The 69,525-nt window shown below is 52.0% G+C and overlaps 3 protein-coding genes and 1 non-coding gene across 5 annotated transcripts; 2 read left to right on the forward strand and 2 right to left on the reverse strand.

The window, feature by feature from the left end:
* The first annotated feature begins 1,202 nt into the window (after positions 1-1,202).
* Positions 1,203-5,847, forward strand: LGALS1 (galectin 1). Of its 2 annotated transcripts, none has more exons than XM_038756583.1 (4): positions 1,203-1,307; positions 3,048-3,130; positions 5,258-5,429; positions 5,642-5,847. In XM_038756583.1, the coding sequence occupies exons 1-4, from the start codon at positions 1,299-1,301 to the stop codon at positions 5,786-5,788; spliced, it is 411 nt and encodes a 136-aa protein (XP_038612511.1). In that variant the 5' UTR covers positions 1,203-1,298; the 3' UTR covers positions 5,789-5,847. The 2 variants fall into 2 exon arrangements, with proteins under 2 accessions (XP_038612511.1, XP_038612512.1); XM_038756584.1 differs by having other exon boundaries at positions 1,237-1,307; positions 3,051-3,130.
* A 3,784-nt stretch (positions 5,848-9,631) lies between these two features.
* Positions 9,632-22,333, reverse strand: LOC119937120 (arf-GAP with dual PH domain-containing protein 1-like). Its single transcript, XM_038756755.1, has 11 exons — positions 22,243-22,333; positions 15,189-15,319; positions 14,233-14,324; positions 14,043-14,125; positions 13,226-13,338; positions 12,846-12,992; positions 12,646-12,729; positions 12,461-12,523; positions 11,028-11,099; positions 10,347-10,581; positions 9,632-9,689 (listed from the first exon to the last, which is right to left on the reverse strand). Exons 1-11 carry the CDS (start codon positions 22,331-22,333, stop codon positions 9,661-9,663), a joined length of 1,140 nt encoding a protein of 379 aa, XP_038612683.1. The 3' UTR covers positions 9,632-9,660.
* Positions 13,766-13,839, reverse strand: TRNAT-AGU. Its single transcript has one exon. It is a non-coding gene; the product is annotated as a tRNA-Thr (tRNA).
* A 5,083-nt stretch (positions 22,334-27,416) lies between the features above and the next one.
* Positions 27,417-37,637, forward strand: NOL12 (nucleolar protein 12). The gene is made up of 6 exons (XM_038756618.1): positions 27,417-27,602; positions 31,621-31,726; positions 32,550-32,598; positions 33,082-33,224; positions 33,605-33,702; positions 37,016-37,637. Exons 1-6 carry the CDS (start codon positions 27,511-27,513, stop codon positions 37,179-37,181), a joined length of 654 nt encoding a protein of 217 aa, XP_038612546.1. The 5' UTR covers positions 27,417-27,510; the 3' UTR covers positions 37,182-37,637.
* The last annotated feature ends 31,888 nt before the right edge of the window (positions 37,638-69,525 follow it).

Here is a 69,525-nt window from a genome sequence, read left to right on the forward strand (position 1 = left end):
ATAAATACGATTGATTGATTGATTAGGACTGTAAACCCCATGTGGGACAGGGTCTGGGGTCCAACCTGATTCTCTTGTATCTCCCCCAGCGCATAGAACAGTGCCTGGCACATAGTAGATGCTTAACAAATACCATTATTATTACTACATAGTAAGCGCTTAACAAATACCATTAAAAAAAAACCTAGCTCTGCTTGGGACCAGCGCTTAGAACAGTGCCTGGCACATTAATCAATCAATCAATCATATTTATTGAGCGCTTACTGTGTGCAGAGCACTGTACTAAGTGCTTGGGAAGTACAAGTTGGCAACATACAGAGACAGTCCCTCCCTCCCTAACAGCGGGCTCACAGTCTAGAAGGGGGAGACAGAGAACAAAACCAAACGTATTAACAAAATAAAATAAATAGAATAGATTATGTTAAAATAAAAATAAAATAAAAATAAATTAAAATAAAATTTAGAAAAAAACCGAGCTCTGTTCGGGGCCCTTCTCGACGTTTCCCTGGTCCCGGTTCTGGGCTGGCAGCAGGAGGCTTTTCGAGGAAACTCATCCTTGCCCAGGCCGCCGATCGAGCAGATTCGGGCCTTGGCACATCGCCCACCGCCTTCCTCTAGCTGTAATTAAAAGCCCAGGGGCCCGGCTGCAAAGCGGCATCGCTTTTTTCGAGGAGAGGGGCAAGAGGGGTTCGCAGGGCAAGAGGAGAGGCTGTCTGGTAGCCAAAGCGTTAATTTTCTGTGGGACCTGGCAACCAGCAACGGCATCCCTTAGGGAAAGAGCCCCTCGATCTTTCTGTCCCCCAACCCATCATTTCTCCAAAGAGATGGTCCCCACCCCATCTCCCCTTTGGATGGACCGTTCCACGTTCCGTTGTCCAGTGCCCCCTCAGTTGGCTGGACCCTGGCATCTGCCCCCCTTTCGGTCCCCCCCTCCCAAAGTCCCCGCCCCAGCTGTTCCTTGGCTTCAGAAACCGTCTCATACCAAAACTATTTTTTCCTTTGGCTCCACTGAGGGAGGGGGCTGAGGATGGGTTTTGAGTTCCCAGGAGGCAGGGCCCAAATGTAGAGATCAACCTCCCGATTGGCTGCATCCCCCGCAAAGGGCAAGCTTCAAAACTGCTCTGGGCCCGCTCCCCACCCTGTGTCTCCAGATTGGCTGAAAGTGCGGAGTCGGGGGGGGGGTGTCATTCGCCTATTTAAAGGGGGAAGAACCGCCCCCGCCTCCATTCCTGGGTTGGGCAGAGAGGAAGAGTTGTCTTCAGCAGCACACTCTCCCCAGAAGTAGCAGCAGCTGTGCCATGGCTTGTGTGAGTCCTGGGGGGACGTCACAGTTGGTGGGGTTGGGCTTGGCAAAGTGGTGGGGGGGGCTCTCTCAGGGTCTTCTAAGGGGGTTGGGACTACAGAGAGCCCAGAAGTATTGCCCAGTGGATACAGGACGGACCTGGGTTCTGATCCTGACTTTGCCTGCTGTGTGGCTTAACTCCTTCTAGACTGTGAGCCCGCTGTTGGGCAGGGACCGTCTCTATATGTTGCCAACTTGTACTTCCCAAGCGCTTGGTACAGTGCTCTGCACACAGTAAGCGTTCAATAAATGATTGAGTGAACTCCTCTGTGCCTCAGATACCTCATCTGTAAAATGGGATTAAGACGGCGAGCCCCATGTGGGACTTGGGCTGTGTCCAATCTGATTAGCTTGTATCTACTCCAGCGCTTAGTACAATGAGTGGCACATAATAAGCGTTTAACTGATACCATTTTAAAAAAAAGGCAGAGTTCCCACCCCAGGGTGCCTGATAGGAGCTCTTGGCTTCATTTCAGCTTTCTCCTTCCCTATTCCCTCCCCTGCTTCCCACTTCCCTCTATCTTGCTGGCCGCTGTCCGTGCCCCAGGAAAGGAAAAAGTCATCGCAAGTCGTAAGAATGTTGAGCATCTCCAAATCCAAAAATCCCCCACAGGCAGAGGGGTGTGGCCGGGACTGCAGTTGGCGGGAAGATGGAGAGACGTGGGTGTGGTTGGGTGGGTGGGTAGAAATTTCCTGCCCCCTGCAATTGATTAGGTGCACTGCCAGGTGGATTCTTGACCAGCTGGACGTGGGCAGGGTCAAACTTGTTCAGGGAGTGGGAGCGGGTAGACTGGAGACTGTCTTCTCATTGGGATGACGGGAGAGAACTTTCATTTCGGAAAAGAGAACTCAAATTCAAGTTTCTGGAATGAGGAAGGAAGGCCCAACAGCACCCCAAGAAGCATGGGGGTGCCTGGGTGGTGGTCATGACACCGACAGCCCCCGGACCATATTTCCGGGGGAGTTGGCACAGGTCATCGTCACCAATCGTATTTATTGAGCGCGTACTGTGTGCAGAGCACTGTACTAAGCGCTTGGGAAGTACAAATTGGCAACATACAGAGACAGTCCCTACCCAACAGTGGGCTCACAGTCTAAAGGGGGAGGTCATTGAAGTGGGCATGAGAATGGCGGTGTGGGAGAACAGAGGCTCATGGGGAGAAATGCTTCGACAGGACACTAGACTGTGAGCCCACTGTTGGGTAGGGACCGTCTCTATGCGTTGCCAACTTGTACTTCCCAAGCGCTTAGTGCAGTGCTCTGCACACAATAAGCGCTCAATAAATATGATTGAGTGAATGAATGAATGACACAGCAGCGGGGGCCGACTCTCCCTTCCCCTCCCCTTCTCAGCAGCTCTCCTCCTGGAGGAATCAAGGTCTCCATTGTTTGGGGCAAGGGGGTCCACAAAGGAGCCAGTGAGCACCCCCTGCCCCCCACCAACACACACGCATACGCAAAAAAAACCCCACGGCATCCACTCTCTGCTGAAGCCCCCTAAGCTCTGTTCTCACAAACCGTGGCTTCCTTCAGCTCTGCAAGGGAGTGAGTGAGCATGTTTTCTTCAGCTCCCTGCTGGGGGTGCCTATCATCTTTTTTGGTTCACCCCGGCTTTCTTCCGCAGGCCCCTGGGCTTGGACGCTCCTTCCTTCCCCCAGCCCTCCGTCCAGGGCCACGTCTGACTTTTTTCGATGCTTAATCTCAGCAGGGACTGGTCGCCACTAACCTGAACCTCAAAGCCGGAGAATGCGTCAGAGTCAAGGGGGACGTTGCCCCAGGAGCCAAGAGGTGAGTGGAACTGAGGGCCACGAGGGGAGAAGCTCCCTTGCCGCAGCCAGGGTGTGGCCCGGCCGGAACCGCTGCGCATCCCTGGCCTGGCAGGGGTTAACCCAGAAGCAGCACTTTTCGGAGTGAGTCACTTCCTGATGCATGCTGGCAGGCTGCAGGCCAGACTTCTCCCTTCCCCCAGTCTCTTCCCACTGCCAAGAGGCTAAACAGACCCAGCTGCTGCAGCAGCATCCTTCCCCTCACCCCTTGCTCTCCGCTCTTCCTCACACGCCTCATGCCAATCTCATGGGGTGGGGCAGAGATCCTTCCAGGGGTTGGATCCGGGCCTACTGGGAAGGAGAAGCGGAGCCTCCGGCCGGCATCACCCACGGGGGCCTGGATGGGTGAGGCATGTGGCCTGTCCCCATCTTTCCAAGCGGGCACTGGAGCTGCCTGTCAAAAGCCCGGCGAAAGGGGACACTGCAGTCTCCATCTCTGCATCCTGCTTGCCCTTAGAATGGGGGGGGTGGTGGGGGTCTGCAGGCACATATAATAATAATAATAATAATAGCATTTGTTAAGCACTTACTATGTGCAAAGCACTGTTCTAAGCGCAGGGGAGGATACAAGGTGATCAGGTTGTCCCTCGTGAGGCTCACAGTCTTAATCCCCATTTTACAGATGAGGGAACTGAGACACAGAGAAGTGAAGTGACTTGCCCAAAGTCACACAGCTGACAAGTGGCGGAGCCGGGAAGTGAAAGGGGACACTGCAGTCTCCATCTCTGCATCCTGCTTGCCCTTAGAATTGGGGGGTGGGGGTCTGCAGGCACATATAATAATGGCATTTGTTAAGCGCTTACTATGTGCAAAGCACCATTCTAAGCGCTGGAGAGGATACAAGGTGATCAGGCTGTCCCTCGTGAGGTTCACATTCTTAATCCCCATTTTACAGATGAGGAAACTGAGACACAGAGAAGTGAAGTGACTTGCCCCAAATCACACAGCTGACAAGTGGCGGAGCCAGGATTTGAACCCATGACTTCTAGACTGTGAGCCCACTGTTGGGTAGGGACTGTCTCTATATGTTGCCAGCTTGTACTTCCCAAGCGCTTAGTACAGTGCTCTGCACACAGTAAGCGCTCAATAAATACGATTGATTGATTGACCTCCGACTCCAAAGCCCTTACTCTTTCCACTGAGCCACGCTGCTTCTCGTGTATATGCTTCACATATACACACACCCTGCTGCCACGATGCAGTAGTTCCACCTAGCTCTTCCCCTCTTGAATTTCATTCATTCAATCGTATTTATAGAGCGATTACTGTGTGCAGAGCACTGGACTAAGCACATGGGAAGTACAAATCGGCAACATATAGAGACGGTCCCTACCTAACAACGGGCTCACAGTCTAGAAGGGGGAGACAGAGACAACAAATAAAGTAGGTGTCAACACCATCAGAATAAATAGAATTATAGCTCTATACACATCATCAATAAAATAAATAAATATAATAAATAATATATTTCAGATAATATATTATCTCAGTCCCTGCTGAGATTATTATTTAAATATAATAATAATATATAAATAATAAATATGTACAAATATACACAAGTGCTGTGGGGGGGGGGGGGTAGGGCAGGGGGGGCTACTGGGAGGAGGAGGAGAGGAAAAGGGGGAATCCACCTCGAATCCACCAACGACCCCCATGGAACAATCCAGCCCGGGAGGAGGGATGCTCTGGGAGAAGCCAGCCGGGGAAGTACATCTTCCCTTTGGGTTCCCCTGCTCTTGCAGAAAGCTGTCGGCGGACCGGATCCGATGAGGCGGAAGATTGGGCTGCTACTGGTGGCTTGACATCCGAAGCAGCGTGGCTCAATGGAAAGAGCCTGGGCTTTGGAGTCAGAGGTCATGGGTTCAAATCCCTGTTCCACCAATTGTCAGCTGTGTGACTTTGAGCAAGTCACTTAACTTCTCTGGGCCTCAGTGACCTCATCTGTAAAATGGGGATTAAAACTGTGGGACAACCTGATCACCTTGTAACCTCCCCAGCGCTTAGAACAGTGCTTTGCACCTAGTAAGTGCTTAATAAATGCCATCGTTATTTAGTTATTTACCCGCCGGGGGTGGGGGTCTCCTCCTAGCTTTGTGCTGAACCTGGGCAAGGACGGTGCCAACTTGTGCCTGCATTTCAACCCTCGCTTTGACATCCATGGCGATGTGAATACCATCGTGTGCAACTCCAAGGATGAGGGCGTGTGGGGCAAGGAACAGCGGGAGGTGGCTTTCCCCTTCCTGCCCGGGAACCCGGCCGAGGTGAGTGGGGTGGGGGGGCGGGAGGAGAACTGGGGAGGTGGGAAAGGTAGGGAAAACCCAGGAGAATGGGGTGGGGAAAGAGAATTGGGGTGAAGCGGTTGATGGGGCTGGGAGAGGCGATGCTGAGAAGTAGCCAGGCCCTGGGAACACTGCAGGGCACAGTAAGTTGGCACAGCAAAGCCTTCCATCTCACCCCTCCCTCCTTCCCCCAGGTCTGCATCTCCTTCGACCAGACGGAGCTGACGGTGAAGCTCCCAGATGGGCAGGAGTTCAAGTTCCCCAACCGGCTGAACCTGGATGCCATCAATTACCTTGCCGCCGAGGGGGACTTCAAGGTCAAGTGCGTGACCTTCGAGTGACCCAGCTGCCCTTCTTGCCTTCCCAGAGGCCCAAATAAATACCAAAGCAGTTTCTTAAATCTCCTGGCCTCTTTGCGGGTGTGGAGATGGGAGGGGGAGGGCAGCAACTGTAGCCCACTTCCCCGCCGGCCCTGCAGCTCCACAGAAAGGAGACCCACCTCCACCCCCTTGCTCACTTGGGCCAGGTCCAAAGGGGGAGAATTCACACTTGCTCTCTAGCTTTATCGTTCACCTTCTCCCCTGGCCCCATGTGGCTCCATTCATTCAATCGTATTTATTGAGCGCTTACTGTGTGCAGAGCACTGTACTAAGCGCTTGGGAAGTACAAGTTGGCAACATATAGAGACGGCCCCTACGCAACAACGGGCTCACAGTCTAGAAGTCAATTAATAGTCACTACTGCCCTCCCCATGATGGCATGTCCTGAACTTTCTTCTTTCTCCCTTCTTCAATTCCCTTAATGATGGCATTTGGTAAGCGCTTACTATGTGCAAAGCACTGTTCTAAGCACTGGGGAGGATACAAGGTGATCAGGTTGTCCCATTTGAGGCTCACAGTTTTAATCCCCATTTTACAGATGAGGGAACTGAGGCCCAGAGAACTTAAGTGACTTGCCCAAACTCACCCAGCTGACAATTGGCAGAGCTGGGATTTGAACCCATGACCTCTGACTCCAAAGCCTTGGCTCTTTCCACCGAGCCACGCTTACTCATCCCATCCCCAAATGACCGCTCCCCTACTCAGGCTGGGGCCCCTCCTTCTTCAGTACAAGGGCAGTTTTCACTGGCAGACCCAACTTGAACTCCCTTTCCCAACTCCCTCCAGCCTTGGATTTCGGCTGTGGGGAGGTGGAGCAGGGGCATCATTCCCACAACCCCTAAAAGAGGAAGGTGCGATTGAACAATACCCATAGCCTACTCTGTTTTATAGACCGTCCCAGATGAGTACCCAAAAAGGATGGAAAATTGGAAGGGGATGGGATGGTCTGGGCTGGAGCAGAGAAAGTTGGGAAGTGAGAATGGCAATAATAATAATGACGGCATTTATTAAGCACTTACTATGTGCAAAGCACTGTTCTAAGATCTGGGGAGGTTACAAGGTGATCAGGTTGACCCACAGGGGGCTCACAATCCTAATCCCCATTTTACAGATGAGATAACTGAGGCACATAGAATTGACTTGCCCAAAGTCACACAGCTGACAATTGGCGGAGCAGGAATTTGATTCTGACTCCAAAGCCCGTGCTCTTTCTACTGAGCCATGCTGCTTCTCAAAGCTATCTTCAAAGCATTAAAGGTTTCTGAGGAGGAGAGTCTGGTCAAATTCTTCCCTATTCAGAGGGACCAAACAAAAGGGAAGGTGGTGTTATTGAATGGGGCTAGACACAAGGAAGAACTTCCCACACTGAGGTGATCAGCCCTGAAACCAAGTGGAGTACTAAAGGGACCAAGAAGTTATGTCCCCTTCTCCCTCACCTCCCCACTCTCTGGGGGAGCAGCCGCTTGGTGCTGATTGCCCTAATGGAGTACCAGCTAGCCACATATTTAGGTGCCTTGCCCTGAAGAGGGTACAACCAGCTGGTCCCAAAGGAGGAATCAAGTAGGTGCCCCACCCCTCTGCCTCTGATGAGCCCCAGCTGTCCCAGACCCACCTCCCCCAGAAGAGACCCTCACCCATCTCCTTTTTTCTGCCCTGGCCACTGAACTGGGACTAGAGCTAGCCCGGGCAGGGAGTGGGCTAGATTTAACTGGAGAACCCTCACCTGGCCTTGGGGCTCTGCAGTAGAGAACCCAGGGCTGCCCTATCCCTACCCAGAGAAGCAGTGTGGTTCAGTGGATAGAGCCCGGGCTTTGGAGTCAGAGGTCATGGGTTCAAATTCCAGCTCCGCCAACCGTCGGCTGTGTGACTTTGGGCAAGTCACTTAACTTCTCCGTGCCTGTTCCCTCATAAAATGGGGATTAAGACTGTGAGCCCCCCGTGGGACAACCTGATCACCTTGGAACCTCCCCAGCGCTTAAAACAGTGCTTTGCGCACATAGTAAGTGCTTAATAAATGCCATCATTGTTACCCAGGGGCTGTCCCCTCCTCAGTTCAGCTGTGCTGACCCCCAAAGAAGCTATGCTTTCTCCTCTTTCAACCCAGAGGGGTGGGGGCAAGAAGAGAGGGGTCCTAGCACTCCCCTCTTCCCCGCCAAACCTGGTGGAGTTGGGAGGGACACTGGGCAGATTCTTGCAACATTCCCAGGCCCTCTATGGGACTCGAGCTACCCGGCGCCACAGAGAGAAAGCAGCAAGTCCCAAAATAGTCTGAGCAGCCATTTATTACCTTACTTGCCCCTTTAGGTTGCACAAAGCTCCAATGCAGGTGGGATGGGGGAGAGTGGGTGGTTGCCTGCCAGATGGGCTTCCTCCCAGGGCCCACAGGCCCTTGCTCCAGTGGCTGACACTCCAGTTTTAACTAGCGGCAGGTGGGCAGAGTAAAATGGTGAGTCCCGTGTGGGACAGGGACTGTGTCCAACCTGATTAGCTTGTAGCTACCCCAGTGCTTAGTAATAATAATAATAATAATAATGATGGTATTTGTTCAGCGCTTACTATGTGCAAAGCACTGTTCTAAGCGCTGGGGAGGCTACAAGGTGATCGGGTTGTCCCACTGGGGGCTCACAGTCTTCACCCCCATTTTACAGATGAGGTAACTGAGGCCCAGAGAAGTTAAGTGACTTGCCCAAAGTCACACAGCTGACAGTTGGCGGAGCTGGGATTTGAACCCCTGACCTCTGACTCCAAAGCCCGGGCTCTTTCCATTGAGCCACGCTGCTTCTCTATAATACGCCTGCCACATAAGTAAGCATGTAATAATAATGATATTTAAGTGCTTACTATGTGTCAAGCACCGTTTCAAGCACTGGGGTTGCTGCAAGCTAATCAGGTTGGACACAGTCCCAGTCCCACATGGGACTAACAGTCAATCCCCATTTTATCAATGAGGTAACCACAAAATAAAACAGAGTGGGCAGGTGGGTGAAGTCAGAAGTATGTGGCTCACCCAGGCCTGAGACCTCCCAGACAGGGGTGAGAAACAGTCCAGTTTGGTGCCCAGGAGAGTCAGGCAGGGCCATGGGGTCCCAGGGAACAAAGAGAGAATGCAGAGCGGCTTCCTCAGGGAGCTGGACTCTCCCCACCTCCACCATGCCGAGGACTCGTGGTCACCGATCAGGCCCAGGACACAAAGGGCAGATGGCAGTGAGAGCCCATGTTCTGCCACTCTCCAGGCAAGATGGGGGCTGAAGGCGGCCAGGTTTTGGGGGGCCGTGGCCTTGGTGGAGGGGGTCCACTTCTAGAGCAAGCACTCCCACGTCGGGGGCATTGACCACTGTTGCCCGTTTCTGTTCTCATCTCAGGGCCCATCTCCTCCCCCGCCTCACCACAGGGGCTATATGTTAGATGTCTACCCCCCTTTACCCCCCGCCCCCCCGGTTCTGGTAAGTCAGTCTGGGGCTCCCCTCTCTGCTCCTCCCACCTGGCTTTCCCCACCCCAAACTCTAATCCATGGGACACAGGGGGGCACAAAGGGAGAAGGGGAACTGGGTGAGCTGATCCAACCCCTCCCCTTTTAGCAGGAGGATGAGGAGGGATATATCTAGGATTGGGGTCATGGGCACAGAGATAACTGCTCTTTGGACTGAGGCTTCTCTCAGTCTTTGGCAGGACACTCCTGACAAAGGCTAATTTTTCCTTCCCATTTCCCAGAAAGGAAAACTGACACGGGAACATCTGCTTCCCTAGGCCCAGTGCTCTGCCGGCAGAGGAGGTTGGGGTCGGCTCCTCCTTTCTGCCACCAGCGGGGAAGAGAGGAGCAACTTCAGCCCGTCCTAAGGCCCACACAGGAAATGAGCTTCCACTGGAGTAGGGAGACATAAGAGAAAGAGTGGTGAGGGAGCGAAAGAAAGGTCTAAGGGGAGGGAAAGATAAATGGGAGGGGGACTGTGTAGAGGGAGACAGAGGCACCCAAAGAGTCAAAATATGGGCTCACTTTTCCTGCCACTGTCTTTGCCCAGGTTGTTCTCTGCACCAGAACAGACCCCAGCAACCAATCTCCTCTGCCTCTCCGGAATCCTTCCAATCCCTGTTCAGGGTCACCTCCTCCAGGAAGCTCTCCCTGACTTTGCCCACCAGACGGCCTGGTCAAGCAATTTCACCTGCGCTCCCCCTTCCCCTGACCCTCTTGCAATCTCAGCCCCCACCTCTTTCTCCCACACGCCCACCTGGTCTCCCTACAACAATTCTGCACATATCCATAATTTATTTTAATGTCCGTCTCCCCCTCTGGACTGGGAAAATGTCTACCAACTCTGATTTACTGGACTCTCCCAAGCGCTTAGTACATAGTGCTCCGCATACAGTAAGCACTTAATAAATAGGTTGGACTGATTCACCCCGGGGGCTGGACCTATTCTCCCTATGATGGGGGTGGGACCCTAGGGCCCAGGTTCTGACCCCTGTGAGCTTCCAGGGAATGCAGGCCTGGGGTTTGGGGAAAATGAGGGTGGGCACTCACTGGCACGATCCTGTGGCGTCATGGGCTTTTCGATGACCCTGGAGAAGGTGGAAAACCAGTCGTTCTGCTCGCTTTCCGTCTCACAGGCAAAGAGGTAGTGGCGGTCCGGGGTGACCAGGGTGAGGCCGTGCTGCCAGGCCCCGTGCCCCTGCTGGGCCCCCGGGGGCAGGCCCCGCCTGACATCGTAGCCGTGCTCCCGGTTGCCTACAAATGCTTCACCCTTGGCAAAGGCATCCTGCAGCAATGCAGGGATGGATCAGGGCCAAGATGGGCAAGGGAGGCTGGTGTGTGGCACTGGGGGCCACCCAAGGGCACCACGAGCCAATTACCCCCTTCCCTGCCCAGGGCTGGGGTGCCCAAGCCTGGGAGTCGGAGGGCCTGGGTCCTAATCCCAGCTCCGCCCTTGGCCTATTATATGACCTTGATTCCCTCCCCCTTAGATTGTGACCGACAGGGACTGTCTCCAAACTCATTCTTTTATTCCTCCCCCTGTATTTGGTACATAATAAGGGCATAAAAAATTCCAGAATTATTATTCGTATTATTAATTCAATGATGATTGGAGGTGGTGGGTGAGAGGCTGAGTCTTTCATTGTCCCCCGGTGCCAGGAGATGAGGGCATGGGGGAAATGGGGTCTCCCAAGTTACCCCCTTCCCCCTCCTGATAGTTGTCAAGCTTACCAGGGGGTCCTTGAAGTACATGAGTCTGCGGCGATCCAGGGTGAACCAGCGTCTCTTGAAGGCGTCCCGGGGCTGGGGAAGGAAGGGAAGATCTGGTTTGAAGGACCAGGTGGCCGAAAAGAGCGTACCCCACAGTTTCAGGCTTTCAGATGTCCACCCTCCTGGATTCAGCTGTCCTAGTGATGCCAGCCTGAACCAGACTTGACTTCACTTCCGAAGGGCAGAGCTCCACGTGAGCCCACATGCCACTGAGGGGTTGCCCCTGCCCGCTGCAAGACTTTGCCGTCCAGGTGAGTTTGTACGGGGCTTAGCCGGGAGAGCTCTGGGCGGCCTAGTTTGTGGTCTGGTATTTCCCCAGGTGGATAAGTCAAAGAGCAGGTAGAAGACCATACCACATACTGTAGTGGACTCCAAGAATGGAGCCAGTTGACATAATAATAATAGTTACTATTACTACAGTATTTGAGTGCTATGTGCCAAGCACAGTAGTAAGTACTGAGGTAGATGCAAGATATATTGTTGTCTTGTTCTTTCCCAAGTGCTTAGTATAATGTCTCCCCCTTCTAGACTGTGAACCCACTGTTGGGTAGGGACCGTCTCTATATGTTGCCAACTTGTACTTCCCAAGCGCTTAGTACAGTGCTCTGCACACAGGAAGTGCTCAATAAATACGATTGAATGAATGAATGAATGCTCTGTACACAGCTAGTGCTTAATAAATACGATTGAATGAATGAATGAAGATCAGACACAATTTTTGTCTCACATGGAACTCACAATCTCAGGAGAAGGGAGAGCAGGGGCCTTAATAATAATAATGATGATGATGGCATTTATTAAGCGCTTACTATGTGCAAAGCCCTGTTCTAAGCGCTGGGGAGGTTACAAGGCGATCAGGTTGTCCCATGGTGGGCTCACAGTCTTAATCCTCATTTTACAGATGAGGTAAAACTGACTTGCCCAAAGTCACTGAGCTGACACTTGGCGGAGTGGGGATTTGAACCCGTGACCTCTGACTCCAAAGCCGGTGCTCTTTCCACTGAGCCACACCGCTCCATTTTACAGATGAGGAAACTGAGGCCCAGAGAAGTGACTTGCCCAAGGTCACACAGCAGGCAAGGGCCAGAACTGGGATTAGAACTCAGGTCTTCTGACTCCCAAGCCTGTGTTTCTGGTGTCAGCCCCTTCCTCTCTCTTCTTTCCCAATTTCTTGCCAGGCAAATCTGCACACCCTGGGCGGCAACCTGGCAGGCCAAGGGAATGTTAAATCAGCCTTCTGTCCTGGCCCACTGTTAATCGTGCCGGGTGAGTGAGTCAGGGGTTATTTCCACGGTCCTCATATCCTGGGTTCTCTTCTTCCTGGGCTCCCTGAACTCGCAGCCTCTGGGTGTGGGGGGGTGGAAAGGCAGCAGGATGTGGGGGTCCCGACGTACCCCGGGCCCCGTCTTCTCCATGTAGCCCTCCTTCAGAAAGCGGCAGGTGAGTCGGTCTCGGAGCTGCAGGAGAAACAGAAGGGGAGGGAAGGGGAAGCGCTGCACAGTGTTTGCTCTCCCGTCTGATGGAAAGAGGGGGTCTCCAGGTTGGGGGGCGGGATCTCGCAGGCAGGGACAGGCATTACCTCATCGTCACGGGCCTTGGGGAAGGCCACTTTCAGGTAGTGGAGCTGGACGAAGCGGATGCTATTAAACCAGTCGACGATCTCCTGCAGAGAGCCAGACCCAACCTTGACGGGACCAGGCACCCCCTCTCCCCTGTCTAATCTCAAGCCCCCCACTCGCCCGGCCTCACTTCTTCTCCCCTGGGCCCGGCCGGCCACACCTTGCCGTCGGGGTGGTAGACGAAGAGGTTGCGCGTACGATTGTCCTGCACGAAGGTGAGCTGCAGGCCGTGGGCATGGCCTGTCTTCTCTGGCTGGAAGTTGGCGTTGATCCTGTCCACCTGGATGGACATCTTGGGCTCCCTGGACTAGACACGGGCAGATCTTGGCATGGCAGAGCCTCCAGGCATGGGATGGGTGGCTTTCCCAAGGATTCCCCCCCGAGGACCGGGATTCTGCCGGGTCCAGGGGAAGACAGGGCAGAGGGCCACATGCTGGCGCCAGGGGATAGCGGGGAGGATGGTGGATGGGGTTCAGGGGCTGGGGTGGGAGTCTCTCTCAAGCCAAGGGGACCAAGTGCGGGCTGGGAACCCCAACTCACATCCTGCTTGGAGAAGTACTTGAGGCAGCTGTCCCTCTCGGACAGCAGGAAGCGGCAGGGATGATACTGGGCCTGGTCCCGGCCCCGTTTCCACAGGGTTCCCTCCCGCTGCCCTGCAAGACCCAAAGATTCCCATCCAGGGGTTTTCAGTGACACCCCATTCATTCAGTCAGTCATATTTATTGAGCGCTTTCTGTGTGCAGAGCACTGTACTAAGCGCTTGGGAGAGTACACTGTAAAATGGGGATTAAGACCGTGAGCCCCACGTGGGACAACCTGATCACCTTGTTACCTCTCCAGCGCTTAGAACAGTGCTTTGCACATAGTAAGTGCTTAATAAATGCCATTATTATTATCATCAATCGTATTTATTGAGCGCTTACTGGGTGCAGAGCACTGTACTAAGCGCTTGGGAAGTACAAGTTGGCAACATATGGAGACAGTCCCTACCCAACAGCGGGCTCACAGTCTAAAAGAGAAATACTGAATGAGCAATACCAAACACACAAATATCCTCCTGAAAAAGGTCAAGAGAAGAATAGGCCCCGCTGGGATTCGAACCCAGGACCTCCTGTTTACTAGACAGGTGCTTTAACCATCTAAGCCACGGAGCCAACATTATTATTACAATGTAACAGTAAACGGACACATTCCCTGCCCACAGCGAGCTTACAGTCTAGAGGGAGACTATGGACAACCCATCCTTGCTCTTCTGACCACCACCCCTCTCCCAGAAGGCCCAGCCTGGGAACGCTGTCGGACCCAGGGTGCCGCCCCCTCCCCAAAGGCCACCCCTGAGTCCCCGGCCCCTCCTCACCGTTGGAATACGGCAACTTCTGCTCTGGAGACGAGAACTCTTTGCGCTCATACTTGGCCCTGATCCACTGCTCCCTCAGGACCCTAGTGGGGAGCAGCCAGGGGGCTCAGAGCCAGAGCGACAGGTGCCCCCAGAACCCACCATCCTCTCCTCGTCCTCCCAAGCCCCCGGAGGAAGGAAGGGCTCTTACTGGCAGTCGGCCTGGTTGGGCTGGTAGTAGTAGACGGGGACAAGGGCCTCGTACGTGCCTCTGGCCACCAGGTTGCCGTGCTGAGCCAAGAACTGCAAGACCAGTGGTCCACTCAGGCCCACCCTGCGGGGCCTCCCGCCTTTCCGATGAGCCTCAGCCCTCCCCACCACCCCTCTGGCCAGGAACCAAGGCTTCACGGGATCAAAACCAGGGGACAGCCACGGGACTGGGTGGCCCACATCTTGGATCAGGGGTTCCTGTGCACTGAGGATTCATTCAACCGTATTTATTGAGCGCTCGCTGTGTGCAGAGCACTGGACTAAGCGCTAGGGAAGTACAACATACAGAGACGGCCCCTACCCAACGACGGGCTCACAGTCTAGAAGGGGGAGACAGACAACAAAACAAACCAAGGAGACAGGTGTCGATACCATCAGAATGAGGAGGGGGAGGAGGGGAAGGGGAAGAGAAGCTGGGGATCAGAGGACTGGGAGGAGGAGTGGGTTGGCAACAGTGCTTTGCACATAGTAAGCGCTTAATAAATGCCATTATTATTATTATTATTATTATCTGTGGCCTGAAATCACACCCTGAAGGTAGAAAGTTCAGAGTGCTGAACTTCAGAGGCCAAAGGCTCTCTCTCAGCTCTCCAAGGCCGTGGGGCAGAGCCTCCAGGAGGAGTCTATGACTTTGGAGGATGGGACTTCCAGGGCCTTGTGGTCCCTGCCTGATGTCAGGGGAAAACAGGGCTTCCCCTCCAGATCCATCTGGGAAAATAAGCTCCCTCTGGGGTAGCCCAACCCAGCTGGCCCCGTAGCCCTCAGGGATAGTCCATCCCAGCTCCGGGCTCCTGACTCCACTTCCGACCCAAGCCCAGCTCTCACTGGTCCCCCCGTCTCCCCATTTTCTCCTGTACCCTATCCTCCCCCCACCCCCAGAGAGCACGGGCCGCTCACCTGCACCTGCACCTCCTCCCAGTACCCCATCTTCAGGGACTTGACTCGGCTGAGTTCGGGCAAGTTGCGATGGATGCCGGAGCATTTCAGGCAGATGAAGACGCCCAGCGTGTAGGAAGCCCACTCGGGATCTAAGTGGACAATCGATCAATCAACGGTATTTATTGAGTGTTTATTATGTGCAGAGCGCTGTAATAAGCACTTGAGAGGGTACAGTATGACGGAATTAGCAGACCCGTTCTTTGCCCACAACAAACTTACAGTCTAGAGGACAGCCCTGAGGTTGGCTCCTCCCCCTGCCCCCACCTCTCATTCAATCAATCAATCAATCAATCGTATTTATTGAGTGCTTACAGTGTGCAGAGCACTGTACTAAGCGCTTGGGAAGTACAAGTTGGCAACATATAGAGACGGTCCCTACCCAACAGTGGGTTCACAGTCTAGAAGAGTGGGCTCACAGTCTAGCTTTTTGTTCCTTTCATTCATTCATTCAATCGTATTTATTGAGCGCTTACTGTGTGCAGAGCACTGGACTAAGCGCTTGGGAAGTACAAGTTGGCAACATATAGAGACAGTCCCTACCCAACAGTAGGCTCACAGTCTAGAAGAGTTGGCTCACAGTCTAGAAGAGTGGGCTCACAGTCTAGCTTTCTGTTCCTTTCATTCATTCATTCAATCGTATTTATTGAGCGCTTACTGCGTGCAGAGCACTGGACTAAGTGCTTGGGAAGTACAAGTTGGCAAAATATAGAGATGGTCCCTACCCAACAGCGGGCTCACAGTCTAGAAGGGGGAGACACAGAACAAAACAAAACATATTAACAAAATAAAATAAATAAATAGAATAAATATGTACAAGTAAAATAAATAAATAAATAGAGTAATAAACCGTTCCTCAGTTATCTCATCTGTAAAATGGGGGTTGAGAGTGTGAGCCCCATATGAGACAGGGACTGTGTCCAACTCGATTTGCTTGTAATCACCCCAGCGCTAAGTACAGTGCCTGACACATTGTAAGCGCTTTGCAAATAATATCATTATTATTGTTATTATTATCATTGTCGTTATTATTATTCAGCTCTCCAGGCCCTTCTAAGGACAGGACCAGGCCTAAGGACCCCTGGAACTATGGTTAGACTCTAATAATCGTGGCATTTGTTAAGCGCTTACTATGTGCAAAGCACTGTACTAAGCACTGGGGTAGATATAACATGCCCTAGTGGTTAAGAGGACGGGCGTGGGAATCAGCAGGACCTGGGTTCAAACGATGGCTCACTAGACTGTGAGCCCACTGTTGGGTAGGGACTGTCTCTATATGTTGCCAATTTGTACTTCCCAAGTGCTTAGTACAGTGCTCTGCACATAGTAAGCGCTCAACAAATACGATTGATGATGGATAGAGCGTGGGCCTTGGAGTCAAAAGGTCATGGGTTCTAATCCCGGCTCCACCACTTGTCTGCTGTGTGACCTTAGGCAAGTCACTTCACTTCTCTGTGCCTCAGCTCTCTCATCTGTAAAATGGGGATTGAACCTGTGAGCCCCATGTGGGACAGGGACTGCGCCCAACCCGATTTGCTTGTATCCACCCCAGCGCTTAGTACAGTGCCTGACACACAGTAAGCACTTAACAAATACCGCAATTATTATTATAATAATACTATAATAATAATAATAATCCCGGCTCTGCCACTTGTCTGCTGTGCGACCCTGGGCAACTCACTTAACTTCCCTGTGCCTCAGTTACCCCATCTGTAAAATGTGGATTAAGACTGTGAGCCCTATGCAGGGGCTGTGTCCATCCTGGTGATTGTATATCTATCCCATCAATCAATCAATCGTATTTATTGAGCGCTTACTGTGTGCAGAGCACTGTACTAAGCGCTTGGGAAGTACAAGTTGTCCCAGCGCTTAGAACAGTGCCTGACACAAAGTAAGTGCTTAACGAATACCATCATTATTATATAAGAGACTCAGGTAGGACGTAATCCCTGCCCCACATGGGGCTCACAGACTCCACTCCTGATTTATGCTCCCACCCCTCGCCCCCAACAACCCCAAGGTGGGGGACATTTTAAAACACTTTCTTCTGAGCAATAGGGGCTCCGAGTAAGACTAGAGTAGATGTTTTCTGAGCTTCCAGCCACGAGCTCAGCTGCTGCCTTTCCCTCACACCTCCACTCCCACCCTCCCCTCTTGGCCACAGCAAAGATAATCAATCATTCAATCAATCAATCGTATTTATTGAGCGCTTACTGTGTGCAGAGCACTGGACTAAGTGCTTGGGAAGTACAAGTTGGCAACATATACAGTCCCTATCCAACAGTGGGCTCACAGTCTAGAAGGGGGAGACAGAGAACAAAACCAAACGTATTTAACAAAATAAAATAAATAGAATAGATACGTACAAGTAAAATAAATAGAGTAATAAATATGTACAAACATATAAAATAATGATGACATTTATTAAGCGCTTACTATGTGCAAAGCACTGTTCTAAGCACTGAGGAGGTTACAAGGTGATCAGGTTGTCCCACGGGGGGCTCACAGTCTTCATCCCCATTTTATAAATGAGGGAACTGAGGCGCAGAGAAGTGAAGTGACTTGCCCAAAGTCACACAGCTGACAAGTGGAGGAGCCGGGATTTGAACCCATGACCTCTGACTCCAAAGCTCGGGCTCTGAAGAACTCTGAGCACAGGTCAGCTCCCAACTCTGGGCTCTCCTCTCTCACTCTTCACCATCCCACCTCCGGCAGGGGAAAGAGCTGGGGTGGTGGGGGTCTCCCCTCCTCCCCTAGGACCACCACCCCATCTTCCAGAGGAACAGAAGGGCAGAAAAGCCCTCCAACCCACACTCGGGGGCTGAGGAAGGGTGGACAGTGAGGCCTGAGGGACCACTCTGTTGGATACCCAGGGCCGCTGTGATCCCTGTATATATGTTTGTACATATTTATTACTCTATTTATTTGTTTATTTTACTTGTACATATCTATTCTATTTATTTTATTTCGTTAGTATGTTTGGTTTTGTTCTCCGTCTCCCCCTTTTAGACTGTGAGCCCGCTATTGGGTAGGGACTGTCGCTATATGTTGCCAACTTGTACTTCCCAAGCGCTTAGTCCAGTGCTCTGCACACAGTCAGCGCTCAATAAATACGACTGATGATGATGATGATGATCCCATGAGAAGCAGCGTGGCTCAGTGGAAGGAGCCCGGGCTTTGGAGTCAGAGGTCATAGGTTCAAATCCCTGCTCCGCCAATTGTCAGGTGGGTGCCTTTGGGTGAGTCACTTCACTTCTCTGGGCCTTAGTTACCTCATCTGTAAAATGGGGATTAATAATAATAATAATGGCATTTATTAAGCGCTTACTATGTGCAGAGCACTGTTCTAAGCGCTGGGGAATTTACAAGGTGATCAGGTTGTCCCACATGGGGCTCACAGTCTTCATCCCCATTTTACAGATGAGGGAACTGAGGCCCAGAGAAGTTAAGTGACTTGCCCAAAGTCACACAGTTGACAAGTGGTGGAGCTGGGATTTGAACCCATGACCTCTGACTTCAAAGCCTGTGCTTTTTCCACTGAGCCACGCTGCTTCTCTAAGGGAGCCCCCTGTGGGACAACCTGATCACGTTGCAACCTCCCCAGCGCTTAGAACAGTGCTTTGCACATAGTAAGCATTTAATAAATGCCATCATTGTTATTATTATTATTATTATCATCCCTGGAGCGTCTGATCGACTTTGGAGGGTGGAGCTGGGCTTTGGGACTTGACCAGCTCCAGACCCCTTAGAGGTATAACAGAGTGGCCATCCAGTCCTTCCTCTCCCCCTCGTCCCCCTCTCCATCCCCCCCATCTTACCTCCTTCCCTTCCCCACAGCACCTGTATATATGTATAGATGTTTGTACATATTTATTACTCTATTTATTTATTTATTTATTTATTATATTTGTACATATCTATTCTATCTATTTTATTTTGTTAGTATGTTTGGTTTTGTTCTCTGTCTCCCCCTTTTAGACTGTGAGCCCACTGTTGGGTAGGGACTGTCTCTATATGTTGCCAATTTGTACTTCCCAAGCGCTTAGTACAGTGCTCTGCACACAGTAAGCGCTCAATAAATACGATTGATGATGATGATGATGATAAACAGTTAGTCTTGAGGAAAGACCACGGGCCCTGGGAGTCAGAGGACTTAGCTTCTAATCCTGGCTCTGCCAATTGCCTGCGTGTGACCTTGGGCAAATCGATTCTCCCGTCCTCCCTCCTACTTAGACTCTGGGCCCCATGAGGGGCAGGAACTGTGTCCAACCAATTAACTTATATCTACCCCAGCACTTAGAAGAGTGTTTGACCCAGTAAGCGCTTAGCAAATATCATTTTTTTAAAAAAAGGCATGGTGAGGGCACTTGGTGGGACCGGGGACACGTGCAGGTCCTGGAGATGCCGAAGAAGCAATGTGGCCTCCGGAAAAAAGTACGGGCTTATGAGTCAGATGACCTTAGTACAGTGCTCTGCACATAGTAAGCGCTCAATAAATACGATTGATGATGATGATGATGACCCGGGTTCTAATCCCGGCTCCGCCACCTGTCAGCTGTGCGACTTTGGACAAGTCACTTAACTTCTCTGTGCTTCCCTCCTCCGCAAAATGGGGATTCAATCCCTGTTTTCTCTCCTATTAGACTGTGGGCCCTGTGTGGGATAGGGGCTCTACCTAACCTGATTAGCTTGTATCTACCCCAGCACTTAGTACAGTGCTTGGCACATAGTACGTGCTTAACAAATAGCATTCTTCTTACTATTATATTAATTATAATTATTATTAATAATAATGATGATGGCATTTGTTAAGCACGTACTATGCGCAAAGCACTATTCTAAGCGCTTGGGGCGATACAAGGTGATCAGGTTGTCCCTCGTGGGGCTCATAGTCTTAATCCCCATTTTACAGATGAGGTAACTGAGGCCCAGAGAAGTTGTGAGATGCTCAAAGTCACACAGCTGACAGGTGGCGGAGACGGGATTAGAACCCACGACCTCTGGATCCCAAGCCCGGGCTTTTTCCAGTGAGCTACACTGCTTCTCTAATAATAAGTGGATAGACCCTGTACTGGGTATGTGTTCATTCTGTGGGTGCCTTGGGATCTTGCCCCCATTCAAAAGTGCCAACACTTCTTCTAGGCTATGGCATGGCCCCACTTCAGGCTGAAGTCGGGCTCCAAGCTCTTAGGAGCCCCAAGGAGATAGAGAGGGGGCAGCCTATCAATCAATCAATCGTATTTATTGAGCGCTTACTGTGTGCAGAGCACTGTACTAAGCACTTGGGAAGTACAAGTTGGCAACATATAGAGACAGTCCCTACCCAACAGTGGGCTCACAGTCTAAAAGTCTTCCCTTCCCCACAGCACCTCTATATACGTATATATGTTTGTACATATTTATTACTCTATTTCTTTATTTATTTTACTTGTACATATCTATTCTATTTATTTTATTTTGTTAGTATGTTTGGTTTTGTTCTCTGTCTCCCCCTTTTAGACTGTGAGCCCACTGTTGGGTAGGGACTGTCTCTAGATGTTGCCAATCTGTACTTCCCAAGCACTTAGTACAGTGCTCTGCACATAGTAAGCGCTCAATAAATACGATTGATTGATTAAAAAGGGGAATGCCTATGCCCCTTCCCCCCCGTCCCTCAGCTGTGACTCAGACAACCCCTGGTGAAGGCCGTAAGCAACTTCCTCAGTCCCCAGCCCTGTGGCAAGGTCAGGGAGAAACAATGGAAGCTCTAACCAGGAGATTACCAGTGGGCAGAGGGGCTTGAGGCCTAAGTTTCTGCAGAGAAGGGTCAGGCTGGCCTTTTTGGAAACTGGGCTCCTGCCCTGCCTGAGGATGTCCCGTCTGCTCTGATCGAGTGCTCACTGAGTGCCTTGGGCAACGCCAAACGAAGAACAAGTCACGTCTCCAGTGCAAGTTTCGGGCGACTCAGACAAAGAAAGTGGCAGAACCCACAGCAGATGACTGACTCACAGGGGCCCGAACAGCAGTGACATGTACAGGAAACGACGGTTCCCAGAGCTCCGCGCCAGTGCTAACTGTTGGCCGCCGGAGAGCTTAGAGTGGCCTGGAACCAAGTTGGAGGTCATCTGGGAATTCTACCTCATTTTACAGATGAGGTAACTGAGACCCAGAGAGGTGAAGTGACTTGCCCGAGGTCACACAGCTGACAATCGGCAGAGCCGGAATTTGAACCCGTGACCCCCGACTCCAAAGCCCGTGCTCTTTCCGCTGAGCCTCCTGAGAGCTCACCCCCTCCAGGAGGCCTTCCCAGACTGAGCCCCGTCCTTCCTCTCCCCCTCCTCCACCTCCCCATCCCCCCCACCTTACCTCCTTCCCCTCCCCACACCACCTGTATATATGTATATGATTGTACGTTTTTATTACTCTATCTTATTTGTACATATTTATTCTATTTTAATTTGTTAATATGTTTTGTTTTGTCGTCTGTCTCCCCCTTCTAGACTGTGAGCCCACCGTTGGGTAGGGACCGTCTCTAGATGTTTCCAACTTCCCAAGCGCTTAGTACAGTGCTCTGCACACAGTAAGCGCTCAATAAAGCAGCGCTGGCTCAGTGGAAAGAGCCCGGGCTTTGGAGTCAGAGGTCATGGGTTCAAATCCCGGCTCCACCACTCGTCAGCTGTGTGACTTTGGGCAAGTCACTTCACTTCTCTGGGCCTCAGTTACCTTATCTGTAAAATGGGGATGAAGACTGTGAGCCCTCCCGTGGGACAAGCTGATCACCTTGTTAACCTCCCCAGCGCTTAGAACAGTGCTTCGCACACAGTAAGCGCTTAATAAATGCTATCACGAATAAATACGATTGAATGAATGAATGAATGGGAAGGCTTCCTGGAAGGGGAGGTTCAAAAAGCATTTCTCCCATCCAGATGTTCAACACCTCGTTTGTCTGCTCTTCAGGAAGCATAATCCCTGCGGAAATAAGGACTCCTGGCCCCACGACCGCCTTCCCAGCTGCAGCCCGTCCATCCCCGCTCACCTGGCTCTCCGCAGTCGGCACAGACATCATTCCCGGGCCTGTGTCTCACCGCCCACAGGTCCCGCGTGGTCCCGTCGGAATCCCCGGCCATGAGCTCTGGTAGCCGGTAGGATCAATCAATCAATCAATCGTATTTATTGAGCGCTTACTGTGTGCAGAGCACTGTACTAAGCGCTTGGGAAGTACAAGTTGGCAACACAGGTGCCACCGGGCCGGACCGAAGAGAAAGAGAAGGGTTGAAAGACCAGTGAGTTGGGAAGATGGAGAAGGAGGGAGGGGGCAAAGGCAGCAGAGTCCTAGGTGTTGAGGGAGAGAGACCGGAGGAGGAGGAGGAGGAGAAGAAGGACGAGAAAGAAGAGAAGATGGACAAGAAAGAGGAGAAGAAGGACAAGGAGGCCGCAGCGGTTCCGGGTAGGGAAGGAAGGAAGCACAGAAATCAGATCAGATCCAGAACCGGTTTGTCCGCATCGCCCCTCCCTTGGGACAAAGGGTCAGAGGCTGGGGACACCCAGTCCCGCAGCTCAAAGGCCCCAGCAAAAACTGGGGCCAGAGGGGAACGGTAGGAGAAGCAGCATGACTCAATGGAAAGAGCCCGGGCTTTGGAGGCAGAGGTCATGGGTTCAAATCCCAGCTCCGCCAATTGTCAGCTGGGTGACTTTGGGCAAGGCACTTCACTTCTCTGGGCCTCTGTTACCTCATCTGGAAAATGGGGATTGAGACTGTAAGCTCCCCATGGGACAACCCGATCACCTTGTAACCTCCCCAGTGCTTAGAACAGTGCCTTGCACATAGTAAGTGCTTAATAAATGCCATTATTATTATTATTATTATTAGGAGCAGAAGGGCAGGATGGGGTCCAGGCCGGAGTAGAGGTGTCCTGGCCTCAAAGATGAGTTCCATCACCTTTCCATCTCCTACCTTACCTCCTGATTTCCTACTACGAACCCAGCATACTCATTTCACCTCTCTAACACCAGCCTACTCATTGTACCTTGATCTCATTTATCTCCCCCTCTTTTCCTCTGCTCCTCCTCCCCTCCCCATTATCCCTACTCCCTCTCTCGGCTCTACCCCACTTCCCACCCCACAGCACTTGTGTGCATATATATAGTATATTTATTATATTATATATTATACACATAATATATTATGTATTATATATTATAATACATAATTATATAATAAATAATATATAATTAAGATAGTAATCAATAATTGTAGATAAGCATTATGTTTATTATTATATTATTATAAAGCAATAATAATAAATTGATGATAATATATTATATAATTATTATAATATATTATGATTATATGGTTCTATTTATCATGTTAATGATGTGTATACAATTCTATTTATTTATATTAATAATAATAATAATAATGGTATTTGTTAAGTACTTACTATGTGCAAAGCACTATTCTAAGCGCTGGGGAGGTCACAAGGTGATCAGGTTGTCCCCCGGGGGGCTCACAGTTTTAATCCCCGTTTTCCAGATGAGGTAACTGAGGCACAGAGAAGTTAAGTGACTTGCCCAAAGTCACCCAGCTGACAATTGGCGGAGCTGGGATTTGAACCCATGGCCTCTGACTCCAAAGCCCGGGTTCTTCCCACTGAGCCACGCTGCTTCTCTATATTGATGCCTGTTCACTTGTTTTGATGTCTGTCTCCCCCCTTCTAGACTGTGAGCCCATTGTTGGGTAGGGATTGTCTCTGTTGCTGAATTGTACTTTCCAAGCGCTTAGTACAGTGCTCTGAACATTATAAGCGCTCAATAAATACGATTGAATGAATGAATGACTGACCCCCTAGCCCACTTTCTGCCTCTGCCCCGGAATTCCCTCCCCCTTTATCTCAGACAGACTTCCACCCTCCCCACCTTCAAACCCCTCACCTTCAAGAGGCCTTTCCCAGCAAAGTCCTGATTTCCCCCATTCCCTCTCCCTGCTGTGTCACCCTTGGATTTGTAATCAATCAATCAATCAAGCAATCGTATTTATTGAGCACTTACTGTGTTCAGAGCACTGTACTAAGCGCTTCGGAAGTACAAGTTGGCAACATATAGAGACAGTTCCTACCCAACAGTTGGCTCACAGTCTAGAAGGGGAATTGTACCCTTCATTCAGAATTGGTACCCTTCATTCACCCCTCCCTCAGCACATATGTACATATTGGTAATTTATTTTCATGCTTGTCTCCCCCTCTAGACTGAAAGCTCCTTGTGAGCAGGGAATAATAAAATAATAATAATGACATTTATTAAGTGCTTACTATGTGCAAAGCACTGTTCAAAGCGCTGGGAAGGTTACAAGGTGATCAGTTTGTCCCACGGGGGGCTCACAGTCTTCATCCCCATTTTACAGATGAGGTAACTGAGGCACAGAGAAGTGAAGTGACTTGCCCAAAGTCACACAGCTGACAATTGGCAGAGCTGGGATTTGAACCCATGACCACTGACTCCCAAGCCCGGGCTCTTTCCACTGAGCCACGCTGCTTCTCATCTACCAATGTGTCTACCAATTCTAAGTACTCTTCTAAGCACTTAGTACAGTGCTCTACAATGGCCACTACCAACTGATTGATCGAGACACCCTCAACAGAGCCAGGGATGTGGTTCCCCATCGATCTGTACTTCCCAAGCGCTTAGTCCAGTGCTCTGCACACAGTAAGCGCTCAATAAATGCGATTGAATGAATTAATTAATAGGAATCAGTGAGGAAGTGGGTTGTTCTAAAAAAGTCCCTTGGCCACGATTCAGAAACGACCTAGGGGAGGCCTTTATTTCTTTCCTCCCTCTTCCCTTCCCTTCCCTCTCTGACAAGCAGCGTTGCCTAGCAAATAGGAGACTGGCTTGGGAGTCAGAAGGATGTTTCTGCTGTGTGACCTTGGGAAAATCACTTTACTTCTCTGCCTCAGTTACCTCATCTGAAAAATAGGGATTAAGACTGTGAGCCCGATGTGGGACAGGGACTGGGTCCAACCCAATTACCTTGCATCTACTGCTGTGCTTATCATCATCATCATCAATCGTATTTATTGAGCGCTTACTGTGTGCAGAGCACTGTACAAAGCGCTTGGGAAGTACAAGTTGGCAACATCTAGAGACAGTCCCTACCCAACAGTGGGCTCACAGTCTAAAAGGGGGAGACAGAGAACAAAACCAAACATACTAACAAAATGAAATAAATAGAATAGATATGTACAAGTAAAATAAATAGAGTAATAAATATGTACAAACATATATACATATATACAGGTGCTGTGGGGAAGGGAAGGAGGTAAGATGGGGGGGATGGAGGGGGAACGAGGGGGAGAGGAAGGAAGGGGCTCAGTGTGGGAAGGCCTCCTGGAGGAGGTGAGCTCTCAGTAGGGCCTTGAAGGGAGGAAGAGAGCTAGCTTGGCGGATGGGCAGAGGGAGGACATTCCAGGCCCGGGGGATGACTTGGGCTGGGGGTCGATGGCGAGACAGGCGAGAACAAGGTACAGTGCCTGGCACATAGTAAGCACTTAACAAATACCACAATTATAATAATTATTATTATTATCTCTATTAGGATATTAGAGGGGAAAGGCAGGAGTTTAGGCATTAGCGTGGCTCAGTGGAAAGAGCATGGGCTTTGGAGTCAGAGGTCATGGGTTTGAATTCCGCTCCGCCACATGTCTGCTGTGTGACCTTGGGCAAGTCACTTAACTTCTCTGAGCCTCAGTTACCTCATCTGTAAAATGGGGATTAAAACTGTGAGCCCCACGTGGGACAACTTGATTACCTTGTATCCCCCCCAGCGCTTAGAACAGTCTTCATCCCCATTTTACAGATGAGGTAACCTATATACATGTATATATGTTTGTACATATTTATTACTCCATTTATTTTACTTGTACATATTTATTCTATTTATTTTATTTTGTTAACATGTTTTGCTTTGTCGTCTGTCTCCCCCTTCTAGACTGTGAGCCCGCTGTTGGGTAGGGACCGTCTCTATATGTTGCCAACTTGCATTTCCCAAGCGCTTAGTCCAGTGCTCTGCACACAGTAAGCGCTTAATAAATATGAATGAATGAATATATGTTTGTACATATTTATTGCTCTATTTATTGATTTTACTTGTACATATTTATTCTATTTATTTTATTTTGTTAATATGGTTTGTTTTGTTGTCCGTCTCCCCCTTCTAGACTGTAAGCCCGCTGTTGGGTAGGGACCGTCTCTATATGTTGCCAACTTGTACTTCCCAAGCGCTTAGTCCAGTGCTCTGCACACAGTAAGCGCTCAATAAATACGATTGAATGAATGAATGAATGAATGAATGAACAAGTACCATAAGGCGGAATGGGCGGGGCCTCGGGAGACGGGGACCAATGGGGGGAGAGTGGGCGGGGCCTCGGGAGACGGGGACCAATGGGGGGAAGAGTGGGCGGGGACTCAGGAGATGGGACCAATGAGGGGAGAGTGGGCGGGGCCTCAGGAGGTGGGGGCCAATGGGGGAGAGTGGGCGTGGACTCAGGGGAGGGGCCAATGGGGACAGAGTGGGCGGCCCCAATAGGGGGCAGAGTGGGCGGGACCTCAGGAGACGGGGACCAATGGGGGAGAGTGGGCGGGGCCGCAGGTGACGGGGACCAATGGGGGAGAGTGGGCGGGACCTCAGGAGACGGGGACCAATGGGGGAGAGTGGGCGGGGCCTCAGGAGACGGGGGCCAATGGGGGGAGAGTGGGCGGTTACTCAGGGGAGGGGCCAATGGGGGCGGAATGGCCGGGGCCTCAGGAGGGGGACCAATGGGGGGCAGAGTGGGCTGGCCCCAATGAGGGGCAGAGTGGGCGGGGCCTCAGGAGACGGGGACCAATGGGGGAGAGTGGGCGGGGCCTCAGGAGACGGGGACCAATGGGAGGGAGTGGGCGGGGCCTCAGGAGACGGGGACCGACGGGGGAGTGGGCGGGGCCTCAGGAGGCGAGGCCCAGTGGGGGGCAGAGTGGGTGGAGCCCCAAGGGCGGGGACCAATGGGGGCAGAGTGGGCGGGGCCTCCGGAGGCGAGGCCCAATGGGGGGCAGAGTGGGAGGAGCCCCAAGGGCGGGGACCAATAAGGGAGGAGTGGGCGGGGCCGGAAGTCTCCGGAACCTTGTCTTGTCGGGGCGGAGGTCTCGCCGGGCCTGACCGGGCGGTGCGACCGGAAGTAGCGTGTTGTTGGCGGCGATTCCCGTTTAATCCGTCGTATTTATTGAGCGCTTCCCCTGAGGCGGGCACTGTACTGAGCGCTTGGGAGGGGGCGGTATGGGCCGCAAGAAGAAGAAGAAGAGCAAGGACGGTGGCGCCGTCGGGTCGCGGGGCCGCCAGGTCCTCACCTTCGATGAGGAGAAGAGGCGGTAAGTAATTATAATAATAATAATAATAATGATGGTATTTGTTAAGCGCTTACTATGTGTCAGGCACTGTAATAATAATAATGATAGCATTTATTAAGCGCTTACTATGTGCAAAGCACTGTTCTAAGCGCTGGGGAGGTTACAAGGTGATCACGTTGTCCCACGGGGGGGGTTCACTGGTTTAATCCCCGTTTTACTCATTTTATTACCCTACTTATTTATTTACTTTAGTTGTACATATCTATTCTATTTATTTTATTTTGTTAGTATGTTTGGGTTTATTCTCCGTCTCCCCCTTCTAGACTGTGAGCCCACTGCTGGGTGGGGACCGTCTCTAGATGTTAACAACTTGTCCTTCCCAAGCGCTTAGTCCAGTGCTCTGCACACAGTAAGCGCTCAATAAATACGATTGATGATGATGATGATTTTACAGATGAGGGAACTGAGGCCCAGAGAAGTGAAGTGACTCGCCCAAAGTCACACAGCTGACAAGTGGCGGAGCCAGGATCTAAACCCATCATCATCATCATCATCAATCGTATTTATTGAGCGCTTACTGTGTGCAGAGCACTGGACTAAGCCCTTGGGAAGTACAAGTTGGCAACATATAGAGACGGTCCCTGAGAAGTGAAGTGACTTGCCCAAAGTCACACGGCTGGTGGAGTCAGGATTTGAATCCCCATTTTACAGCCCCTTCTTTCCTCTCCCCCTCGTCCCCCTCTCCATCCCCCCGTCTTACCTCCTTCCCTTCCCCACAGCACCTGTATATATGTATATATGGTTGTACATATTTATTACTCTATTTATTTATTTATTTATTTATTTATTTATTTTACTTGTACATTTTTATCCTACTTATTTTGTTGGTATGTTTGGTTCTGTTCTCTGTCTCCCCCTTTTAGACTGTGAGCCCACTGTTGGGTAGGGACTGTCTCTATGTGATGCCAATTTGTACTTCCCAAGCGCTTAGTACAGTGCTCTGCACATAGTAAGCGCTCAATAAATACGATTGATTGATTGATTGATTTGAACCCATGACCTCTGACTCCAAAGCCCGGGCTCTTTCCACTGAGCCACGCTGCTTCTCTGTACTGTACTAAGCGCTGGAGCTCTTTGCACTGAGCCACGCTACTTCTCTGTACTGTACTAAGCGCCGGGGTGGCTAAGCTGCGTGGCTCAATGGAAAGACTCCGGGCTTTGGAGTCAGAGGTCGTGAGTTCTAATCCCACCTCTGCCTCTTGTCAGCCGTGTGACTTTGGGCAAGTCACTCCCCTTCTCCGGGCCTCAGTTCCCTCACCTGTAAAATGGGGAGGGTAATAATAATAATAATAGTGGCATTTGTTAAGCCCTTACCATGTGCAAAGCACTGTTCTAAACGCTGGGGGATACAAGGTGATCAGGTTGTCCCACGTGAGGCTCACAGTCTTCATCCCCATTTTACAGTAGAGGTAACTGAGGCCCAGAGAAGTGACGTGACTTGCCCAAAGTCACCCAGCTGACAAGTGGCGGAGCCGGGATTTGAACCCCTGACCTCTGACTCCAAAGCCCGGGCTCTTTCCACTGAGCCACGCTGCTTCCCACGTGGGACTATTGATGACCTTGTATCTCCCCTAGCGCTTAGAGCAGTGCCAGGCACATTCATTCATTCATTCAGTCGTATTTATTGAGCGCTTACTGTGTGCAGAGCACTGTACTAAGCGCTTGGGAAGTACAAGTTGGCAACATAGTAAGCGCTTAGCAAATGCCGTTATTATTATGAAAAGCAGTGTGGCTTAGTAAAAAGAACCCAGGCTTGGGAGTCAGAGGTCATGGGTTCAAATCCTGACTCCACCAGCTGTGTGACTTTGGCCAAGTCACTTCACTTCTCTGGGCCTCAGTTACCTCATCTGTAAAATGGAGTTTAAAACTGTGAGCCCCCACCATGGGACAACCTGATCACCTTGTAACCTCCCCAGCGCTTAGTACAGTGCTTTGCACATAGTAAGCGCTTAATAAATGCCATCATTATTACCATTGGGAGTCAGAGGTCGTGGGTTCTAATCCCGCCTCTGCCACTTGTCTGCTGCGTGACCCTGGGCAAGTCACTTCACTTCTCTGGGCCTCAGTTCCCTCAACTGTAAAATGGGGATCATCATCATCATCATCAATCGTATTTACTGAGCGCTTACTGTGTGCAGAGCACTGTACTAAGCGCTTGGGAAGTACAAGTTGTCAACATATAGAGACAGTCCCTACCCAACAGTGGGCTCACAGTCTAAAAGGGGGAGACAGAGAACGAAACCAAACATACTAACAAAATAAAATAAATAGAATAGATATGTACAAGTAAAATAAATAGAGTAATAAATATGTACAAACATATACAGGTGCTGTGGGGAAGGGAAGGAGGTAAGATGGGGGGGATGGAGAGGGGGACGAGGGGGCGAGGATGAAGACTTCGAGCCCCAGCGCCTAGAACACTGCTTGGCACATAGTAAGCGCTTAACAAATGCCATCATTATTATTATTACAAGCAAATGGGAATGGTCACAGTCCCTGTCCCACGTGGGGCTCACAGTCTCAAATTCCCATTTGAGGTAAGTGTCCCTCTCCCCCCACGTGGGGCTGGAAGTCCACACCAATTCCCTGCCTTTCTCACTTTTTTCAAAAAAGTGGTATTTTTTAAGTGCCTGCTATGTGCCAGGCACTGTTTTAGGCTCCGGGGTAGATACAAGGTAATAAGGTTAGACACAATCCCTGACCCACGTGGGGCTCGCAGTCATGGGCTTGGGAGTCAGAGGTCATGGGTTCTAATCCCGACCCCACCACCTGTCTGCTGTGTGACTCTGGGCAACTCACTTCATTTCTCCGTGCCTCAGTCACCTCATCTGTAAAATGGGGATTAAAGACTGAGCCCCACATTGGACAGCCTGGTAACCTTGTATCTACCCTAGGGCTTAGAACAGTGCTTGGCACATAGTAAACGCTTAACAAATACCATCATTATTATTTTACAGATGAGAGAACTGAGGCCCAGAAGAGAGAAGTGACTTTATTCATTCAGTCGAATTTATTGAGCGCTTACTGTGTGCAGAGCACTGCACTAAGCGCTTGGAAACTACAATATTGCAATAAAGGGAGAGACAGTCCCTGCCCACAAAGGGCTTACAGTCTAGAGGGATAATAATGGTATTTGTTAACAGCTTGCTATATGTTAGGCACTGTACTAAGTGCTGGGTTGGATACAAACAAATCGAGCTGGACTCAGTCCCTGTCCCAAGTTGGGCTCTCAGTCTCAATCCTTATTTTACAGATGAGGAAACCGAGGCACAGAGAAGTGAAATGACTTGCCCCTGGTCACACCACAGACAAACGGTGGAGCTGGAATTGGAACCCAGGTCTTTCTTACTCCCAGACCTGTGGGGGATTAAGACTGAGCCTTATGTGGACCCTCAGACTGTGGGCAGGGATTGTTTCTCTCTATTGCTGCATCGTACTTTCCCAAGCACTTAGTACAATGCTCTGCACACAGTAAGCGCTCAGTAAATAGAGAAGCAGCGTGGCTCAGTGGAAAAGAGCATGGGCTTTGGAGTCACAGGTCATGGGTTCAAACCCCGGCTCCACCAATTGTCAGCTGTGTGACTTTGGGCAAGTCACTTAACTTCTCTGGGCCTCAGTTACCTCATCTGTAAAAATGGGGATTAAGACTGTGAGCCCCACGTGGGACAACCTGATCACCTTGTAACCTCCCCAGCGCTTAGAACAGTGCTTTGCACATAGTAAGCGCTTAATAAATGCCATCATTATTATTATTATCATTAAATACAATTGAATGAATGAATGACAGGGACTGTGTCCAGCCTGATTATCTTGTATCGACCCCAGCGCTTAGAACAGTGCTTTGATCATCGTGAGCATTTAATAAATACCATGATTGTTATTATTGCCCACGAGGCCACGCTTCTTCTCGTCCCTTTCTTCCTATCCCCTGAGTGACTCCCCAGATTCCTTCAGCCCCTTCTCTGCCCACCCCCCTTAGGGAGTACCTCACCGGCTTCCACAAGCGCAAAGTGGAGCGGAGGAAGGCGGCCGTGGAGGAGATCAAACGCAAGCTGAAGGAGGAGCAGAAGAAACTGCGAGAGGAGGTGCGATGGGCGAGGGGACGGCCCCGCCTGCAGCTGGACCCTAGAACGGGGCCGGCAGCGGGGACCGGGAAGAGAGATGCGATTTTAGCAAGATCTGTGGAAGGGTGGACTCAGGCTTGGGGTGGGAGGAAGTTTCTGCTGGTGGAACAGAACTAGGGTGGGCCTCTTTGCATACAGGAAACTGGAGGCCCGGAGAATAATACCGATAATTGTGGTATTTGTTAAAGTGTGCTAAGAACTAAGAGATACAGTATAATCAGGTCAGACGCAGCCTCTGCTTCACACGGGGTTTGCAGTCTGAAGGAGAGTAGAACAGGTATAATAATAATATTTATTAAGCGCTTACTGTGTGTCAAGCACCGTTCTAAACGCTGGGGTAGATATTCTAGACTGTGAGCTTGTGGGCAGGGAATGTCACTGTTTATTGTTGTGTTGTACTTTTCCAAGTGCTCTGCAAACAGTAAGTGCTTAAATGTTGAATGATTGCAAGTTACTCAGGGCGGGCATATAGTCCCTATCCCACCTGAGACTCACAGTCCAAGCAGGAGGGAGATCAGGTATTGAACCCTTATTTTACAGAGGTATTTGATCCTCTTAACAGTTGAGGAAACCGAGGCCCAGAGAAGTTAAATGACTTGCGCAGGGTCACCCCTGTGGGTTTGAAGAGCCCACAGAGAGTCTTTTGTGGTGTGTCCCACTGCCCAGCATGACAACCTGCCCACCTCTTCCCCATGACAGACTCCTTTCCCTGCCCTCCCCATGCCGTCTAGGGTTTGGGTCAAAGGAGCTGGCACATACTCACCTGTCGTCTTCCCTGTTGCAGCGCCACAAGGAATACCTGAAGATGCTGTCAGAGCGAGAAGAGGCTCTGGGTAGGTCCACCCTCCTGTCCCTGCGTTAGGGCAGCTCCTGGCCTAACCGCTGTCAGACAGTAAGGCCGAGGCTGAATCGGCAGGCTTGATGGGGGCTTCACAAGTAGAACTGGGAGCTCAAAAATCTTCTGTGCCTTAGGAACAACAGGGGTGGGGGGAGTCCTGTTGGCTGGGGCACAGGATCCAAATAGAGGTACCAGTTGAAGCAGGCTTGGATGTGTCTCAGATGGCCCGAATGGGACCGTGTCACATCTGTAGTAGGAGTAGGGAAAGTGGGGGTTGTTAGCTGTGAGATTTCCCCCATATGTCTCTCCAGGTTGGTCCTCCAGTCCTTGGAGTGAACCATTATGCCTCTGGTGAAGAAATGGGGTGTGTGTGTGTGTATGTGTGTGATGCTGAAGGGGAGGGGTCCGGGCTGCTGTCCATGGGATCTGGTTCTCATTAACTGAATTACCGTATTTGTTCATAATCTCTTCTTTGCAGAAGAGGCAGACGAGCTGGAGCAACTGGTGACATCCCAGATGGAGACCGTACAGTACGACCACCCTAACCACACGGTGACCGTGACCACCATCAGCGACCTGGACCTCTCTGGGGCTCGCCAGCTGGGGCTGCCCCAGCCTGGGGTACGTGCGGCTCCTGACGCTGCCCCGGGAGAAGCCCTCACGGCTGTCAAGGGCTACAGGTCCTCAGTCCTTCAATCCACCCTAGGGAAAGCTCCCGAGGAAAACCAGGGCAAGCAAATCTCCCGTAGCGAGTCGGCGAAGAGCACTGTGCCGGGCCCGGCGTACCGCAGTACTCTCGTACCTGTATTTATTTTTATTTACCGATCTGTGGTATTTGAGTGCTTACCGTGCGCAGGGCACGGGACTGAACGTTTGGGAGAGTCCAGTGGAGTAAGTAGGCATGCTCTCTGCCCTCGTGGAGCTCACCGAAGAGCCAGGCGAAGCGAGGGGCGACCCTGGTGACTTCTCATCCTCCTCCCTGCTCCCTTATCTTCCTATAGGCGGAAGACAGCGCTGGATCAGAGAAAGAGGAAGAGTCTTGGGACAAAACCACCAGTGCGTTGCCCAAAAAGTCTGGAGACCCCTTCCTATCCCAGAGGTGAGTTGCCCTCTAGTAGTCCTGGGCCCGGGAAGCCCCTTCCCCTCTGCTGTTCTGCTCCCGTGGGTGGGTAGGGAGAGGGTTCAGACTTGGCTTAGGGCTGCAGGTGGGCTGGGTGAGGAAGGGACTTGGCCTCATTCAGTCAATCGTGTTTATTGAGCACTTACTGTGTGCAGAGCACTGTACTAAGCGCTTGGGAAGTCCAAGTCGGCAACATATAGAGACGGTCCCTACCCAACAACGAGCCCACAGTCTAGAAGACCAGCAGTGGGCATCAGAGCAACAGCAGCTGGGAGGCACAGGTAGGGGGAATGTATAATAATAATGACGGCATTTGTTAAGCGCTTACTATGTGCCAACCACTGTTTTAAGCGCTGGGTTAGAGACCAGGTAATCATGTTGTCCCACGTGGGGCTCACAGTCTTAATCCCCATTTTACAGATGAGATAACCGGGGCACAGAGAAGTGAAGCAGCTTTCCCAAGGTCACACAGCCGACAAGTGGCGGAGCCCGGGATTGGAACTCACAACCTCTGCCTGCCAAGCCCGCACTCTTTCCAGTAAGCCACGCTGCTTCTCAACGGAATGTATCTGTTGTATTCTCCTTAGAAGCAGCGTGGCTCAGTGGAAAGAGCCCGGGCTTTGGAGTCAGGGGTCATGGGTTCGAATCCCTGCTCCACCACATGTCTGCTGTGTGACCTTGGGCAAGTCACTTAGCTTCTCTGAGCCTCAGTTACCTCATCTGTAACATGGGGATTAAGACTGTGAGCCCCACGTGGGACAACTTGATTACCTTGTATCCCCCCCCCAGCGCTTAGAACAGTTCTCTGCACAGAGTAAGCGCTTAACAAATGCCATCATTATTATTATTATTCTCCCAAGGGCTTAGTACAGTGCTCTGCACACAGTAAGCGCTCAATAAATACCATTGATCTGGGGGCCAGTCAGCCATATTTGAGCGCAGAGCTCTTGAGAGAGTACTAATGGATAGTACTGAGCTCTTGGGAGGGAGTCAGAAGGACTTGGGTTCTAATCCTGTATCCATCACTTGCCTGCCGTGTGACTGGGGCAAGTCATTTAACTCTCTGGGCCTCCGTTACCTCATCTGTAAAATGGGGAGTAAGACTGTGAGCCCTGTGTGGGACCGGGATTGTGTCCAACCTGAGAAGCCTGTACCTATCCCAGTGCTCAGTACAGTGCCTGGCATATAGTAAGCGCTTAACAAATCCCCTAAAAGAAAAGCATTGGTAGACATGTTCCCTGCCCACAATGAGCTTAAGGTCTAGAAGGGGAGACAGATATTAATATAAATACATTATGGACATGTATGAAGAGAAGCAGCGTGGATTAGTGGAAAGAGCACGGGCTTGGAAGTCAGAGGTCATGGATTCTAATTCCAGCCCCGCCACTTGTCTGCTGAGTGACCTTGGGCAAGCCGCTTAACTTCTCTGTGCCTCAGTTCTCTCATCTGTAAAATGGGGATTAAGAGCCCCAAGTGGGACAATCTGATGACCCTGTATCTACCCCAGCGCTTAGAACAGTGACTGGCACATAGTAAGGGCTTAACAAATCCCCTAAAAGAAAAGCGTTGGTAGACATGTTCCCTGCCCACAGTAAGCTTAAGGTCTAGAAGGGGAGACAGATATTAATATAAATACATTGTGGACATGTATAAAGACAAGCAGCGTGGATTAGTGGAAAGAGCACGGGCTTGGAAGTCAGAGGTCGTGGATTCTAATTCCAGCCCCGCCACTTGTCTGCTGAGTGACCTTGGGCAAGCCGCTTAACTTCTCTGTGCCGCAGTTTGCTCATCTGTAAAATGGGGATTAAGACTGTGAGCCCCAAGTGGGACAATCTGATGACCTTGTATCTACCCCAGCGCTTAGAACAGTGCCTGGTACATAATAAGCGCTTAACAAATCCCCTAAAAGAAAAGCGTTGGTAGACATGTTCCTTGCCCACAGTGAGCTTAAGGTCTAGAAGGGGAGACAGATATTAATATAAATACATTATGGACATGTATAAAGACAAGCAGCATGGATTAGTGGAAAGAGCACGGGCTTGGGAGTCAGAGGTCGTGGATTCTAATTCCAGCCCTGCCACTTGTCTGCTGAGTGACCTTGGGCAAGCCGCTTAACTTCTCTGTGCCTCGGTTCTCTCGTCTGTAAAATGGGGATTAAGAGCCCCAAGTGGGACAATCTGATGACCCTGTATCTACCCCAGCACTTAGAACAGTGACTGGCACATAGTAAGCGCTTAACAAATCCCCTAAAAGAAAAGCATTGGTAGACATGTTCCTTGCCCACAGTGAGCTTAAGGTCTAGAAGGGGAGACAGATATTAATATAAATACATTATGGACATGAATAAAGACAAGCAGCGTGGATTAGTGGAAAGAGCACGGGCTTGGAAGTCAGAGGTCGTGGATTCTAATTCCAGCCCCGCCACTTGTCTGCTGAGTGGCCTTGGGCAAGCCGCTTAACTTCTCTGTGCCGCAGTTTGCTCATCTGTAAAATGGGGATTAAGACTGTGAGCCCCAAGTGGGACAATCTGATGACCTTGTATCTACCCCAGCGCTTAGAACAGTTCCAGGCACATAATAAGCGCTTAACAAATACCATCATCATGATGTACGTAAGTGCTGTGGGGCGGAGGGAAGGGTGCATAAAGGGTGGAAGTCCAAGCGCAAGGGTGATGTGGGAGAAGGGGAAATGAAGGCCTAGGCGGGGAAGGCTGAGCGGGATGACTTGGGGGCCAACTGGAGCCCCGCTGTCAGTGGGATATTAGAAGAGGCGGGTGCAGGCTTGAAGACCCGCTGGGACTGGGCTGGGAGAAACCAGGGCAGCCTGCTCCACGCCAGCAGATTCGTATCCTTGCTTGTGGGGGGACCATTGAGACACTTTGTGGGTGGCTGTCCTGGCAGTCCCAGGGTGTGATAAAAGGGCTACCTGCCGCTGCTCTTAGTGGTCCCCAGCCAGGCATCCTTCGAGACAAGCTTGGCCTGTGCTGAAATTCTGGGGCTCAAGGGGAGCTCGAGGGGTGTTGGTTTGATTTCTCACCGAGTCCGACCAGATTTCTGGGACAGTAGTGGGTGGAATAGGGTCACGTGAGTTCGGTCTCCCGGAGCCCCACGGGGTCTCCTGCACAGCTGCAGTGCCATATTTGTGCGGCTGCCCCATGGCTCCCAACGCATCCGGGTTTTCCCGGGGCCACGCCTGGACCCTGAGAGGAAACAGCCATCCAGGAACGGGGCTGCTTGCTGAGGGTCGGAAGGGCGGACTTTCAGGCAGCCGGATTCCCTTCTCTCCCCCAAAGGATCTCCTCCCTCACTGCTTCCCTGCACGCCCACACCCGCAAGAAGGTCAAGAGGAAGCGCCCTCGACGTCCCCTGGACTCGGCCAAGAAGCCCCCCAGCGCCGGGCGGACCACCAGATCTCAACGCCGCAAACTGACGGGCAAGGCCCGGCCCGGCGGAGACTGACTTCGCCCATGGGCACACACTGGACCGTGCTGGACCCGCGTTGTCTGGGAAGCAGCTCTGCAGAGGAAAGCCGCTTGTCTCCTAGCCCGGGTTTCCGGCTCCCTTTGGGCTGGGGCATCACACTGGCCACCCTTTGCCGGGCCAGGCCAAAACCATCTTCTTCCCCTTCCCTTCCAGGGTCAGGGTTGGGGCCCCTGACTTCAGTTGCCTCACCAGCGGGGGAGGAGCCGGAATCTCCAGCAGGAAGTTGTGTGGAGACTTCCTGGTGTCACCACAGACATTAGATATTTTTGCTAAACAGGAGTCTGGGCTGTTTACTGGTCGTCGGTGTGGGGCCGGAGAGGGCCGGGAGCCCTCCGCCTTGCCCCCAAGGCCCTAGCAGTCTGCTCCGCACTTTGGTTTTCCCGGAAGGGCAGGGTCCTGAAAGCTGGATTCATTCATTCAATCGTATTTATTGAGCGCTTACTGTGTGCAGAGCACTGGACTAATTGCTTGGGAAGTACAAGTTGGCAACATTTTAGAGACGGTCCCTACCCAACAGCGGGCTCACAGTCTAGAAGGGGGAGATGGAGAACAAAACAAAACATATTTTAGTGTGGGCTTCTCTGGTGGGGGGCGGGAGAAAAGGAGGGGCTGTTGGTTCTGGGTCTGGAAGCCCCCCAACTGCCACTGCCAACGTCCTGGGGAGGGGCCAGAAAGGCTTTTGCTCGGAAGTGTCTCGGCTCACCAGGCTGCCGTGAACCACTGCCGCGGCTGAGTGAGGAGGAAAGAGTCATCATCATCAATCGTATTTATTGAGCGCTTACTATGTGCAGAGCACTGTACTAAGCGCTTGGGAAGGACAAATTGGCAACATATAGAGACAGTCCCTACCCAACAGTGGGCTCACAGTCTAAAAGGGGGAGACAGAACAAAACCAAACATACTAACAAAATAAAATAAATAGAATAGATATGTCCAAGTAAAATAAATAAATAAATAAATAGAGTAATAAATATGTACAAACATATATATGTATATACAGGTGCTGTGGGGAAGGGAAGGAGGTAAGATGGGGGGATGGAGAGGGGGACGAGGGGGAGAGGAAGGAAGGGGCTCAGTGTGGGAAGGCCTCCTGGAGGAGGTGAGCTCTCAGCAGGGCCTTAAGAAAGAATGACAGCTTCCTGGATTCGCTTCTCATGATGTCATAGTTTCAGCCAGGGCTGTCCGGGACAGAGGCCACCCGCGAATGCTCATTGTATCAGAGGCGAGGCGGGTTAGCCATTCCAGTTACTAGGGGGCACAGGATCACCATTTTAATAATAGTGATGGTATTTAATAATGATGGCATTTGTTAAGCGCTTACTATGGGCAGAGCACTGTTCTAAGCGCTGGGGGTGGAGACAAGGTGATCAAGTTGTCCCATCTGGAGCTCATAGTCTTAATCCCCATTTTACAGATGAGGTAACTGAGGCTCAGAGAAGTTAAGTAACTTGCCCAAGGTCACACAGCAGACATGTGGCAGAGCCGGGATTCGAGCCCATGACCTCTGACTCCAAAGCCCGTGCTCTTCTCCACTGAGCCACGCTGTATTTGCCTAGTGCTTACTATGTGCCAAGCACTGGGGTAGATACAAGGTGATCAGGTTGTCCCACGTGGGGCTCACAGTCTTAATCCCCATTTTACAGCTGAGGGAACTGAGGCCCAGAGAAGTTAAGCGGCTTGCTTAAAGTCACACAGCAGACAAGTGGCAGAGGTGGGATTAGAACCCACGTCCTCTGATTCCCAAGCCCTGGCTCTTTCCACTAAGCAACGCTTCTTCCTCTGCATTTGGCCCCTCTCTCCTTCCCTTCCTGCCAGCTGATCCGTAAGTGGTGTGAAGGTCAAACCTAGGCCAAGGTGAGGTGAGGCCTGTAAGCGCTTAGTACAGTGCTCTGCACACAGTAAGCGCTCAATAAATACGATTGATTGATTGGGAATTCAACAGCTGGGAAGGGTGTGGGATCTGGTATCACCCAGGTCATTCCCTGCAGCGCAGCGGGTGGGACTTGAAGGGTCCAGGCCTCAGTCGTGTCTCCTCCATCCTTCCCCTCGCCGCGGGCTGGAGGTTGGGCAGCTGTCGGCTCTGCTTCCAGGGAGTAGAGCCGGGCCCTGGAAACCAGGACTCTTCATCATCATCATCAATCGTATTTATTGAGCGCTTACTATGTGCAGAGCACTGTACTAAGCGCTTGGGAAGTACAAATTGGCAACATATAGAGACAGTCCCTACCCAGCAGTGGGCTCACAGTCTAAAAGGGGGAGAGACTCTTGATTTCCTCTCTGCCTCATGGCCTTGACATCAGCTAGATTGAGTCAAGCACACCTCATCTGACCACTTGGGAAAGTCGGTTGTGCTGTATTCTTCCCAAACATATTTTTTAAAAAAATTTGAGTAGTATTTAAGTGTGTGCCAGGCAGCGTGGCTCAGTGGAAAGAGCCCGGGCTTTGGAGTCAGTGGTCCTGGGTTCAAATCCCGGCTTCACCAATTAGCTGTGTGACTTTGGGCAAGTCACTTCACTTCTCTGGGCCTCATTCGTTCAATCGTATATATTGAGTGCTTACTGTGTGCAGAGCACTGTACTAAGCGCTTGGGAAGTACAAGTTGGCAACATATAGAGACGATCCCTACCCAACAGCAGGCTCACAGTCTAGAAGAGGGGAGACAGACAACAAAACAAAACATATTAACAAAATAAAAGAAATAGAATAAATATGTACAAGTAAAATAGAGTAATAAATATGTACTAACATATATACAGGTTACCTCATCTGTAAAATGGGGATGAAGACTGTGAGCCCCCCGTGGGGCAACCTGATCACCTTGTATCCCCCCCCAGCCCTTAGAACAGTGCTCAGCACGTAGTAAGCGCTTGATGAATGGCATTATTATTACTATACTAAGCACTGGGTTGGAAACAAGTTGATCAAATTGAACAAAGTACATGTCCCACGTGGGGCTCCCAGTCTTCATCCCCATTTTACAGATGTGGTAACTGAGCCCCGGAGAATAATAATAATGATGATGGCATTTGTTAAGCGCTTACTCTGTGCAAAGCACTGATCTAAGCGCTGAAGTGAAGTGACTTGCCCAAGGTCACACAGCAGACAAATGGCCGTATTGGGATTAGAACCCAGGTCCTGGCTCCACAAGGCCACACTCGCCTGCCCTGTGAACTTGGGCAAGTCAGGTCGCTTCTCTACCTCTTTCCTCATTAGTAAAATGGGGATTAAATACCTATTCTGAGCCATTAGACTATGAGCTCCTGGGACTTTGTCCAACCTGATTATCTTGTCTAGCCCAGTGTTTTTTTCTGGCCCCGCCTCTTGTCTGCTGTGTGACCTTGGGCAAGTCACTTCTCGTTGCCTCAGTTACCACATCTGTAAACGGGTATTAAAACTGCGCGCCCCAAGAGGGAGGGGGACTGCGTCCAACCCGATTTGCTTGTAGCCACCGCAGCACTTAGTTCCGTGTAAGTGCTTAAATACCATAATTAGTAGTAGTATAGTGCTTGGCTCAAACTAAGAGCGTAACATACTGCAATTATTATTATTAGGAGAGACTCAGAACTGATAGGTAAAGGGATTTTTGGAATTCACAAGTCCTGATAAGGGTCTGTAGTCAACCCAGCGGGGGTCAGAGCTAGGTTAAATGTGCAGCTAGCTATCAGTGATCCACTGGGAATTTCTCCTGGAAAATTTTCCAATTCTTCCAACTCTGCAGGACTTTGAAATAGTATTTAAGTGCCTCAGAGTGCAAGTCACTGAGAATTAGACTGGGCCCTCAGACCCCACCAGGGGCTCCCGCTCTGAGAATAAGGGGGAGGAGGGCTGTCACAAACGAAGGGGAGGAAAAAAAGCCCCCCGTAATGATCCGGGAATGCTTTCCACTCAGGTGGGGCTGTGTTGTAGGACAGATGATCTTGTCCAGACCCACTTTCTGCCATTCCCAGCCGTTACCCAGGCTGCTGTTCCATTTTTGCACAGTCGTTTGAGTTAACGTGCTTCACTGGTCAGCTTCAGTGGTGTGGCTAATTTAGCATGGACTGCTAAATTTAGTGGGGACCCCCCGCTCCCCCAATCAATCAATCGATCAGTCGTATTTATTGAGTGCTTACTATGTGCAGAGCACTGTACTAAGCCCCCCCAGTGGGGCAGCGTTCAGGGAGAGACTAGATTTGGGCCCTGGGGACGATGGCTTGCCTGTCTGCTCCTGAGAGCACCATGTGGGTGCCTTCAGTTTCCCAATCTGAGATTTGGGGCTGATGGACTGGGGGAGCCTGTGTGGCTCAGTGGAAAGAGCCCGGGCTTTGGAGTCGGAGGTCATGGGTTCAAACCCTCGCTCCACCAATTGTCAGCTGGGTGACTTTGGGCAAATCACTTCTCTGTGCCTCAGTTTCCTCACCTGTAAAATGGGGGTTAAGACTGTGAGCCCCTCGTGGGACAACCTGATCACCTTGTATCCCCCCAGTGCTTAGAACAGTGCTTTGCACATAGTAGTAAGCGCTTAATAAATGCCATCATTATTATTATTATCCAGCCCTTAGAAATGCAAGGAGTCCTGTAATTATTGGGCTGTGGGCACCCATTAATCCTGGAATGATCAAAGCCCAAACTAGAGAAGGGCCTTAGAGAAGCTCGTTTTCCTGAGCTGCTCGTTTTCCTGAGCAACTCATCCCCATTTTACAGGTGAGGAAACTGAAGTCCAGAGAGAGTAAGTGATCTTCTTGGGAAGCAGCGTGGCTCAGTGGAAAGAGCCCGGGCTTTGGAGTCAGAGGTCATGGGTTCAAATCCCGGCTCCGCCACCTGTCAGCTGTGTGGCTTTGGGCAAGTCACTTCACTTCTCTGGACCTCAGTTCCCTCATCTGTCAAATGGGGATGAAGACTGTGAGCCCCCCGTGGGACAACCTGATCACCTCGTAACCTCCCCAGCGCTTGGAACAGTGCTTTGTACATAGTAAGCGCTTAATAAATGCCATTATTATTATTATTATTATTATTATTATTATTATTATTATCTAAGCTCGGGGCCTTCACTGCTCTAATGCCATGGGTGAGGCTGTCTGCGCTGACCCTGCTCCCAAGTCTCACTCTGGAGCCCTCCCTCAATCCATCCGCCAAGCTAGCTCTCTTCCTCCCTTCAAGGCCCTACTGAGAGCTCCCCTCCTCCAGGAGGCCTTCCCAGACTGAGCCCCTTCCTTCCTCTCCCCCTCGTCCCCCTCTCCATCCCCCCCATCTTACCTCCTTCCCTTCCCCACACCACCTGTATATGTTTGTACATATTTATTACTCTATTTATTTTACTTGTACATATCTATTCTATTTATTTTATTTTGTTAGTAAGTTTGGTTTTGTTCTCTGTCTCCCCCTTTTAGACTGTGAGCCCACTGTTGGGTAGGGACTGTCTCTATATGTCGCCAATTTGTACTTCCCAAGCGCTTAGTACTGTGCTCTGCACATAGTAAGCGCTCAATAAATACGATTGATGATGATGAGTAGTGTCTACCACAAGTAAACGGCTTGCCGATTTGGGGGCGGGGGGGAACCTTGTTGTTTTTACTGTCTTGTCCCGATGGGCCGTGGGAAGCCCAGCCTCATCTCAGAACCATTTCAACATCACAGTTCAACACCGGTTTCACCGGGGTAGCGGGAAGAAGGCAGCAAGGGGGTAGGGACTGTCTCTATATGTTGCCAATTTGTACTTCCCAAGCGCTTAGTACAGTGCTCTGCACACAGTAAGCGCTCAATAAATACGATTGATGATGATTAGCTGCCCGCCTCTTCATCCCAATGCCGCATTCCACCAGCCAGGCCCTACGCTCCCTCCCTCAGAAAAGTAAGAGGAAAAGAATGCGCAGTCCTTGAAGTTTGAGGTTTGGGAGCGCAATGGGAACTGTGCGGTGGGAGTGGGGGCATGTAAGGGACACAGTTACTGTTTGGATGCTTCAGGTTCACCAGAAACCTTGTCCATGCAGTGGACCCTGAAAACACGCACACGCGCGTGCACGGAAAACACAAGAGCAGGCACTTTGTTAACAGTAATAATAATAATGATGGCATTTATTAAGCGCTTACTATGTGCAAAGCACTGGTCTAAGCGCCGGGGAGGTTACAAGGTGCTCAGGTTGTCCCAGGGGGCTCACAATCTTAATCCCCATTTTACAGATGAAGGAACTGAGGCACAGAGAAGTTAAATGACTTGCCCAAAGTCACACAGCTGACAATTGGTAGAGCCGGGGTTTGAACCCATGACCTCTGGCTCCAAAGCCCAGGCTCTTTCCACTGAGCCAGGCTGCTTTGTTAAGCACTTACTTTGTGCTAAGGGCTTCACTAAGAACTGAGAAGCGGATGGCTCAGTGGAAAGAGCCCGGGCTTGGGAGTCAGAGGCCGTGGGTTCTAATCCCGGCTCCACCACTTCATTCATTCATTCAATCGTATTTATTGAGCGCTTACTGTGTGCACAGCACTGTACTAAGCACTTGGGAAGTACAAGTTGGCAAGTCACTGGAAAGAGCCCGGGCTTGGGAGTCAGAGGTCGTGGGTTCTAATCCCGGCTCCGCCACTTCATTCATTCAATCGTATTTATTGAGCGCTTACTGTGTGCAGAGCACTGTACTAAGCACTTGGGAAGTACAAGTTGGCAAGTCACTGGAAAGAGCCCGGGCTTGGGAGTCAGAGGTCGTGGGTTCTAATCCCGGCTCCGCCACTTCATTCAATCGTATTTATTGAGCGCTTACTGTGTGCAGAGCTGTGTCCTAAGTGCTTGGGAAGTACAAGTTGGCAACATATAGAGACGGTCCCTACCCAACAGTGGGCTCACAGTCTTGTCAGCTGTGTAATCTTGGGCAGGTCACTTCACTTCTCTGTGCCTCAGTGACCTCATCTGTCAAATGGGGATGAAGACTGTGAGCCCCACGTGGGACAACCTGATCACCTTGTGCTTAGAACAGTGCTTCGCACATGATGATGATGACGGCATTTGTTAAGCGCTTACTATGTGCAAAGCACTGTTAGCGCTGGGGAGGATACAAGGTGTTTAAGTTGTCCCACGTGGGGCTCACAGTCAATCCCCATTTTACAGATGAGGTAACTGAGGCTCAGAGAAGTTAAGTGACTTGCCCAAGGTCACACAGCAGACATATGGGATTCTAACCGCTGACCTCTGACTCCAATAGTAAGTGCTTAACAAATACCATCATTATTATTATTATTAGATACAAGATAGTCAGGTCAGGCACAGTCTCTGTCTTAAGTGGGGCTTGCAAGCTAAGAACAAGTATTTAAATCTCGATTTATAGATGAGGCAACTGAGGCAGGGGACAGTTCCCAAATACACGTAGCAGGGTAGTGGTGGAGCTGGGGTGAGGAGGCAGTTCTCCTGACTTCAGGCCTGTGCTCTTTCCACTAGGCTACCGTGCTTCCTCAGCATCCTCTAGGCCTGATCCTGTGGGGCTCAGGGGTCCTCACAGACCCCCTGGACGAAGGTCAACTTGCCCAACTGTTGCCCCTGACACATTTGCCCCCCCAATCATAGTTATTGAACACTTACTGTGCACAGAACACCGAACTAACTTCATTCAGTCATTCATTCGATCGTATTTATTGAGCGCTTACTGTGTGCAGAGCACTGTACTAAGCGCTTGGGAAGGACACGGTAACATATAGAGATGGGCCCTACCCAACAGCGGGCTCACAATCTAGAAGGGGAGAGACAGACAACAAAACGAAACATGTGGACAGGTGTCAAGTCGTCAGAACAAATAGAATTAAAGCTAAATGCACATCATCATCATCATCATCATCATCAATTGTATTTATTGAGCGCTTACTGTGTGCAGAGCACTGTCCTAAGCACTTGGGAAGTACAAATTGGCAACATATACAGTCCCTACCCAACAGTGGGCTCACAGTCTAAAAGGGGGAGACAGAGAACAAAACCAAACATACTAACAAAATAAAATAAATAGAATAGATACATCATTAACAAAATAAATAGAATAGTAAATATGGACAAGTAAAATAGAGTAATAAATCTGTACAAACATATACAGGTGCTGTGGGGAGGGGAAGGAGGTAGGGTGGGGAGAATCAATCAATCAATCGTACTGAGCGCTTACTGTGTGCAGAGCACTGTACTAAGCGCTTGGGAAGTCCAAGTTGGCAACATATAGAGACGGTCCCTACCCAACGGTGGGCTCACAGTCTAGAAGGGGGAGACAGGGAACAAAACAAAACATAATCCCGCCTCTGCCACTTGTCAGCTGTGTGACCTGGAGCAAGTCACTTCACTTCTCTGTGCCTGTCACCTCATCTGGAAAATGGGGATTAGGACTGTGAGCCCCACGTGGGACAACCTTAGGGACAACTACTTAGAGAAGTAGTGTGGTTTGGTGGAAAGAACATGGACTTTGGAGTCAGGTTGCGGGTTCTAATCCCGACTCCGCCACCTGTCAGCTGTGTGACTTTGGGCAAGTCACTTCACTTCTCTGTGCCTCAGTTCCCTCATCTGTAAAATGGGGGTGAAGACTGTGAGCCCCACGTGGGACAACCTGATAACCTTTTATCTCCCCCAGAGCTTAGAACAGTGCCGAGCAACCTGATTGCTTGTAATTGTATTATTGCAACCTGATGACCTTGTATCTACCCCAGCGTTTAGAACAGTGCTTGGCACATAGTAAGAGCTTAACAAATACCATCATTATTATTATTACAACCTGGTGACCTTGTAGCGTGGTCACAGGTATTTGTTAAGTGCTTACTGTGTGCCAGGCACTGTACTAAACGCTGGGGTGGGTAAGCTGCGTGGCTCAGTTGAAAGAGCCCGGGCTTGGGAGTCAGAGGTCATGGGTTCTAATGCCGGCTCTGCCACGTGTCTTCTGCGTGACCTTGGGCAAGTCACTTCACTTCTCTAGGCCTCAGTTCCCTCATCTGTAGAATGGGGATTAAGACTGTGAGCCCCACGTGGGACAACCTGATTACCTTGTAATAATAATAACAATGATGGTATTTGTTAAGCGCTTACTATGTACCAAGCACTGTTCTAAGCGCTGGGGGGATACAAGGCGATCAGGTTGTCCCACGTGGGGCTCACAATCTAAATCCCCATCTCCCCCAGCACTTAGAATGGTGCCTGGCACATAGTAAGCGCTTAACAAATACTATTATTATTATTATTATTATTATTATTATTATTATTATTGTTATTATTATTCCAAGGCCCCAACTTGCAAAGCGGATGAGCCACTCTCCCCACGCATTTTCATATCTGCACAGTGTGGCTCAGTGGAAAGAGCGCGGGCTTGGGAGCCAGAGGTCACGGGTTCTAATCCCAGCTCTGCCACTTGTCAGCTGTGTGACTTTGGGCAAGTCACTTCACTTCTCTGGGCCTCAGTTACCTCATCTGTAAAATGGGGATGAAGACTGTGAGCCCCCCCGTGGGACAACCTGATCACCTTGTATCTCCCCTCACCGCTTAGAACAGTGCTTTGCACATAGTAAGCGCTTAACAAATGCCATTATTATCAGCGTTTAGAACAGTGCTTGGCACATAGTAAGCGCTTAATAAATACTATCATCATCATCACCTGTGGCCCCGCCCTCCTTTTGTAGGAGCAGCCAGTCGGCGTCATCTATGCAAATGAGGCATTAATAATAATGATGATGGCATGTATTGAGCGCTTATTATGTGCTAAGCTATGTGCTAAGCGCTGAGGGGATGCAAGTTGATCAGGTTGTCCCATGTGGGGCTCACAATCTTCATCCCCATTTTACAGATGAGGGAACTGAGGCTCAGAGAAGTGAAGTGACTTGCCCAAAGTCACACAGCTGACAGGTGGCAGAGTCGGGATTAGAACCCACAACCTGACTCCCAAGCCCATGTTCTTTCCACTAAACCACACTACTTCTCTAAGTAGTTGTCCCTAAAGTGGGGCTCACAGTCCTAATCCCCATTTTCCAGATGAGGTAACAGGCCCAGAGAAGTGAAGTGACTTGCCCCAGGTCACACAGCAGACAAGTGGCAGAGGCGGGATTAGAACCCATAACCTCTAGCGCTTACTATGTGCAGGCACTGTACTAGGCGCTGGGAAGGAGCGGTGAGGCAGAGCTGGGACACCCAGACGTAACTGGTTCTCTTTCGATCACATCAGCTCTCGGTGATCTTGTCTAATCCAGACAAGTGGCGGAGTCAGGATTAGAACCCATGACCTCTGACTCCCAAACCCGGGTTCTTTCCATTGAGCCAAGAGCGAGCCTATCCGAAGTTGACGGGTGAGCGTGGCCTGTCCCCCCCAGGCACAGGGCTAGGCACTGTACTAAGCGCTGGGGTGAATATAAGCAAATCAGGTTGGGCACAGCCCCTGTCCCACATGGGGCTCCCAGTCTCAATCCCCATTTTACAGATGCGGGAACTGAGGTCCAGAGACGTGAAGTGACTTGCGGATTATGCGCAGGTACGTGCGGATTAGGAAAAGAGTGCCAGAGAATGGGGCAGAGAGCCAGAGATGGTGTTTGACAGACGCTGGGGAGCTCCTGGACGAGAGTTTGGGTTGGGATCAGTATTTGCTGAGGGGTGGGAAAGACCAGCAAAAGCCCCGTATGGAGAGTGGAAATTGCCTTTGAAATTGAGAGATAACATCATCATCATCATCAATCGTATTTATTGAGCGCTTACTATGTGCAGAGCACTGTACTAAGCGCTTGGGAAGTACAAATTGGCAACACATGAGAAAGTCCCTACCCAACGGTGGGCTCACAGTCTAAAAGGGGGAGACAGAGAACAAAACCAAACATACTAACAAAATAAAATAAATAGAATAGATATGTACAAATAAATTAAATAAATAAATAAATAGAGTAAAAAAAATATGTACAAACATATATACAGAGCGTGAAATCCCTGCGGAGAAGTAAAAAGACACATTATCTAGGCAGAGTAGCAGGGTTGCAGGGAAGAGCTGGAAGTGGGCTAGTCCCTAATGGTTTTCCCTCCTGTCGTCCTTCAGCCTTCCAGATAGGTCGCTCCTATGCCCTCCCCTCGGCCGTGATTTAATTTGACAGATCAAATCCGGGAGACGGAGAGGATGCTCGCAGTGATGGCTCGGAGGACTTTCCTTCTCTCCCGATGGTCACTCTCCCCTTTCTCAGAGGCCGGGGCCTGTCTTGCTTTGAGCCACAGATTGGGTAGTGGCCCGGAGTGACCCTGCCGGAGGGAAGGCCAGAGGGCAGAGGCAGGGGAATTTGGAAATTGGGGCACCCTCTCTCAGGCCGAACCGGCCCCCTCCATACCCAGGATTTGAGTGCTCCATCTTGGCGGGCCAGTTGGGATTTGTCCTCGACTGCTCCTGTTCTTCCCAGGTCCCCTCTGGAATGCCGCCAGCCCACCCCTCGGAGTGGGCCCTTCCTCCCAACCTCCTGGATGGAAGGGGTGCCCAGTATCCCCTGCGAAAGCATTGAGGCCAACGTGTTTTCCACGAGGCGATGGCAGGAATGTTTCCAGTCCCAGGAGGCTCACCAAGCCCAGAAGCAGGTAAATCAGCTGGCCGGGGCGGGACGAGAGGAGGAGCAGCACGCCGTAGTGGCTAGAAAACGGGCCTGAGAGTCAGGAGGTCACGAGTTCTAATTTTGACTCCACCACTTGTCTGCTGTGTGGCTTTGGGCAAGTCACTTCACTTGCCCAGCGCTTAGAACTGTGCCCAGCGCTTAGAACAGTGCTTTGCACATAGTAAGTGCTTAATAATCTCAAACCTCAATATCAATCAATCTTTATTGAGCACTTACTGTGTGCAGAGCACTGTACTAAGCGCTTGGGAAGTACAAGTTGGCAACATATAGAGACAGTCCCTACCCAACAGTGGGCTCACGGTCTAAAATATGTTTGGTTTTGTTCTCTGTCTCCCCCTTCTAGACTGTGAGCCCACTGTTGGGTAGGGACCGTCTCTATATGTTGCCAACTTGTACTTCACAAGCGCTTAGTCCAGTGCTCTGCACACAGTAAGCGCTCAATAAATACGATTCAATGAATAAATGCCATCATTATTATTCTCTGTGCCTCATTTACCTCATCTGCAAAATGGGGATTGAGACCGTGAGCCCCATGTGGGACAGGGATAGTGTCCAACCCGACTGGCCTGTATTCACTCCAGTGCTTAGTACAGTGACTGGAACACAGTTACCTCATCTGTTCCCAAGCGCTTAGTACAGTGCTCTGCACATAGTAAGTGCTCAATAAATACGATTGATTGATTGATTGATTGATTGATTGATCTGTAAAATGGGGATGAAAACTGTTAGCCCCCTGTGGGACAACCTGATCACCTTGTGACCTCCCGAGTGCTTGGAACAGTGCTTTGCACATAGTAAGCACTTAATAAATGCCATCATTATTATTATTATAGTGAGTACTTAACAAATACCACAGTTACTATTATTACTGAGGGGAGCAGGAAGGACAGGAGTGGAGGGCTTGGGCCAGGGAAATAGGGAGGGAAGGGGAGCAAAGTGAAGAGCAAGGTTGGGAAAGGAAGATGTCCCCCACTCTTATCTAGTCCCCCACTCTTAACTACCAGAGAAGCAGTGTGGTTCAGTGGAAAGAGCCAGGGCTTTGGAGTCAGAGTTCATGGGTTCAAATTCTGGCTCTGCCAGTTAGCTGTGTGATTTTGGGCAAGTCACTTCACTTCTCTGTGCCTCAGTTACCTCATCTTTCAATCAATCAATTAATCAATCAATCAATCATATTTATTGAGCGCTTACTATGTGCAGAGCACTGTACTAAGCGCTTGGGAAGTACAAATTGGCATCACATAGAGACAGTCCCTACCCAACAGTGGGCTCACAGTCTAAAAGGGGGAGACAGAGAACAGAACCAAACATACCAACAAAATAAAATAAGTAGGATAGAAATGTACAAGTAAAATAAATAAATAAATAAATAAACAGAGTAATAAATATGTACAACCATATATACATATATACAGGTGCCGTGGGGAAGGGAAGGAGGTAAGATGGGGGGGATGGAGAGGGGGACGAGAGGGAGAGGAAGGAAGGGGCTCAGTGGCTCAGTCTGGGGATTAAGACTGTGAGCCTCCCATGGGACAACCTGATCACCTTGTAACCTCCTCAGCGCTTGGAACAGTGTGTTGCACATAGTAAGCGCTTAATAAATGCCATCATTATTGTTAAGGGCTTGTCCATGGATGACTGCTGCTCTTCCTGTTAGATTGAAAGCTCTTGAGGGCAGGGGCTAGGGTTTTAAACTTTCTCCTTTTATCCCCCAGGAGCCCAATACAGTGCTCTGCTCCCTGGGAGATGTTCAGTAGATACTGTCAGTACAGTGCTCTGCACACTGTAAGCACTCAATAAATACCAGCTCTGCCAACTGTCAGCTGTGTGACTTTGGGCAAGTCACTTAACTTCTCTGTGCCTCAGTTCCCTCATCTGTAAAATGGGGATGAAGACTGTGAGCTCCCTGTGGGACAACCTGATCACCTTGTAACCACCCCAGCGCTTAGAACAGTGCTTTGCACATAGTAAGCGCTTAATAAATGCTGTCATTATTATTATTATTAAATACAATTGAATGAATGAGTTGGGCGGGGGGGCCAGGCAGGAGTCCAGGGCGAGGAGGTAGGGTGGTCTAGTGGAAAGAGCTCAGGCCTTGGAGTTAGAGGTTCTAATCCCAACATTGCCACTTGTCTGCTGTGTGACCTTGGGCAAGTCACTTAACTTTTCTGTGCCTCAGTTCCCTCACCTGCAAAATGGGGATTCAATACCTGTTCTCCCTCCTACTTGGACTGTGAGCCCCATGTGGGACCTGATTGTATCTACTCCAGTGCTTAGCAGTGTTTAACACGTAGCAAGCACTTAGCAAATATTATTATTATTATTGTTATTGTTATTATCATCATTATTATTCAGGGGAGGACAGTGGGCCAGCCCAGTTGACTCTCAACTGGAGTGAGAGCCTGCTTTGCTAAATTAGAGAATATATTAATATATTAATACATTGCTATATTAGAGAAGCATCGTGGCTCAGTGGAAAGAGCCTGGGCTTTGGAGTCAGAGGTCATGGGTTCAAATCCCAGCTCTGCCAGTTGTCAGCTGTGTGACTTTGGGCAAGTCACTTCACTTCTCTGTGCCTCAGTTCCCTCATCTGTAAAACAGGGATGAAGACTGTGAGCCCCCCGTGGGACAACCTGATCACCTTGTAACCTCCCCAGCGCTTAGAATAGTGCTTTGCACATAGTAAGCGCTTAATAAATGCCATTATAAACAGGAAACCTGAGGGTCAGGGAAATTTGGGGGGAATCTCAGTGCCACATGAGACATCCCAGGAGTTATCCTGGTAAGAAGGGGAAGGGAAGGGTGTGCGAGAGGGCAAGTTCCCTCTCACTGAATCAGGACTTTGGGCTGGCTGAGATGGGTGGGTGGAGAAGGGTGGGACTGGAGATGGGGGAGGCAAGACAGAGGTGGTTATTTGGGGTTTTTTAATGGTATTTGTTAAGCGCTTGCTATGTGTCAAATGCCATTATTAGCACTGGGGTAGGTATAAGTGAATTAGGTTGGACACAATCCCTGTCCCATGTGGGGCTCACAGCCTAAATAGGAAGGGGAACAGGTATTTAATCCATTTTACAATAGAGGAAAATGAGGTACAGAGAAGTTGAGTGGCTTGCCCAAGGTTACCCAGCAAACAGTTGGCAGAGCCGGGAATAGGACCCAGGTTCTCTGTCTCCCAGGCCCGTGCTCATTCCACTGGGCCACGCTGCTTTGAATTGGGATGGAGGTGGAGCTGGTGGGGAAAGTGGGACGGAGATGAGGGTGGGAAGAGAAGGCCCCTAGTTCGCTGTGCAGAGAAAGGGCAGCTGCCGTCCCGGGTCCGTCCTGCACTTCTGGTCCTCTTCGAGTGGTTGGCCCCGTAATGACCAGTGCCCCGGGAGACCCTGCCAACTTTGTGCTCGCGCCGTGTCCACCTCCACCCCACCTTTCTGGATCTGGAGTAGATAGCGGGGAGCGGCGGGGAGAGGTCAAGCAGGGGAAGGAGAGATGGTGGTAGCTCCCTGGCCCCTCTCCCTCAGTTCCGTCTGCACTGGATGGCCAGCAGAAGTGTGTCCGCCGGCCCTGTGGCTTCCGGGGGCTCTTGGGTGCACTGGCCCGGTGTCGGGTTCCCTTGGGTTTCATGTGCGCCATTGTTTGCCAGTGGCCCCAGCTTATGAAACAGTAATGAGTCCCCGATCCCCCTCCCGCTCGGCCCCGCTAGGGTTACGGCCGCCCTGGAGGTGCCTGGGAGACGAGGGCCCGTGGGCAGCCCCGGCCCGAGCCGCTGGCCCAGGAGGACCCGGGCGCTGACAGACGGCTGGCCCAGAGCCCTCTGCCACCCTCCGCTGCCGCCGAGGTAACCGGAGAGGAGGGGGGCGGAGCGGGGGGACGAGGGGTGTCATGGGGCCAGGAGGGGATGAACTCCCCCGGGAGGAGGAGGTCCTGTGAGGGGGCGGGAGTTGGGGACCACTTCCCCACAGGTGATGAGCCATAGGCCTGTAGGCCCTGAGCCAACTCCTCCTCCAGAGGAGCAGGCCGCTGCCCTCCTGGTTCTTGATTGGGGGCTCCACCCCCTTCTGCACCCCCTTCTCCCCATTCTTTCCCCCTCCTGGTCCTCCAGCCCCTGCCCGCTTTCCTTCCATGCCCCTACCCCTTCCCCTCTATTTGTCCTCAGTCCCCCAGTGCATCCTTCTTGGTCCTCTGTCTTCCCTTTCTTCCTCCCCTCTCGGTTCCTGCTCGTCTTCCCTCTCTCTTATTCCCCTCCTCTGTCCTCCCGTCTCCGTTTTCTTCCTCCCTGTCTCTCATTCACCTCCCCGCCCCCAGCCCCATCTTGTTCCATCCCAGATCAATGACTCCCCCGCCATCTTCTCCCCGAGCCCTGTCCTCTCATTTCTCCCTGTCTCACCTCTAAACCACAGGGTGCCCACCTTCAGGTGGCCAAGCTGGTCCTGGGAGAAAGCCGTCTCCTGACCGGGTGACATCTCTGAGCTGGGAGGGGTCGACAGATCAGGAGATTTCCCCGAGACCTAGAGAAATCCCAGGGAAGGAGAAGCAGGGGGAGAGATTCCCCCTTCTCCCAGGTCCGTCTTCCTACCACCTTGCCTCTGTCCCTTCCCCCTGATTCGCACCTTCCTGGTTTAGGGGACTCAGGCCTCCCCTCCCCACCTTTCCCCTTCCCCCTCCCCAGGACCCAGAGGAAACCGCAGCTTCTGAGCTTCTTTATTGTGACCTGCTGTGACAGCCAGCTGTGCCCGAGGACCTGCTTGGCATCTTGGCCCCCAGCCTTCAGCTGGTTGTACGCACGGACCCCCAGCCCAGGTCCCCGAGGTGGGTACTGCTCTGGGGTCTTCAGGTCCCCTCCTCCGACCCCAGGCTGGCAGTGTTGGCTAATGGTAGCCATAATCCCAAAGGCTCTGGACCTGGTCTCCCCCCTAATCCCAGGCAGGCAATGTTGGCTAGTGGCAGCCGTGATCTCAGGACCCCTGGGCCTTTTCTTTCCTTGCCAAACCTCGACTCCTCTTTCCCAATTCTAGGCCAGCAGGCTTGGCAAGTAGTAGCCATGATCCCAGGATCCCTGAACCTCTACCTGCAGGGCCTTGACTCCTTTCCCCCAACCTCAGGCAAGCAGTGTTGGCTAGTGGTAGCCTTGATCCAACAGGCCCTGGATTTGCTTTTTCCCTGTAAGTCCTCCATTCCCCCACCCCCAGTCCAAAATCAGCCTACCAACATTAGCTAGTAGCAGCTGTGATTCCACAGTCCCAGGAGCCCTGGACCCGCTCCCCCACTGCAGGACTTTGACTCCTCTCTCCCAATTCCAGGCCGGCAGCCTTGGCTAGTGGTAGCCATGATCCCCGGGGCCCTGGGCCTGCTCTCGCCCTGCAGGGCCTCTTTCTCCTCCAGCTAGGACTTGTGGCAGGCAGGTCTCCCCGGAACTGAGACCTGGTGGAGGGAATAAGAGCGAAGGTCTCCACCTTCCTTGTCTTTCTCTAGTCGCCAGGAGCCAACAGACAGGCTCCCTCTCGTCGAGAAGGGCCCAGGGGGTCCATCTGGGAGTCCGAGCATCAGGGAGGAAGCATCTGGGGCCCTCGTCGCCAACCTAGAGATCTTGACTTACGCCCAGCTGAAGACCGGCGTCAGCGCCGAGGTGGGAGACCCCCCCTCACCCTGCCCCGGAACTGGGTGTCAGCCCTGCCAGCAGTACGGGCCCCAGTGCTCCTAATGGGACCACTCCGGTGAGGGGTGAAAGGTGAGGGGTACTGGGTGGGGGCAAGTCACTGGCCATTCCCCACCCATCTGCATCCCCGAAAACAATGACAGTCTGAAGATACTACTAATAATAATAATATATTGCCATAATAATAATTGTGTTGCCAACTTGTACTTCCCAAGTGCTTAGTACAGTGCTCTGCACACAGTAAGCACTCAATAAATATGACTGAGTGAATAATGGTGGTATTTATTAAGCGTTTACTTTGTGCCAAGCACTGTGCTAACCACTGGTATAGATACAATCCAATTAGTTTAGACACTGTCCCTCTCCCACAAAGAGCTTATGAAGGGGGAAAGAGAGAGAGAGCGGGTATTTTACCCCCATTTTACAGATGAGGAACTTGAGGCCCGGAAAAGTCAGGTGACTTGTCCAAGGTCACCCAGCAGGGATGTGGCAGAGCTGGGATTAGAACCTGATGCTGTATTTTTTCCCCACTATCCCTGCTGCTTCTCTGACAGATTCTGGCAGTGCCCCGGGGGGAAGCGAACAGGGCGTGGGGACCCCGCAAATTCCTGCGACTCCTCCATTCTCCGCTCCATCCTCAGCCACTTCCCTGCCGCTACCTCCTGCTGGATTGCAGCCCACTGAGCCGCCTTCTCTCTTAGGACTGGGACGCGGTCAAGTTGCTGGATCCGGTTCCAGGTTTGGACAGCCTCACGATGATGTTTGTGCAGCAGCAGGAGGAGGTGCGGCCCGGTGGCCCCCGGACAGCTCTGCCCGTCCTGCCCGGGCCCCGCGGGGGTGGAGGGGCTCCAGGAGCCAGGAAGGAAGGTGCGTTTGCCACGGTTCTGGATTTGAGCAGGGGAGAAACATGGCCTGGTGGAAAGAGCACAGGTCTGGGAATCAGAGGACGTGGGTTCTAATCCCGGCTCTGCCGCTTAATAATAATGATGATGGTATTTGTTAAGCTCTTACTATGTGCAAAGCACCGTTCTAAGCGCTGGGGAGATACACTGTAATCAGGTTGTCCCACATGGGGTTCACAGTCTTAATCCCCATTTTACAGATGAGGTAACTGAGGCACAGAGAAGTGAAGTGACTTGCCCAAAGTCGCACAGCCGACAAGCGGCGGACCCGGGATTAGAACCCATAACCTCTGACTCCCAAGCCACATCACTTGTCCGCTGCAAGTCACTTCACTTCTCTGGGCCTCAGCTTCTGCAATGGTAAAATGGGGATCAGGACTGTGAGCCTCATGTGGGACAGGGACTGTGTCCAACCTGATTACCTTGTATTTACCCCAGTGCTTAGAACAGTGCTTGGCACCTAGTAAGTGATCAACAAATACCACTGTCATCATCAGAAGTGGAGAGGCACATGGGAGGGGGTGATTATTATTTATTATTATTATTAATCCATCTTGGGCCTAGATCCAGCCGGGATTCCAGAGCTTTCCCCAGTTCCAGGCCATGCCGTTAGGACCTAGAGGATTCTGGGTGTCAGCCCATCATTGATCTCCTTTTATTAACTGTGGCTTTTGTTAAGCATTTCCTCTGTGCTAAGAACGGGTAGATACAAGATCATCAGGTCAGACACAGTCCCTGTCCCACATGGGGTTTGCCGTCCAAGGGGGAGAAGAAGTATCGAATCCCCGTTTTACAGATGAGGAAACTGAGGCACAGAAAGCTTGTGACCTGCTCAACTCTTGGACTGTCTTTGCCAGCGCTCTCTGCATCCGTATCTCAGATTGGGTCAATTCTTCTTTCCTGACGTCCTAGCCCTTGCTTTTCTCTCTAGACTGTAAGCTTCTTGTAGGCAGGGAACATTTCTACCAATTCTGTTGTATTGTAATCTTCCAAGAACTTAGTACAGTGCTTTGCATAGATTAAATACTCAGTAAATCTGATCGAGAATCCTAGGCCTACGTCTTTGGGCTGGCTGGTTAGTTATGGTGTTTAGTAATAATAATTGTGGTATTTTAAAAGCACTTTTTATGTTCTAAGCACTGGGGTACAGAAAAGATAATTAGGTTGGACACAAGCTTAGGTCTCTGGGCTGAGTCAGCAACAGAGTAAATTATGGCATTTAGTACCTGCTTAATATGTGCCAAACACTGTGCTAAGCACTGGGGTAGATCCCAGCACAGTGGATCAGGCACGTTCCCTGCAGTCAATCCATCAACCAATCGAGCAAATCCTCTGTGCGGAGCACCGTGCTAAGCAGCAGGACAGTACGATAGAGTTAGACACGGTTCACCATCCAGGTGGGGACAGACAGATAAAGACAGCGGTGACTGAGGCTTGCAGTGATCATGAGAAAGAGAGTCGACAAGCCAAGTACAAGCCAAGAATGGTGGGGATCCTCTGGGGAAACAGGGGCTGGCTTCCTGTCCCCTTGGTATACGAGCCTCCTTTCTCTCTTCCCAGAGCCTAGCGCTGGCAGCCAGAGCCCCCGGGAGGCCTGGGCCAGGCAGCGTGGGGAAAGCGGTTACTTCTCTCTGGAACGCCCCAAAGCGGAGCCTGGCCAGGCCTCTTCCACTCTGCGTGGGGGGTCCCGCACTGCCCCCTGGACCCCTGAGCCCCGGCATTCCCCCCGCACCTCTCCTTCTGCCCGTTCTCCCCTGCGGGCACCCCCAAAGGCCTCTTCCCCTCACCGCTCTTCGCAGCAGGATGTTCCCTGGGCCTCCTTCCCTCTCCGCCCTATCCCACGAGATACCCCTCGTGCCTCCTCTCCCTCCCGCCTCACCCAGAGGGACACCCCCCTCGCCTCCTCTCCCTCCCGCCTCACCCAGAGGGACACCCCCCCGCGCCTCCTCTCCCTCCCGCCTCACCCAGAGGGACACCCCCCGCGCCTCCTCTCCCTCCCGCCTCACCCAGAGGGACACCCCCCGCGCCTCCTCTCCCTCCCGCCTCACCCAGCGGGACACCCCCCGCGCCTCCTCTCCCTCCCGCCTCACCCAGAGGGACACCCCCCCGCGCCTCCTCTCCCTCCCGCCTCACCCAGAGGGACACCCCCCGCGCCTACTCTCCCTCCCGCCTCACCCAGAGGGACACCCCCCGCCCCTCCTCTCCCTCCCGCCTCACCCAGCGGGACACCCCCCACACCTCCTCTCCCTCCCGCCCCACCAATCGCGCCCCCCTGGGAGCCTCCTTGCCCCCACGTCCTACCCCCAGGGCTGCTTCTCCTCTCCGCCCTATCCATTATGACTCCTCCGAGGCCTCCTGTTCTTCCCTTCCTCTGCCCCACGGCGCCCCTTTGGCCTCCTCCAGTCACCCTGCAGCCCACCGAGATGCCCCTTCCCGTCGGTCCGCTCAGCAGGCCACCCCTTCCCACCGTCCTGCCAAACGGGACCCTCCCAGGACCTCCCCTTCCTCCCGCTCCACTCTGAGAGACACTTCCAGGGCCTCCTCTCACCACCCTAGTGCCCCCCTCCTCCCCTCTTCTCCTCCGCGCCCTGCCCCCCGGGTCTCCCCTCCCCCTAACCCTGCCCCAAGAAGAGCCCCCCAGCCTTCTTCTCTCCCACATCCTACCCGTGGGGAACCCCCACAGGCTTCTTCCTCCCTGTGCATCGGACACCGGGATGCCCCCCGGGCCTGCTCTCCTCCCCGCTTGGCCCCGTGGGATAGTTCCCAGGGCCGCTCTCCTCTGTTCACTGGGCCTCGGGACGCCCCCCGAGCCTCCTCTCCTCCCCATTCTTCTCCCTGGGGCTCCCCCCGGGCCTCCTCCCCTCTGTGCATCGGGCACAGGGATGCTCCCCAGGCCTTCTCTCCCCCCCCGCTCCCCTCCGCGAGACACCTCCCCGCCATCCTGGGGTCCCACGGGCACCAGTACCGGACGCCAGTCTCCCTGGGAGCGGGGGTCTGGGGAGAGCAGGCACAATCTGGAGCGGCAGGAATACACAGTGCTGGCAGACCTGCCCCCACCCAAGCGGATCGGCCAGAGGGAAGCTCTGCGCCAACAGCCCGGAGGTGCCCGGACCCGCAGTCCCGGGCGGGCAGAAGTGGAGCGACTTTTTGGCTGTGAGCGCAGGTGAGCCCTGTGGAGTGGTCTCTCTTACCCCGGCCTTCCACGCAACTTACAGAGGGCTAGAAGGCCTCTCCCAGAGCCCACCCCTGTCTACATCCAGACCGGCCTAGACCCTTGGTCAGTCGGTCAGCCCCGAGGAACTGTGACGAAACAGAAGGTCAAGACCCCAGAGGTCAATGGGCGGTTGGGAATGATGGGGGTGGCGGGAGGTGAGGGGCTGGGAGGGTGGGGTGGCCATGTGGTGGGGTGGGATGGAGAAGATGGGCTGGGGGACTTTGAAGAATAAGCCCATGGGGTCTCTTTGCTCTCAGGAAGTCAGAGACGTTGGAAGTGTTCCAGGCCTTGGAAGAGGGTCGGCTATCGAGACTCGGGGACCGGGGGCCGGCCGGCCGGCCCCTGCGCCGACAGTCCAGCCCGGCCCTGTATCGGGAGGTGAGGGCTGCCCCGGCAAGTCCCACCTCGGCCTTCCTAGCCAGGGCTGACTTGGTGTAGGGAAGCAAACCGCGCCCCCGGGTGAGGGGAACTTCCTGCGACTGACGGGAGTGGGGAGCCATGTCACTACTCCACCTCACCCCCTCCCCTCACTTCCAGATTGCCCTGGGTGCCCACAGGTCCTAAGCGTGGGTGTCAGACCGTCCCCCCTCCCGGGGAAGGAGCTCCCAGGAACCAGGGTCCCAGGCCCACAGCTGTTGGGTGAGGGAAGGGGGACACTTTGTTCCCACGCCTCTTCTGAGGAGCCCTCTGGCCCAGGCTAGCTGAGTCCTTTAGCCCTCAAAGTAGCCCCCAATGCCCAGCTGCCACAATGGGGCCAGTGACATGCTTCCCCAGTTTCCATGGTAGCACAGCTCACTCCAACAGGCTCTGGCCTATGCTGGGCCTTGTCTGCTTCACCACACTGACGGCCTCCTTTGCTTCCTGCCTCCCCTGAACCATGTCTGTCCTCTCTCTCCTGGCTGAGGAGGGCATGTGTGAGTGTATGCGTGTGGGGGTGGGTGCACACATGTACGAACACGTGTGTGAGTGTATGTGGGAGTGCGTGCATGCATACACACCACCTTGCAGCATCACAGATGCCTGACACACATGACCTGACCTGTACTACGCCAGTTTGAAGAAGTCCTTCTGAGACCACCTGAACCTAGACCGTTTCTTCTGGGGGACCCCTGATTCCTGACCCTTGACCTCCTGAGCCTCTCCGTCTCCCTCCCGGGTGCCATGGGACTGGTTCTGAGCTGCGGACCTCAGCAGCCGGAGCTGAGGCAGAGGGAGGCCGGATGTTTAAATTAAAAGTAGCGGGAGGCAATAGGGAGCCCCGGACCCTAGCTGCACCCTCACTCAGCCTGGGGGTGTTTAGAGTTGGGGTCAGAATGGAGGCTGGAAGTCACAGGTGGCCAATCCAGCCCCTCTTCTTGTGTCTTCTCACCGCCAGGCTCAGCAGTGGCTATTTCTGGGAAGGATTTTTTTTTTGTCCCCCTAAAACCAGCATTTTGGTGGTAAAAGGTCTGTGAGGTGGCCTCCCCTGTGGTCTTGAGCGAGCTCTTGGGGTGGGGTTGGAGGGAGAGCTACCGTATTAGCTGACAGGGTTTCCTGTCCTCTCGCTGTTTCCCCAGGGCGGTATGAAGTCCGAAGAGCCCTGGCAGAGCCACGGAGAAGCATCCCACCTCAAGGGTCCAGAGAGGCACCCTGAAACTAGTTGGAAAGGCAGAGCGGACTCCCCGCCCGCCCGGAGTCCAGCAAAACCTGTGGAGAAAGAGTGGAGAGGGCAGGGGCAGCTGCCCCGCTGCAGGAGTCCAGGGAGACCCCCCGAGGGTGATTGGGGGAGAAGGCAGAGAGCACACTCGGGCCCCGGGAGCCAAGCGGAGCCAGCGGGGAGGAAGGGGCCAGGCCTGGAGGAGATCTGCCAACCCCGGGCTCCGCGGAGACTCCCGGAGAAGGAGTGGCCAGGCCCAGAGGAGCCCCGCTGTCCCCGGCCTTCTGAGCGACCGGTAGAAAATGGCTGGAGGGGCTTAGAGGAGCTCTCCTGCCCCCGGGGTCCCGGGAGCTACCCAGAGAGGGAATGGAGGAGCCACGACCACGAGCTGTCCTGGGAGGGGAGTCGAGAAGGAGCCCCAGGGGGAGACCGGAGAGGCCTGGCTGAGATCTTGGGCTGTGAAAGACTCGAAAGACACAAGCAAAATGAGAGTTTGGAGAGCTTGAGGGGGCGGCACCGTCCCAGGAGCCCCGAATGGGACTACGGTGGTTTGGAGGGGGTGCCCCTTCAGGGTTCCCCAGAGATGATGGGTTGCGGGGGCCTGGCAGAGTGCGCTCTTCCCAGGAGTCCGAGGAGACAGCCAGCAGAGTGTACCCTCCCCAGGAGCCCTAGGAGGCAGCCAGAGTCAGCGGAATGGGGAGAGCCCTCCCATCTCAGCAGTCCCAGGAAGCACCCAGAGGCAGCAGAATGGGAAGAGCCCTCCCATCTCAGCAGTTCAGAGAGACCCGCTGACCGGGTGGACTGGCGAGGCCCGGAGGAGCCCTGCTACCCTGGCAGCCCAGGGAAGGGCACGGAGGGAGACTGGAGAGCCCTGGGGGAGACCCTGTTCCCTGGGCACCAGCCAAAGCTTGTAGAAGGATACTGGGTAGGGGGAGGGCACACCCTATCACCCCAGAGCCCAGGGGGCCCCTCAGAGGGAAAGTGGCAGAGGCTCAGGGAGCCTTCGGGGCCGATTAGCCAGGGAGAGCAAGTCAAGGACGATCGTCAGAGCTCGGTCGAGTCAGAGACGCGTCCGCAAAGTCCAAGGGAGGCTCAGGGCCCACAGGGCCCCACTCCCCTGGTGGAGAAAGACAGGGCAGAGCTGAATCAGCCTCCACGCTCTGCCCGCTCCGTTCAGTGGCCAAAGACCAACCGGAAGAGTTGCCTGGAGGCCTCGGAGCTGCCCGGTCCAGACAGGATTGGACCGACGAGCAATGGGGACCTTTCACCCGACCAAGAATCCGCCGAGGTGGTGAGTAACATTCCGAGGGGTGGCATCCCCGTCCCCCTATTCCTTCCCACCCCAAGTCCAAGGAGAGGAATCTGCACTCTGGAGGCCAGGACTCTAGGGTACCAGGCCACTTGGGCGGGGTTGGGCATCTCTCCCTTCCCTGTGCCTCGGTTTCTCCTGTGAGGTGATGGGCAGGAAGTATACTGGAAGCCTCGTTGGGTGGAGCACTGAGGTGGATCAATATCTGAGCTGTACTCTGAAGCCCTCAAAGGAAAGTTGAAGCAGTGGGTAGTGGATATCCACTATCTAGTGGATGGAGACGGGTCTGAAAGTCAGAAGGACCCGGGCGGGTTCTAATCCTGGCCTGTCGCTTGTCTTTCTGTGTGACTTTGGACAAGTTACTTAACTTCTCTGTGCCTCAGTTACCTCATCTGTAAAATGGGGAGTAAGACTGTGAGCCACCCATTTGGGACACGGGCTGTGCCCAACCTCATTACCTCATAGCTACCTCAATGCTTAGAACAGTGCCTGCCACATAGTAAGAGTATAACAAAAACTGTATAAAAAAAAGAAATGGTGCTAGGGAAGCAGTGTAGACTGGTGGATAGCATACAGGCCCGGGAGTCAGAAAGAGGGTTCCAGTCCCTCCTCCACCACTACTCTGCTGTGTGACCTTGGGCAAATCACTTCACTTCTCTGTGCCTCAGTTACCTCACCTGTAAAACGGGGATTAAGACTATGAGCCCCATGTGGAACATGAACCGTGTCCATCTTGATTACCTTGTATCTACCCCAGCGCTTAAAACAGTGCCATCCCCTCTCTCTGACATTCATTCATTCATTCAATCGTATTTATTGAGCGCTTACTGTGTGCAGAGCACTGTACTAAACGCTTGGGAAGTACAAGTTGGGACTTTTTGACTTTGTGGCACAGAGATGGCTAGGGACCATCAGACCACGGGAGTTTTTCTCCCCACAGGCCCAACCGGACGGTGGTCCCATGCAACAGATGGGGGACTCGGTGACTCCGCTGACCGCCACTGGGAAGCCAGATACGGTAATTGAGCTGGGTGCGAAAGAGGCTGAAAAGATTATGTCCCCAGAAGGATGGGGGATAGGGACAGAAAGTGGTCACAGGTGTGTGTTGAGCCCTTGCCTCCTGATTGCCTGCTCCGATTCCAGGAGACCCCCATCCCCCCTCCCCCAGGCCTTCCTTAGCCATCAGGAGCCTGGGAATGGCTGCTCATTTCAGGAGGAAACGCACATCCAATTCACAACCTCTGCCCCTGGGAAGGCAGGAGCTGAGGCAGAGCAGTCGGAGGTTACAAAAAGCTGTTCAGCTTTCATTTCTTTCTTCTTCTTGGTCATCTCCTTCTCTCCCTTTGGCACTCCAACCCCCTCCGCCTGGCTTTGATTCCTCAGAGGCTCTCCCCCATCTATTGCTTTCGACATTTCACGAGGCTAGATGAGACTTGGCTTCTGAGCCGGGCTGTAGGGGCAGACATGGGGACATAGGGGTCTCTGGGACCGTGGAAAGCCCCCGAGTCACCCCTCCACCCCCGGGGGGGCTCACTTTGCTGCTCTCCCATGGACTAATCTGTCCCTGTTTGACAGGCAGACCAGAGCCCAACCTGGGGACAGGCTGGGAGCCCGACCAAGGGAAGACGGGTGGCAGCGTGGCGGAAACCGGGGGACCAGACGGCGCTGTTTAACCCGTTCCTGTTGTCTTTGGGGCTCCTAAAGTGGCGCAGGGTAGGCATCCCTGGGGCAGTGAGGCTTGTGGAAGGAGAGGGAGGAGAGGGAGGGGGCTCGGGGCAGTGGGATAGACAACCCATGGGGAAGAGACAGGGTCATGGGTTGCGGGGTCTGACGTGTTAAAAATTGTGTGCTAAGCAGTGGGGTAGAAAGAGACAAGATAATCAAATCGGACACAGTCCCTGCCCTTCCGGGGCTCATAGTCCCAGGTGCATCACAGGACTGGGCCGGAGAGGGAACTTGAGGGGGAAGTTGGACTCCGGGTTTGCTTTGACTGGTGACTTCTTGGAAATTCTCAGGCCGGTCCGTGGGGCTTTCTCTCTTCCAGACCAGGGCAGAAAGGCCAGGGTGGGTGAGGGGGGCCGTCGCAAGGGGACAGTGAACCAGAGGGGCTTTCCTCCTCAAGCCTGGAACTCCTGTTCCTCGCCCCCGCCCAAGGAGGCCTGCCAGAGCAGTTGGGCTGCAATGGGGAGGGCAGAGAAAGGAGTGAAAAATGGCCAGCGGGAGGGCTTAGATCTGATAAGTGCATCTTGAGCCCAAGTGAGAGCCAGTTTCACAAACATCTGGAGTTACGTAACCTGTTCCCTGCCCCGGGAGGGTTGAAAACATTCGGTGTGGTTGGGTGAGATTTCGGGCGGGGAGTTGTCCTCGCCGGGTGGAGAAGGACCGGGCAGGATTATTTTCTCTTTACTAGAGCAGGAAATCACTTTCCCCCTCTTCCGTCTGCCACACTGTTCTCTTGGGCTGTTGGAACATAAGGTGCTTCCTCTGTCCCTACTCTGGTGCCTGCAGGGTTTAAAGGTTTTCAAATTTAACCCAGTTCCCCCCAACCCAGAAAGTGAGAGGACCAGTCCCTATTCAAAGCCCCTTCAGGTTCCCCGGCCCCCATTTCTACCAGGCCAGTAACTCAGTTCTGGGCCCGTTTGGGCTCAGTAACCTAAGATGGCAGGGTCATTCACCTTAGATTTAACTTAGACTGAAGTTAAAAGTGCTTCATTTTGAGCCGGAGGTATCATTTCTGGTTCAGCCGGGGCAGTGGTGTGAGTGAACGCTCTCGGCCCCGGGATACACATCTTTTGGCGAGTGGCTTGTGCAAAAGAGGAAACTGAGTCACACGGGAACCTGATTGCCCAAGATCACGCCGATAAAACTAGAGGTCCGGGGGCCGAACCTCCCTGAATACTGCTGAATCCCACTGGACGATTCTCACCTGCAGAGGTCCGGTGGGGAAACTGGTGTGTTAGGCCAGTACTCTGGATTGAGAGAGCAGCTTTAGGGCTAAGAGACTCTTGGTTTATCGTGATTTTCCTTAGCTCCTTCTTTTCCCACCCTACCCCTATTGGAACCTTCTGCTCCTCTGCCACTAACCTCCTCACTGTACCTCGTTCTCCCCCTCCCCATCCCCCCCACCCTACCTCCTTCCCCTCCCCACAGCACCTGTATATATGTTTGTACACATTTATCACTCTATTCATTTTACTTGTACATATTTACTATTCTATTTATTTTGTTAATGATGTGCATCTAGCTTTAATTCCATTTGTTCTGATGACCTGACACCTGTCTACATGTTTTGTTTTGTTGTCTGTCTCCCCCTTCTAGACAGTGAGCCCGTTGTTGGATAGGGACCATCTCTATATGTTGCCAACTTGTACTTCCCAAGTGCTTAGTACAGTGCTCTGCACACAGGAAGAGCTCAATAAATACGATTGAATGAATTGAGTGAATGAATGAACATTGGGTAGGGACTGTCTCTATATGTTGCCAACCTGTACTTCCCAAGCGCTTAGTATAGTGCTCTGCATAATAATAATAATAATAATAATAATAATAATAATAATGGTACTTATTAAGCGCTTACTATGTGCAAAGCACTGTTCTAAGCGCTGGGGAGACTACAAGGTGATCAGGTTGTCCCATAGGGGGCTCACAGCATTAATCCCCATTTTACAGTTGAGGTAACTGAGGCCCAGAGAAGTTAAGTGACTTGCCCGAAATCACACAGCTGACAATTGGCAGAGCAGGGATTTGAACCCATGACCTCTGACTCCAAAGCCTGTGCTCTTTCCACTGAGCCAAGCTGCTTCTCCTAAGCATACAGTAAGCGCTCAATAAATATGACTGATTGAATGAATGAATGAATGAATGAATGAATGGAACCTGATTTTTAAGTCAGGCCCTGCTACTCCACCATCTCCCCTCCCTCCATCCAAATCTGGATGAAGACGGTCCACACAGAGCAAACCTACTAGGGGATTTAGAACTTTCTCTGGAATCCAAGTTTTTCTTAAAGGCTCTTGAGATATTCCCAAGCCTGATCTGGCTCACTTTGTTGCTTTACCTGGTTAATCGGAGTTCTGTTTTGGTAGGCTCAAGAAATAAGGTGAAATAGGACTCAAAAGAGTTTAAGCTGAGCTGGGGCAGGCAGGGGGTTTGTAGGACTACTGTCTGGCCCCGCTTCCAACTACGGCCCGCTGGCTAGCAGGCCTCTTGGGGTGGCTCTGAGGCCTCCCAGGGTCACAGCAGCAGAAGGAAGAGGGGTGAGAGGACTGGGGCCTGGGAAAACTCGGGGTGTTAACTGACAACCAGACCGAGGGCCATGGGCAGGGTTGCCAGGTAGAGAAGCAGCATGGCGGAGTGGATAGACCACAGCCTGGGAGTCAGAAGGTCACGGGTTCTAATCCCGCTCCACCGCTTGTCAGCTGTGTGACCTTGGGCTAGTCACTTCACTTCTCTGGACCTCAGTTCCCTCACCTGGAAAATGGGGACGGAGACTGTGAGCCTCATGTGGGACAGGGACTGTGCCCAACCCAATTTGCTTGCATCCACCGCAAGTACTTAGTACAGTGCTTAAGAAATACCAGAATTATTATTATTGTTTCAGAAGGGTAAGCGCTAAAAGCACTGATCCAGCCTGCACCGTCTGGTAGAAGAAGCAGCGTGGCTCAATGGAAAGAGCCCGGGCTTTGGAGTCAGAGGTCTTGGGTTCAAATCCCAGATTCGCCAGTTGTCAGCGGTGTGACTTTGGGCAAGTCACTTCGCTTCTCTGGGCCTCAGTTCCCTCATCTGTCAAATGGAGATTAAGACTGTGAGTCCCACGTTGGACAACCTGATTACCTTGTATCCCCCCCAGCGCTTAGAACAGTGCTTTGCACATAGTAAGCGCTTAATAAATGCCATTATTATTATTAGTACTCTGCAATCCCTGCTAACGGGTTGGCGCCAGGGCTGTCAATTGCCTCAAACCTTGGTGGGGTGAAGGTATTCAAAGGTGCCTGCCTGTTCTGCTAAATCTTGGGTAGTGCCCAGGGCGCATAGTGGCGATTTTATCTGGCTCACCCTGCAGGGCAGTGCGGATGAGAGGACTGGGGGCCCAGGGCAGAGGCCGCGACTTCTGAATCAATCAGTGGTATTTATTGAGCGCTTACTGTGGGCAGAGCATTGTACTAAGTGCTTGGGAGAGTACAATACAACAGAGTTGGTAGACCCGGGCCCTGCCCAGAAAGAACTTCCAGGCTGAAAGAATGGGAATAGTAGGAACTGTCCCCTTTTCTCCCATCCCCACCCCAGAGTGGGTCCCCGTGCCTCCCGTCCCTCGCCCGGAGCCAAGCCGCTTTTCTGCGGGAGCTGAGGGCACAGTTGATGGCCAACTGGCATTCATTCAGTCGTATTGATTGAGCGCTTACTGTGTGCAGAGCACTGGACTAAGCATTTGGGAAGTACAAGTCGGCAACATATAGAGACGGTCCCTACTCAACAACAGGCTCATAATCTAGAAGGGGGAGACAGACAACAAAACAAAACATGTGGACAGGTGTCAAGTCGTCAGAACAAATAGAATTAAAGCTAAACGCACATCATTAACAAAATAGAATAGTAAATTTGTACAAACATAAATACAGGTGCTGTGGGGAGGGGAAGGAGGTAGGGCGGGGGGGGTGGGGAGGAGGAGAGGAAAAAGGGGGCTCAGTGTGGGAAGGCCTCTTGGAGGAGGTGAGCTCTCGGGCTTTGAAGGGAGGAAGAGAGCTAGCTTGGCGGATGTGCGGAGGGAGGGTATTCCGGGCCAGGGGGAGGACGTGGGCCGGGGGTCGACGGCGGGACAGGCGAGAACGAGGTACAGTGAGGAGGTTAGCGGCGGCAGAGGAGCGGAGGGTGCGGGCTGGGCTGGAGAAGGAGAGAAGGGAGGTGAGGTTGGAGGGGGCGAGGGAATGGACAGCCTTGAAGCCGAGAGTGAGGAGTTTTTGCTTGATGCGTAGTTCCTGACACACAGCAGCCCAAGCCCTGTGCCGCAGCTTTGGCGGGGGGCTGGCACCGTGCCTAGGCCAGGTCTGCTCCTTGGCTCCTAGGTCAGTGAAGGATAGCTCAGTTTCAGTATCACCAGGGAACGGTAAGAGAAAAAAGAAAAGTGACCTCTTTGAGAGCATTCAAGCTGGAACGGGCACATGGGCAATTATTCTTTTCCTGGAGCTCCCTTCCAAAGCTTTCCCGTTGTTGATGACTGATATTAGGTCTGACTGTGCAGAGCCGAGCTCGGAAAAATCCCTGGACCCAACCAGGACCCATAATAACAAGAATAATAATAATAATAATGGCATTTGTTAAGCACTTACTATGTGCAAAGCACTGTTCTAAGCGCTGGGGGGGGATACGAGGTGATCAGGTTGTCCCACGGGGGGTTCATAGTCTTAATCCCCATTTTACAGATGAGGGAATTGAGGCTCAGAGAAGTTGTGACTTGCCCAAGGTCACACAGCAGACATGTGGTGGAGCCGGGATTAGAACCCATGACCTCCGACTCCCAAGCTCGGGCTCTTTCCACTGAGCCACGCTGCTCAGAAGAATTACTCTCAAGAAGCCCAGTGGTCTGGGCTGTTTCACCTCTTCTCCCTAGGCCCGCCACACTGTCTGGGGCATTCGTTGATTAGTCAAGTGGCTAAAAGGCACAGAGGAAGCAGCAGGGCCTGGTTCTAATTCGGTTCCAATTCCGAATCTGCCACTTGTCTGCTGTGCGACCTTGGGCAAGTCACTTGACTTCTCTGTGCCTCAGTTGCCACCTATAAAACGAGAATTAAGCCACGTGGCTTAGTGGAAAGAGCACGGTCTTGGGAGTCAGAGACATGGGTTCTAATCCCGGCTCCACCACATGTCTGTTGTGTGACCTTGGGCAAAAGTCACTTCACTTCTCCGTGCCTCAGTTACCTCATCTGGAAAATGGGGAATGTCCATGAGGGACATGGACTGTGTCCAGCCTGATGTGGTCGTATCCATCCCAACGTCTGGTACATGGTAAGCACTCAACAAATGCCATTATTATTATTATTCATAATTTTCTATAGATATGGGGGGGCTAGGGAAATCACAGGTAATAAAAATCTACCTGGATTTTAGAGATGCAACCAATCCTCAATTCCCTTGGGAAAACCCAAGTGAAGGCCATCATTGTTATTATTATTAATCCCGGCTCCTCCACTTAGCTGTGTGACTTTGGTTAAGTCACTTCACTTCTCCGTGCCTCAGTTACCTCATTTGGAAAACGGGGATTAAGATCGTGAGCCCCATGTGGGAGAACCTGATTCCCGTGTATCTACCCCAGTGCTTAGAACAGTGCTTGGCACATAGTAAGCGCTTAATGAATCCCATAATTATTATTATTAATAATAAGACAGCCTCAGGTGGCTAGGTCATGGACTGTGTCTGACCTTGTTTCTACCCCAGTGCTTAGAACAGTGCTTGACACATAGTAAGCACTTAACAAATGCCATCATTATTATTAGAGGAGGAAGAGGAGAGGAGAGGGTCTTTCTCAACATGAACAATCGGAGATTAGGGGCAAAATAAAGCTAGGCCTATGCTCAAATTTAAGCTAGGCCTAACTGACCAGGGCTGGAAGCGGCGTGGCTCAGTGGAAAGAGCGTGGGCTTTGGAGTCAGGGGGTCATGGGTTCGAATCCTGGCTCCACCACTTGTCAGCTGTGTGACCTTGGGCAAGCCATTTAACTTCTCTGTGCCTCAGTGACATCATCTGTAAAATGGGGATTAAGACTGTAAATCCCAAGTGGGACAACTTGATCAACTTGTATTCCCCCCAGTGCTTAGAACCGTGCTTTGCACATAGTAAGCGCTTAACAAATACCACCGTTATTATTATTATTATTATAGCCGCCCCCTATACCCCCTCCCCCCGGGCATTAGAGAAGCAGCGTGGCTCCGTGGAAAGAGCCCGGGTTTGCGAGGTCCTGGGTTCTAATCCCAGCTCCGCCACTCATCTGCTGTGTGACCTTGGGCAAGGCACTTGTCTTCTCTGTGCCTCAGTTCCCTCATCAGTGAAATGGGGATGAAGA

This window comes from Tachyglossus aculeatus, chromosome 14 (assembly GCF_015852505.1).
Source record: "Tachyglossus aculeatus isolate mTacAcu1 chromosome 14, mTacAcu1.pri, whole genome shotgun sequence".
NCBI lineage: Eukaryota > Metazoa > Chordata > Mammalia > Monotremata > Tachyglossidae > Tachyglossus > Tachyglossus aculeatus.

Excerpts from the sequence above, each read along its gene's own strand:
- LOC119937120 (XM_038756755.1), bottom strand. The coding sequence starts at position 22,333 with ATGGCCGGGGATTCCGACGGGACCACGCGGGACCTGTGGGCGGTGAGA. Across the intron at positions 11,100-12,460 it reads TGGAGAAGACGGGGCCCGGG|CCCCGGGACGCCTTCAAGAG; the intron begins GTACGTCGGGAC and ends TTCCTTCCCCAG. Across the intron at positions 10,582-11,027 it reads TGTACTTCAAGGACCCCCTG|GATGCCTTTGCCAAGGGTGA; the intron begins GTAAGCTTGACA and ends GCATTGCTGCAG.
- NOL12 (XM_038756618.1), top strand. The coding sequence starts at position 27,511 with ATGGGCCGCAAGAAGAAGAAGAAGAGCAAGGACGGTGGCGCCGTCGGG. Across the intron at positions 27,603-31,620 it reads TTCGATGAGGAGAAGAGGCG|GGAGTACCTCACCGGCTTCC; the intron begins GTAAGTAATTAT and ends CACCCCCCTTAG. Across the intron at positions 32,599-33,081 it reads AGAGCGAGAAGAGGCTCTGG|AAGAGGCAGACGAGCTGGAG; the intron begins GTAGGTCCACCC and ends TCTTCTTTGCAG.
- LGALS1 (XM_038756583.1), top strand. Across the intron at positions 3,131-5,257 it reads GTTGCCCCAGGAGCCAAGAG|CTTTGTGCTGAACCTGGGCA; the intron begins GTGAGTGGAACT and ends GTCTCCTCCTAG. Across the intron at positions 5,430-5,641 it reads TGCCCGGGAACCCGGCCGAG|GTCTGCATCTCCTTCGACCA; the intron begins GTGAGTGGGGTG and ends TCCTTCCCCCAG.